This window comes from Rissa tridactyla, chromosome 6 (assembly GCF_028500815.1).
Source record: "Rissa tridactyla isolate bRisTri1 chromosome 6, bRisTri1.patW.cur.20221130, whole genome shotgun sequence".
NCBI lineage: Eukaryota > Metazoa > Chordata > Aves > Charadriiformes > Laridae > Rissa > Rissa tridactyla.
The window spans coordinates 28,539,639-28,611,184 of NC_071471.1; the positions used below are offsets into that span (position 1 = coordinate 28,539,639).

The following is a 71,546-nucleotide window of genomic DNA, read 5'->3' on the forward strand; positions in this document are numbered from 1 at the left end:
CAAGAGTATCTTCTGCTTTCTTACCTGCGTAAGCTCATTTCTCATGTTCTCACCATAACAGATGAGGCTGGAAGTTTTTGGTACAGACCTTTAAAGATCAGCACCTGTGAGGCCACTGCAGACCATAAATGTAATCAGAAGAGTTACAGGAAGGTTGAGATAGTGCTGAACAAAAGGCTGGATCTCTCTTGCACTGAATTTTGTATCTTTTTTGTTCTTCAAACATAGACATCGATTAAAAAAATAATGGTTTTATAAAATCCCCATAGCTTTATTGGTGTTTGAGCCAAAAGCCATCTAGGCTAGATATGCACTCTAACGGCGAAGTACGTTGTGAGCCAGATCTGATTTCTGTGCCCGGTGTCAGCGGAGGGATAAGCCTCCTTCCCCTTCTGTAGGCTATTGCTGCTTGCTGCAACGTGGAGAGAGAGAATATAATCATAATCTTGAACTACACTCCAGCTGGGGAGACATTCTTTGCCTATCCCCACTTTTTTCAGGGAAAGGTCCCATTCCTCAGAGTGGTGCAGCATTTTCTGATCCTCTCTACCAGAGCTCCCTTCGAATTGGGAGGCATTAGAATGCAGCTTGGCAGAGCCTGCTTGACAAGATTTGACATCTAAATTGAATGTCCAGGCCTCAAATTCCTAGGATATGATTGAAAAGCCAGTAGGATTGCCTCTTGGTAACTTGTAGGCTGTAAAACTGGCTGTGTGCTCCTCCAGATAAGGGCTTCTTTGTGCGGCGTTGTGTAACGGCTGCCACAGGGTTGATGTGGGCCAGGCCATAAATAACTTCAGCATAAATATTTTTAGCAAATACTTTCTGCTCTCTTGAGATACGCTGGACAGCTTGAAGTGTGTGTATCTGGGTGTGAAGTAGGTGGGAGAAGCTAGAAGAGCTCCCATCCTGAGCGCAGAGCAAATATCACAGCACTCCTGATACGCACGTTAACGCAATAGGAACTGACGCCTCCATGCAAGAGTGTCCAGAACAAGCAAGATGTCTCAAAAGAGCTGCCTCATCGGAGTGGCAAGGTGTGTAGTCCTGTGGTAGAAATGCAAATGAACCCAGTGCCCACAAGAGGTGGATGCCAGCACAAGTGCTCTGAGCAGGGCGATCCACAGCCAAGCCCCCTGCTGCCATCCTCTCCGAGGGGCCCCTGCCAGCCATCTACTGGCCTTTCTGGTGTGCGCTTAACGCAGAGGGAAGCACAAACTGCTGGTTGCATTTCCTATGAGGATAACCTGCCTTTTCGGCTGCACCTGAAGGCCACTGTCTGGCTCCATCTATAGAAAACACCACTAATCTCTGCAGATTATTGTCCACGGAAACACAGCAGAGGTTAACAGGGAAGCACAGCTGCTAGAATGCTCCAGCTACAAGGAAAAAAGTGAACCCTTCACACTTGTATACAAAGCCATGTATTAGAAGTCCAAACACCTCTAAAAATGCAGATTGGGACAAAATAACCTACTCGCATTTCACCCACGCACACTCCACAGGCCCTTCAGAAAGGTGCGATACAGTCCTGGTGTGTTAGTCAGCCTGTACTAGCTACAGCTGATGGCACAGTGGGAAAGGTACAAACTAGTTATGGATTTCACACGTATTTATCATTGCTGATTATCTGACTACTGGGCAGGGCAAGTCATGGACAGAATGTCAGGTTTTCCCAAGATTCTGTGTGTGTCTCTTCAAATGAATGCACCAGCAGAGAAGGAGCAATAACTAGTCGGGGGGGTGGGGGTGGGGTAGAGGAATCATGAGGAAAAAAAAAAACATGCTTCAGGTTAATCCAGACTGGGATTGCTTAGAATAGGCTGTGCATTGCAACAACTAGTCTAGGGGAACTTGATTAAAGGGGCTAACTTGACAAAAACATGAAGAGGGGTAGAGAGCACTAAAGACCATTAAGTTCACTATTTAAAACATCCATTTGGCATGTAACAGAACGTAAGGATACATAGAAGAGAGCAGTCTTGTCTAGTCAGCTCTAGAAGTAGTGGGAATCTGGACGCACAAAACTCAAAGGAGTTCATTTTGAAAGTAGCAGGGAAGCACCAGCACGTTTGCCTTCAGTATTTCTATGGAGACAATGCAGAAGCTGTATTTCAACTGAACGAGCTAAGCTTAATAGACGCAAAGTTAATCTCTCGACTCTACAATGAAGCCTCTACGTAACCACAGGGACTTATCTAGAGTAAGGTACCCGGAAGTCCTCAGATATCCACCTCTCAGTGTTTTGTCTTAAGGGAGATAAGAAGTTATACTTTACCATTGTGAGCTGTAGGAAAAGTGTTCTCTAGGGACTCCCTGGGCTAGCTTGCCTAGCTATATTCCTCAGATACAGCTGATGTAATTAATAAGCGTTGACTGATTAGTTAATGGGGTGACCCTTAAGGGAGTTGCTTGAGGCAGTAAAGGAGTTGCAGCAGCTGGAACTTGTTGCAAGGATTCTCCCTGCCACTTGCTAGAAAAGTTACTTAATTATTTGGTGCTCTCTATCTTTCAAAAATGAAGGAAAATATTAATGTAACTACTGTCTAGTATTAATCCCGTCTGCTCAGCTTTTGCAGCCAGGCATGAGAGGTAGCAAGAACTTCTAACTATCCCTAGTAATAAGGGGAGGGAGGTTACAGCATATGGTATTTAAAAAGACAGGCCAAATGCCAACCCGAGAGGAAAGCAGTGAAAATCAAATAATGCAGTAGTTATTCCAATTGAGCCATAAAGGTGACAGCAGCTAATGGGGAATGCTGCTAAGGTGCCAGCCAGGCAGCTGTGACTTCTCAACAATAGCCCCAGAGCTTGCTTTTGGACAAGTTGCTCTTCTTATTCTAGTATTTCAGTAAAAGCATTGGCTAAACAGAGAATAATAAAGGTTACCTTTATTCCGTGAAGTGAGGGGACACAGATTCACTTTGTAGTATTACAATGGAGAGCTGCTATTTGCCTGCCAAATGTTGTATTTCAAAAAAAAAAACCAACCCACAAACCCACTAACTCTACCATAAATAAAAGTACAACCGAAAATGCCAGGACGAGTAAATTTTTTTAATTGGAATGATGTGACCTATTTTCTCTGCCACATCTTTCCTTGTTCCATCTCCTTTCATAACATCACCTCCTAGAGACTAAATGTAAGCTACCCACCAAACTAAAACAGCCGGTGACAGGAGGTGACACCCTGCAGGCTGTTCGGATCTGGATGCTCCGGCATTACGCTAGTAACTGGCAGACAGACGTCTGCACGCAGATTTGGAACACGCTTGCTGATGAAGTCACTGCTCAAAAGCATCTGTTGTGTTGACCTCTTTGCTGTGTGCAGGGCCAAACCGGGGAGACTTAGTGCACCTTCAGGAAGTTTACCGCCAGGCTATGTATGGCAGCTGGGATTGCACAAAATAAGAGCAGAGCCTCTTTAGAGCAGGAGGTGTCCCCTGACATCTGTGTAGCATCTGGTACACACTTCCTTACCCGTGGAGGATGGAGAGAAAGAGCATGCTAGAGACTGAATTGTCCAGATACTGTTATAGCAGGGGTGTAAGGGCAGGAGGCAAGCTGCTGTATTTCAGTGAGGAATAAGTGAGAGGAAGAAAGCAGGCAGGTAGGCTGGAGTACAGCCAGACAGTGAGTCCCAGCCACCTGCTAAATCTGTCTCCCTCCACTAGTCAGGCTGGTGTGCAGAGCAGCTGGAAATATTTGGATGCTGCTTGTGTGCATGACAGTGGTTATCAGGAAGCTTCAGATACAGACAGGCAAGAAAGATAGGTAACTAAATTAGAAATGAGGATGGGAAGGCAAATCATCTTGATCTAGTTTACGAGGTGGCGACCTTGGGTCACCCCTTGGCCTAAAATTCATGTAAGAGGAGTTGCGTGCACTTGAGCTGGACTGAGCAAAGTGTTAGGTTTGGAGTGAGCTCTGAGCATCTTTTCCATGGTGTCTGTGCGTAGGAGCTTGGCAGGGTGAGAGGGGGCGTGTGGGAGAGGTCTGGCTCACTGATAAGAACAAAGCAAAACAGACGTGCAAGGTGTCCCCAGGGAAAAGGATAACTCAGCTTGGTTAATTTTCCAGTGTCTATTTCCATATTTCCCAAAAGAAGCAATAACAAATGCTTAAAATTAGAGCGATATGAATGGATTCTGGCTGAAACCATTGGCATTTATTAAACTGTATCCTTGAAGACCTCACGGGAAACGGGAGCCAGGCAAGAAGAAAACTAGCACCCAGCATTACTAGAGCAGCCCCGTATGGGGTCTGGTGGTTATTTGAGAAGCTGGGTGGTAGGTGTCGACATAGCCCAGGTGCTCTCACTTTTCTCCATTCAGGTCCAGCTTTGTGCCAAATGCTGAGCAAAAGTAGACCAAACTGAGCATTTACTGCTGTTTGGGTGAACCAGGACTCTGGCGGGATTGTGCTGGTAGAGCGCATGAAACCAGCTAAAATAGATGCGGATATTAGGGGACAATAGCCAGATGTTTGATTTTTATTTTTTTCATGTGTGCAAATCTGAAGGGTGTAGTGAGTGAGTTTGAAATGCTGTCCAACTCCGTCAGGACGTTAAATGCGGGTAAACGAACACGTGTCAGCGAGGCTGATACTGAATGGGAGCAAACAGGCTGCTCTCTTGTGCACCACTGCAAGGGGAGGAGATGCTTTTGAGGCAGAGGTGTGAAAAAAAAAATGATAGATGTTACTCTTGCCTGCCTCCAGAAAGGAGCATGCAATTTATACGTAAGCATGAATGGATCAGAATTTTCTTTCACTGGCAACAGCGTGCACTGAAAGAGTGCGAGCAAAGCAGAAGGCATGGATTGCTGTCTTCAGAGACATCTCCATTTGTGTTGGCAGTATATAGGAGGAAAGAGGTAGTGAGGCATCATCCACAGCCAAGTTCTTGGACCTGATACACAAACATGAGTGAGATCTGAGGAGCTGATACGATCTGGTATGCAAACATGTTGATTTTTTCCAGCTAGCTGTAAGAATACAGTTGGAGGCTTTTCAATTGCTAGAGGGTTGGTTGAGGAGCTCATGGCATCACTGACCTAATTCTTTAATAAATCTTAGAAGACTGGGAAACTGAAAATACCAAAAACTGAGAATGCTGGGCTAATATGCAGAAAAGGGCACGTTTGATAACCAATGCAGATCTGATGGTGTGTTTATAATGGAAGCCAATTTTCAAAGGAAAACACTGTTTTCATTTAAGTTGAAATGTTTTAAAAGGGACTAGTCTTAACAAAACATGCTGCAAGCAAAACAATTGAAATACCAACATGTTTTTGACACTCTCGGCATAGCACATTTTGGGATTTGTTTAAAAAACTTTTCAAAACATGCTTATGTTAAAGAAAATAGAGATTAAAATGGGAATAAAATATTTTCCATTTGCTATAGATATAGATTGCCAAGAAAATTTTGTGGAAAAAATTTATGTCATCTTGTGCTATTTGTGCTCTTTTTGATGACAGGAGAGGAGACAAAAAAAAACCCTAAACAATGGGATTTCCTGTGAACGGCAAACTCAAATTCTTTGCAAATCTGTATGGGCCACTGCAGGCTCATTCTCAGACTAGTCAATATGGAATTGCCCACATATGGAATTTCAAGGTGTCAGTGTAATTAATTAGTAGCGAGTGGTCATGGCTCTATGGGAGCAGATATTCCCAAATGACCTTTTTTCATCACTGGTATTTCCAGCTTAGCTGGTAACTGTGGGTACATAGGTGTGGTAGGGTTTTGTAAGCGCCACTCTGCGCACATTAACAGCGGGTTTCTGGTCCTTCATCCATTAACCTACAGATCTCAAAAGATGAGAACTTGTCATTGAGCGTGTTTCTAATGGGAGTCAGTGGCTTCATGGATGATCTGGAGATAAATAAAACATCATTTGCTAATAACCGTGGCAGATGGCACAAAGATTGTCTGTCATCGTTATTTCCCGCTTCACCAAGCACGCAACGTGATCTGGCTTGCCTGATGAACTGGCCCCAAGCAGATACAGTGCAGCATAACAAAAAAATTCATCTAAGATCATGCCGGTGGAGTGCCGGAGGGGGGCACCTCAGCCATAACACCTCCTTGGAAAAGGTGTTGGAGTGGATGAGCGATGAAGTCTGGTTTCCCACTGAGATGTGGTGGAAAAGGAAGGATGTGAAGGAAAGAGTCAGTGGGAAGCGGTGAATAACCGCGGGTCAGGAACTTCACCTCCTTGCGCAGCCCAAGCAACAGGAGAGATGTCTCTGTAACCCATGGTCTGAAAATGATTAAACAACAAAGAAAAGGTAGAAAACCTTTTGGAAAACTTGAGAACAAAACTCTCACGGGCAACGGATTGCAACATAATTTGGCAACAGTGTGCAAATACCCCCATGGACAGAAAAATCCCTGAGAATCTGCTGCAGCAGATTAAGGTAGAACAAGGACCCTGCCTGGAAGCAAAACCCAGGCAAAACAACAATCAGGCATGATATTAAGTGTGAGGCTGATTATTCACTTGAACAAATACTGATGAGTTGGAAAACTCTTTGATGTTTTCCAGCCAAATGACTTTGTGGCCCATACGTTTTAGTAAAGTAAAAATCATTAGCCTGATTACAGGCATAACAGTGTAAATGTTGTGTACCCTGTGTCTGGCCATTACCGTGTGTGGTATTATGAAGAATTAAAGTCATATTCTTCTACAAACCATTCTGCAACATTTATGTGTCTCATTAACATCTTTACAAAAGGGGCCTGAGAGGTGCATTTATTATTTCTTTTTAAGCAGCAACGTCTCCACAGCATGACCAGTGCTTGCACTGATGCTTGGGGGTACTTCCAAGCAACAGACCTCGGTATTTCCAATGCAACAAGCAACAGATACAACTGAAATTGGTTCTAGGGTTTAGTCTCTGTGTCCTTGCTGAGACACCCCATCCACCACATCATGCCTTCAGGCTCTGGGAGCCTGGCCTCAGGGGGCAAAGGCTCTGCACGCACTGAAATCCACCATGGCTCGGTATTGGTTACAAGCGCAACCAAAACCCTGGGTTTGGTGGGTAGTAACCAAAAATTGCACCAGCTCTGTGGAAGCAACAGGACAAGCAACGGTCCTTACCGATTTGCAGTTGTTTTTTCGTGAAGAGGTGACAGTTTGCCCAAAAAGGGCTGGAGCTGGCCATTTTGTACATCTGCTAAAAGCCACAGCTGTGGTTTCCTGCATCTTTGGATTGCTGTATTTGACTGAGAGAACACCACGGTCAAATAAGGGCAAAGTCTCTAAATAAAAGCTGTTTAAATTCCAACAAATAACAAATATGCTGACTCTGGAGGTTGACTGATTGCAAATTATTTGTATTTTGTAGCTTGTGTTTTCAGCTCTACCAAACTCATAGACAGTACCATCCCACACCTAGTTGTAAGCAACTGGAACCATTTAACCATTTAATGGTATTTTGATTGCTTCTCACAAAGCATTTTGCAATTTATCAATCAGCTTGCTTTCCAAATATCTCATTCCTGCTCCTCCTCTTTGATCACTGAGAATGGCCGTGTATGGATAAAACTTTTCTGAGACATTTACAATGTATCTGCTTGAAATTACAGAGAAATTAATGCTTGGAGAGTTCTCTGCAGTCTGAATTTCTAATTCCCGTGAGCTGGTAGGGGGTATTTTTGCCCTTATTTTATTTAGATTGACTCAGCACCAGGTTTTTTCGTTTCTATTTTCTCGGTCTGTTGCAGCAGGGTTGTTAGGATTCAGCTCACAGAGACTTGTAACAGGAGAGCCATCAGCTGTGCTCGATCTCAGAAGGAGAGGATCAAAAAAGTCAGGGCAATACTGGGGAAGAGGAGCCGCTGAGGCAAGAAAAGCGATGTCTGAATTATAACTGGGCTTCCGCATTCTTAAAATGGGGGAGATGTGGCCCCTTCCTCCCTCACAGGGCTGCACCTGGAGGACATCAGATAAGGGTCTGTCCCAGGCCACAGACCCTCTACCTCAAGGGCTCAGTTATATTTCCAAGGCAGAAGAAAAATAATTACTTGCCAAACAGAGAGGTAACAACTAGACTGACCAGAGTGGTGAACCACCAGTGGGGTTTTTTTTGTCTCAGGCAAAGAAAACAAATGCCGTGTATCACCCAGTCGCTAAGAGCGAGCGGCCGACTCCCAAGCTTAGCACCCAGCACATTTCCTCAGTGGGGAAAGGAGTCGTTACACAAGACAGAATGAGGCAAATGAAGTTTTCGTTGTGGATGAAGAGCGAGAAAAGCTACTGACAGCCAGCTCAACGGGCTGATGAAACAGCAGCCCCAGGGAGACTCTTCAAAGGTTCTTTCGGTTATCTAATGAAGTGTGGTTGAGTTTTGACCCCTCAGCTTCAGTGCCTGAGGTTTTCTGTGAGTGTTTCAGGTCTCGCTCCTATCCCTGAGCTCATTGACTACTCAGAGAATTTTTTAAATCATATTTCCCTGGATTTGTAATGGTTTTCTTTCTCGCTGTGTGAAAGGCCACGCAACTGACAGAACAAATTCATCATATGGTGAAGCTGGGAGACGAACCAAGCCCAGGAGCCCACTGGAAGCACTGGGAACAGGAGGGGACCTCAGCCAGCTTGAGCAAACCACATCCCCAGGCACCGCTTGGTGAACAAGGCTCTGGCATTTACCAGTTCCCACGGCACTTGTAACAACAGCAGGTTAAAGAAATCAGTTTTATTTAGAGAGAAGGGACTTCTCTTAAAACTTTTGACCGAGTTCTTTTAAACCACAGTGGATAACGCACCATACTGCATGGCATGTTGCTGCACTGGCCAGGGCTCCCGTTGCCCTCATTAGCAAAGTTTTACCCTTTGCAAAATGCAGGTTTGCTCCCCCTTCTCCAGAGGTTACTGCCAGGAGCACAGCTTCTCCCCCCTCCCTCCCTCCCGACCCCCATCTGGGGACCTGCCCTCCCGCACCCGACCCCAGCAGCAGCCCTGAGACCACAGCTGGGGAAAAGCAATGACAGAGAAATGCATTTTTGGCTCCACTTCGCAATTTAAATTAACGAGAAGGACCCGGGCAGGCAGCCCCCAGCCGCTGCTCTGCGTGTGGCTGCAGGTCCCTGGCTCAGATCACCGACATCGGTGGTATTGCTGCAGTCCTCCGTGCTGGCACGGGACTGACGGCGAACGACACAGCGTCAGCCTGCGATATCATAAAAATACCTTAGCTGAGGCTGCAGTGAGTTTATTTGGCCGGCCCAGCACCCACGGTGCCGTCAGCCTCTTGGCTAGAGCACGTAGAAGTCGTTGTTGTTGGACAGGTCACTGTAATGGCAGAGGGCGAGAGCGGGAGCCTGTGCCGGCGGGGGCTCAGGTCGACTTCTGCCCTGAACCCCCTGCGCCGCAGGCCTGCCCGAGCCCGGCTTGCAGAGATGAGTGTCCCACCTGGGCTCGGCCACAGCCTGGTGCTTGCGCTTGAGTCTACTGCTGCCATTGCAATAGGTCCCACAACACCGGCACGTCAAGAAGTGCTTGGCTCGGTGTTTGGCCTTTGACTCAGGGGTCGAGGCTGTCCCCCCGGGAGTGAGAGTCCCCGCCCTGGTGCCCCATGGGTCGGGCTGCCCTTTCAACCGGCTCCTTCTCCTCTGGACAGGGTCCAGGCTGATGTCCGACTGGGAGGAGCAGCTCTCGTTCCAGCCGGAGCCGGCGCTGAGGCTGCGCAGCGGCAGGGCGAGCCGCAACGCCTTCCAGAACTGGGAGCCGGAGCGCTTGGACTTCTCCCCCTTCCAGGTGACGAAGGAGACGGACTCCTTCAGCTGGAGGATGCTGGGGTGAGTGCACTGCAGCGGCCTGTACTCCACCACAATGAGCTTGGTGGCGATGGCGTTCTGGCACATGATGCCCAGCTTGAACTCCAGGAGGCTGATGCTCTTCTCCGTCAAGTAATCAGGACTCAGGACAACGATCATCCTGCGACTCCTCTGGATGAAGTCGAACACGGCTTCAGTGGTATCTAAGAGTGTAAGAGCAGAGGAATTGGGGTGCACAAGGGGGAGGGAGCGGGGAGAGAAAAGCTGAAGGAAGCTGTTTGGTGGCATACCTGCACAGATCCCCCCTCCCACAGAGGGAAACCTGGCACAAGCCCAGTGACTTTCAACTTGCCCACGCTCCTGCTGGCAGGGACTACAGGAGCAATAGCAGCATTTTTGCTTTGCAGTGGGTTTTTGAGAAGGCTGAAGTGGTAAACGAGAAGCCAGGATGGCAGGATAAGCCAAGACCGTACTCTGACTTCTGCACTGCACGGCATCACTCCTGCCCAGGGAAGCGCGGGCATTTGGGAAAGGGCAGGTCATGTTCAGGAACCACCTGCCCACAGCTCTGGCAGCCTTTTGCTTGGGGTGAACAAAGTGAAGTCATCACATCATCATGCCACAGCTCACACTGCCGAGGCTAAGATCCACCTCCCTCCCTCTCATCTAGCAATGGAAGCCTCCAAACCTAGAAAGCAAAAATGTCAGCCGTAAACCTCTCCATCAATTCCCCTAGCCATGACGGGGGGCGGCGGGGGGGAATACTGTCCTTCAAAGCATTTCTTGGGATTAATTTCAGTTTGTAAAGCTCAGCAAGATGCTTAGCTGGAAGGGTGCCAGGCAAGGGCAGCATCTCTTTTATTATGAATGTTGAAAAGCAGCGAACCTGAAGGATGTCCTTGGACTTCTATCCATGGCTTGGGATACAGTAAGCATATTGAAGGCATCATGGCTAATGGGTGAGCAGTGGAAAGGATAGGAATTAATAGGGCTGTGGCACTTAGCAAATTAACCCAAGCTGATTAATAGAACTGTAAAAACTTTAAAAAAAAACACTCACTCACTGAGTACTGATGCCTGAGATGGGGGGGACCTGAGGACAATGTGGTGTTCAAGCAGAGCAGGGATCACTGGAGCAAGAACTCTTGCATACTCAGAGAGAAAAACCTCCCTGTTCTGAGGAGAGGAGCTACCTGCTGCTTCCATTGCCTTTCACGCAGCTAAAGCCTTGATTCCTCAGTTTGGAGACTCCCCTCCCTCCCTGTCAGTGTGACAATGGTCTTTTATATAAAATATATAAAAATATTTAATATAAAAATACTGTACCTTCCCTGCAATGGCAATGCCTCTTATTCTCCCAGCACCTGGCTGTCTCTTTCCTTATCTCACAGCAGAAGGTGCACCGTGTTGCACCTGGATGCATCGTATTTTAATATTGTACAGAGCAACACTTTTTTTTTTCAAAGATACGTGACTAGCTCTAAAACTCATTGTCACTAGATTAGATGGAGACCAAGAACTTGTGATCAGAAAAAGGATTGAACAATAATCTCCTAAGAGAGAACATAAGGCACTGTTTGGTTCTTTAATGTAATACTGGAATTTAAAACAAACTATTTGCAGTACTTTTTTCTTGTATACAAGGTTTGGGGGGATTTCCTCCCTCCCCCCCGCCCCGAAACACACAGGAAAACATGGACTCACTGAAAGCAAAAGCAGATGATAAAGTCAGTCCTGTCAGAATTGCCACTTAACGCCATGAAACGTTCTTACCACCCTATTTCAAAGGCACAAAGAATTGGCAGCAATCTCCCAATTTGCTGAGTCCAGACCTCATTCAAACCTTTCTATAACCAATTGAGATCTATTTTGAAATCAGCCAAGCTTCAACTTTTTGTGTAAGAAAAAGCTCCTTTGCTGGTTTGAAAGGTCTTTCTTTTTGAAACTGGAATCACGGCATCACAGCGAAACGTAGGCAGGAGCAGCCCCTGGGAGGTCACCTTTTCTACCTGCCTGCTCGAAAAGCACAGGTTCAATTAATGTGAATGATTCCAACACTGCTGAAATGAAATGTTTTGATTGAGCTGACAGTGATGGTTTTCTTTTATCAATTTTAAACACTTTCTGAGACGCGACATTTTTTTGGCAGGGAAAATGCTCAAATTCCCAAAGATAGATTTTGTTTCTGAGAACGGGAGGCATTTAGACTTGGCTGGCCAGGATACCTTGGGATGTTCAGTTTACAACGTAATCCCAGCTCACGAAAAATCCCGAGCGGCCACTTCACAGTGTGCAGGCAGGATGGTCCTTTCCAGTGACACCAACAGCACAGGATGGGACAGGCAGCAATAACACTGCAGGGTTTGGGTACCAACAGAGCTGGGAATTTGATACTCTCGGATAACTGCTTTATACTGAAAAAAACTTCCATCTTTACTACACAATTATGAAGGAGCCCGCATATTTTTGTTGGTTTACTTGTGTCTCCCCCAGTGCACCCTAGAGATGTAACAGTGTTATGAGAGCCATACGTTTGTCCCAGCACAATAAAAGCTGGGGAGGGGCATAGATCCCATACCCCACAGACCCTAAATCCACACATCGTCACAAGTATTCATTTTGCTAGTGGTCTGGAAGTGCTAGGCACCCTCTCGACTTACCTGCTAGCATGCAAACAAGGGAAAAAGCCAATAAAATGGCTTGGATGAGAAAATAGGAAGCTGAATGAACCTTTTCTACCCAACTACCTGGAAGGTGATGGGCAAAGCAGCCTAAAAGTCAGTTTTGTTTCTGTGGTTTGGGCAGATTTCCAAGATTTCTGTTCGACATTCTGGCTCGGTCTCTCAAGGAAAGGGATGGTGTTTCCTTCCCATCCTTCTATCATGTGATTGACGAGTGAGTACTCTTCAGGTCAGAGACTTTGCGTGTGTGCATGTCCGCTGCTGGGTGACATCTGAATGCTGCATGTCACTGTGTTTCTGCTTTCATGGCCCTGGTAGCAGTGATGGTACCCTGGGATCTCTGCAGGCACACCATAAAACTGCCAGGAAAATGCCCCCCTCTAAGGATGTGTCCCCCAAAGATCCTGAGGCTTGGACTGCAAACAGTCATCTTTCTTTAACAGCCTTTCGCAGACGTAATGGGGAGGAAAATGACACATGAGAAATGCACAAGGACTGAAATGCAAAAGTGAAAATGTTTTATTGAAAAGCAAAATAAAATAATACTGACGCTTCACAGACCAAATAACACAAAGGCAAAAACATACAGAAAAGAGAAGGGAAAACTCTGGAACAGCTGTACACCATCAAATGGCACAGGGGGGGAAGACATTTTTTTCCAATTTGTGCCACGCTGTTTCCCCATGAAATAACAATGAGGAACTCCGTAGGAGCTGCATATTGGTAAATGTTAGGTTAGAACACAGAAACCCAAATGAATCAACTGAACTAGACAGACGCTGTGACAGAATCCCGTAATGGAAACCACGTGTGGCATAGGATGAAATGGCAGGCGTATCTGAGGTGCTTTGCAGATCTGCATTACAGCTGGGACTGGGCTTTACCCCTGGCCTGACAGCTCCCAGCAGCGCCAGTGGTGAAGCTCCAGGAAGGAACGGAGCCTGCTCCAGTGCTATTCCTTCCCATGCTGGACCCCTTCAGACCATCGCACCTCCTGCCCTGTGGGTGCTCTGCTGATGTCTCTCAGTAATCCTGTTCTGGGGTCGCAATGGCGCCAAGGGCCACTGCGATGTAACGCCAGAGAAAGTGCTGGTCTGTTGTTTATTTGGAAAACTCTTTGAATAACACCAGCACAATAAATGAGGTGGATTTAACTTCTGAAAATAATCAGACTAAAACATCAGCAGAAGTTCTCTTGGTACTTCAGCCAAAAGTGAGATGGGATGTGGTGAGGTCTGGGATGTTAATTGAATTTATGCGTATTTTTGAGACAATTTTTTAGAAAATAAATTGGAATCTAACACAGTTCTGCTTTGGCCTCAGGGCCTTCCCTCTGCCTGCAGATCTGGCAGCCGATTACAGGGATGCTGAAAACACAAACAAAAAGGTGAAGCTGGGCAAAATGATGGGGTTGCAATAGCTTTGAGTGAAGCTGAGCATGGTTTTGGGTGCTATCTCATACAAACGAAGCTTTCTGGAGTGTGGGAAGGACCTCTGCCCCTCCACAGACAGCCACAGTAGAAAAGCTTGTAGCAGCAAAGCTTTCAAGCCCCTCTGAGCCACTGAGGAGCTCCACTGCCTTCAGTGAAGCGGACTGCAATTTTACCTGCTTAAAGCAGAGCTTACCTGGGGGGAGGGAGAACGAAGAGGAAGGTGAGAAAGTAGTTCTATTTGTTCTACTTTTGTACAGTACCTGCCCAATGGCATGGGTGTCTGCGGCTCCCCACTGCCCTGGAATAACATTTATTAATCGTAAGATGCTAAGAGCCAGGGGCTTTGCCGGCGCCGGGAGTCATCCCCACACCTTTAAGGCTGGGCTGGTTACTGGGACGCCCTCGAACCTCCCTGCTCAGCTGGGCGAATAGTGCATAGACTCCAAATTGTAGTGCTTTTTTAACGCCATTATGAATGGCTCTGCTTCGCCCGCTGGACACCAACCGAGCGAAAGCATGAGTCAGAGCTGACTCAGGAGCAACCATTATCGAGGAAAAAGAAGCACGTACTTAGTGTGCGTAATACTGAATTCCACAATTAAGTGGCAGGCCCTTGCACTGGGAGCTACAGGAGCATGGGCACACCCCCAGAGCTTCTAGTTCCATGTGAAAACATTGTGAACAACAGTACCAATCAATGCCAGGGTCCCGCTGTGCTTTGGTCTGTCCTACAAGGGAAGGGACACTCCCCTTCTCAGTCTGAAAAGCCTGTCTACTTGGGGGTTAACTCACCAGGGTCCTCCCCTGCGCCTGCTGCCTCCCATTGAAGCAAGGACTGGTACTCAGTGGTTTTTTATACTTCCAATATGCGCGATGGTTGCAGAAGCTGAGATACATCCTCTGTTCTGCAACTCTGGGCTGGAAACATGATGGGTGGAGACTTGCTTTGGAAAGCCAAGGCTAGTTTAAACCTGAGCCCTGAATTACAAATGTGATGTTGTTCATAGCCAGGCAGAGAACACTGCACCTTCATAAAATCATAGAACAATTTGGGTTGGAAGGGATCTTTAAAGATCATCCAGTCCAACCCCCCTGCAATGAGCAGGGACACCTTCAACTAGGTCAGGTTGCTCAGAGCCCCGTCCAACCTGACCTTGAATGTTTCCAGGGATGGGGCATCTACCACCTCTCCAGGCAACCTGGGCCAGTGTTTCACCACCCTCATCGTAAAAAATTTCTTCCTTTAATCTAGTCTGAATCTACCCTCTTTTAGTTTAAAAACATTCCCCGTTGTCCTATTGCAACAGGCCCTACTAAAAGCTGAACAACCCCATCTCTCCGAGCCTTTCCCCCTAGTCTTACCCAGCTGGACAGAGCCAGTAGTTTTTAGTAAGTTCAAATAAGTTTGTAGGGTCTCCTGGGGATCTGGACATAAATCCAGTGTCATCCCAGAGGCCTTGGCAGCACCTTGCATGATGCTTTTCCCCAGCCAGCAGCACAGACACAGTAGGTGGGTTCAGTAGTAAATTGGGGTTCCTTGCAGTGCTTGTGAAGTCCCTGAGTTTAGTCTACAAAGAAGCATCTCTCAGACATGCTCCATGGCCTGTACGAATGAGAGATTTCCCCTGGATTATGAGCATTACAGCCCTGAAGGATCTGGGGTACTCGGAAGACTGCAGAGTCCCAGACACTGATCACTTATTAGTAGAAATGCTACAATACAGTATCACCTAGCAGAATTTAAAAAATAAAAATAAAAAATGCTTTTGTACCAGCCATTTCACATTGCCAAGCTATCTGAATGTACCTGTTCCTACAGAAATGTGGGGAGCAAAGATGAGGAACCTCAAGAGACTATGTTCCCCCCAGTGAAGCAGAAATCTGTGATCCCACAGGATGCGGACACGTATGAAAGGCTCTATACTGGAGCCACCTTTCAAACTGTTCCCCAGTCTCTGCAACAGGGACCAATGGCCAGGACAGAGGAAGGCGCTTAGGAGAGGAAAGGAGCTCTGTCCTGGATGCTAACACAGGTCCCATAGCACCTAGGTCTAGGAGTACCGGCCTATACAAATAACACACCATCACAAGGTGATGGCTGCATTCCCACCTGGATAGCCCAAATTTATAGACCTCAAGCCCAGAGCTTGTGTGGTCGACGATAAGGATGTGCACTTGCAGAGAGGAGGTGTATGCATCTTTGGTCTCTCTACTGCCAGGGCAGTAGAAAAGCTGCAGGGAGGCACGACTGAAATGCTTAGGACACAGTCCTTCATGGCAAAAACCCTGAGTTCCTTCCTACTCCTTGGCCTAACTTGTGGCTTTGGGGGGATTTGTTTTCTGCTGGTGTCAAACATTTTTCAGGGATACGTATGAGCCCATCGAGGCTCAAACTCCTGCTGATTTTTTTCACTGGCATTTCCACCTGCAGCTGCTTCCAGAACCTGCCCTTTGGGAACTTGGATTTCTCGCCTTTCCATTTAATGACAGTCAAGGCCGCCTTGGCCTGCTTCAGCTCCTTCACTTTGCTCTTCTTGATGGCTTTGTACTGCACTAGAATGACTTTGATGTTGCCCTTGGAGGCCATATTCTCTAGACCAGCCTTGAGCTCCAGCAGGGCCTGTGTCCCCTGCAAGACGTAGTTGGGGCTCAGTACAACAAGTAGACGTCGGCTTTTCTGGATGAAGCTCAGGGTTTCGTCTGTGACAACTGGGAGAAAGAAACATTGAGGTGGTTAGTGATGGCCAAGAACATGCTGCTGATCTGCTAGTGAGACACCAGGTGTCTCTTGAAGGGGACAACAAAATCCCTTGAAGGCCTTCTCTAGAGATTACACTGGTGCTTCCCAACCAGGTAGGGCCTCCTACACCCTGGATGGTACCCACTGCCCCATACACTGACATCTACTCCCAGCCCCAGGCTGCCTACAGATGTGTTTCCTCCTCCCCACGCTACACAGAGATGCCTGAGGTCTGTACATCTAAAAGGCACCGTACCATGTGGCAGTGAGACCACCCAATGCTATGAGGATGCCATGTGGTCAAGAGGGCTGCTCTGGTAGGCTTGGATTTAGCTTTCTTCTAGTGAGAGCGGAAAAAGAGACTCTCTGGAGCAAAGCAGGAAAACTGCCAGCTGGACAACACAAGACCTCAAGGAAAAGACTCAGAGGTGCAGGGAAGCCTGAATGCATACACTTACATCCTCCTCTGGCAGATGTCCGGAATGACTCTAGGTAATCCCTTCACTCCTCTTGCCCCAGGTTCCCCCCACCAAATACACACAATAGGTACCTACACCCTCCCTGAGCGTCCTCATGGGCTAATCTGCTTTGGAAATACTACCATCCTAATTCCTGTTACTCATCCAGCTGTTCCTGGTGTTGTCATCGATAAAAGTGGATTTGAGTGTTTCTAGAAGTGACAAGTAAACTGCTCTGAGGGCTTTTAATGAAGTGTCCCAAAAGTGGCACCCTTTGAGCTGGAGACATGTCATGGTAACTGTGGATCCTCTTTGATTTTCTAACATCTGCAGGTAGACTGTCCTTAGGCAACTTTCTGTAATTAATGTGAAAATTCCTTGTAAGTGTGAATCCCGGTGCTTGCACTCTCTGCTGCAGGATCTCCCATACTTCATTGACAAGGGAACGCTCTTGACTGGTCAGAAAATACAACGGAGAATAAAATAACGCTGACAGGCAACTTCATTTAGCTGTCATGCACGTTTGATTAGTTCCTGTCAGCAGACTCACAGGATAATCCATCTCCCACTGTTTCTTCATCAAGGACAACATAACTCTCTACCCGTGACACAGATGCACATTCTGGAGGCATGACACCAGCTGCCAAAAAGCTATTTCCTGACCTGCCGTGCCTCCCCAAGAAGAAGATTAGTCAAATCCCAGCTAAGAAGCAACAGGGAAGCCCCAGCAGTGTTGCCAACGGCAGTGCAATGAGGAGCCACCCCAGCAGCGGTGAGGGCTGGCGCTGGATTGAGGCCTGTAGTGACTGCCAGGGTGAGCAGGGACGGGAGCGCTTTGGGTGAAGGGCAGGGAGCCCAGGAGAGCCACACTGCGAACAAAATGAGACCCTCCAAAGGGAAAGGATGGCAAGAAGCAGCAGAGGGAACAGGAGGGAGATGCATGTCTTGAGGAATAACTGATGAGAACAGCTCAGAGCAAACCTGCTCTGAGCCTGGCACTGCCTTCAAGCAAATAAAGCCTGGGGGGTGCCCTGCCATGTCATGCAGGCTCTCTCTCTAGAAGAAACAGAACCAGGATTGCAGCTGTCTCTCTGTTCCCTCAGACACATATATTCATTTGCCCTCAAACTTAGAGGTGCTGTGTCCTGACAACAATTTAGGAGATAAATATCCCAGACTGATTCTGCTCCCTCTGTCACACAGCTGGGCTGGGACTCCAGCAGTCCCTCCTGTCCTACCTGAAAGGGACCCCAATGGTCTTTATCAGCACAGGTCCTGCCGTCAGTGGGCTCCCAACCCAAAGCCCATGAATCCAAAGTGGGGTGGTTTGGACTAGCAGAAGTTCAGGCTTTGAACTTTTAGTAGGCATCAGGGATCATCGAGCCAACTCAGCCCCCAGGACACTGGAAACAGAGTGTTGGCTAGATTTGTGTCCTTGCTGTGGCACCTGTGTGACTCTATACCTATCTGCAGAGTTTCATAAACTCTGTTCTTGGTGATTCCCTGCATCCCTCCAGTGGACACGGTGTCCAGAATCGTGCATGATTTAACTTGAAACTGAAAAAAAAAAAAAATCTACATCTTAGCGAAGAGATGAGTCTCACTACCTGCAACAAAGTACTCTTGATCATAACAACTTAATCGTATGCCGTGTTAGACACGGGCTTTCTAATTAATGAGGGTGAGTGGGAGGCCTTCTGGGAGGGCACGTTATCTTCTCACTGATGTTGGTATGGTGGTCTCCTCACCTCCCTGAAGCAGACACTCACCATTACCCTCTGTGAGCTACCAATCTGGTCCAGTACCACACTCCCCGCGTCTCTTTTCTTTCTAGCCTTGACTTTATCCCCATTTTTAAGACAGCTCAGAGGGTTTGCATGAAGGTCAGTGATCCGACTCCCTCATGTTGATAGATTAATCGCTCCTGGGGAGAGTAACTGAAATGACCAACAACCACCACTTGCCCACAGCAGCTATTTGGTGGCCCGGACCATCTGCAACATTGTCACGTGAAGCAAAAACATTAGAAGATACCAACAAGAGATCATTAATGGAGACAGGGAAAAAAATAAAGGATAAAGTTAATCTGGATAGGCCAGCGCCTATCCATTATCAGCACCTCAAAGAACAATAAAGAGAGGATGCGCATGGAGCACAGCCCCCTGTGAAATACTCACTCCCCCCGGGGAGGCTGTCTCGGTCGAAGATACACAGCTTGTACCCAAACTCATTCTCCAAGACTCCCCGCAGCGTCAGCAGCACAAACTCCTCCTCCTCCGCGTTGCGCGCGTAAGACACGTACACATCGTACTCCTTCCCGTCTGAGCGTTGGGAGCATAGAGAAACACAAACGGCAGAAGAGACACTTGTGATACTGCACATGCTGAGCCTTTGACTTGCTTCATGGGAAAAGCAGGAACGAAGGCTTGCTTTCAGCCCGGACACCGCAGGTTAAGGCACATTGATTTCCATAGTTACAAGACAGCAGCGCTGCCTCTCTGATTACCCAGCCTGAGCGTGCAGGTATTCAGACACTGCTGGGTTGCTGAGGCCATGAGACCACAGCAGGCCATGAGACCAACCCTTTCTGTCTAGGGTCCTTTTGACATCTCTGATGTTGCTGCCTCTCATTGCTGTCTATCTGCATGAGCAGTCCCACCAGACAGAGACTTGCACCCTGCCTACACCCTCCGAGAGCCGTCGCACCCCCTCGGCAGGTTCACACCACAAGCTGCGAGGGCTCGAACACCCTCCTTATCTTGCAGAGGAAGAAATCTCAGCTCCAAGTCCCAAGAGGCAAACTCCCAGTAACACAGGGAAGCTGTGGAAGAACTGAGGACAGAAGGGTGATTTCCAGACCCATCCTTTTGGATGCCTTCCCACATTTTAAAGCAAATCACCCTGGATTCCTGAATCCTTAACATAGAGTCACCAGAGAAACCAGGGACATACTGAAACTTGCTGACTTATCCTGACCACCTAGATCAGATGAAACAGCCAGCCATCAGCAGGGCAGTGCCGCAGGGAGCCTGACACATCCATGCTTCACCTCTGCAGAGAATAAAGAAGACTTCTCTCTCCTTTCCCCTCACCCAAGCCTGACTCCTCTTGCTCTAAAATGACCCACATGACTGAATGCGTGTATAGAAATGGAAGGTCAAAATGTCATTATGCTGTGAAGAGGGTTAAAAATAGGTTATATGAAAATTCACATTAAAAAAATGAAGGGTCTGTCCCACAGCAGGATAAAATAAATGTAAGCCCTTTGACTACTTACCTAGAATGGTTTCATCTGTTCCAAAATGAGCCCGATAGAAGAGGACCATTTCAAGCCAATAAACATGATAGACGACTATCAGCACCACAACGAGCAGGATGGTTGCTCCCAGTCCACAGGCCAGCTCCACAGTGTACTTCGGTGCTACAACTGGGTTCAAAAAGAAAGAGGAGGTCTGGTTTACAGAAGAGGTTGAGCCTTCAGCTAAGCAGAAACAAACTTGTGTCAAACACCACGTAGGAACAGCCAAGAGCCAAGCTGGCTTTCTTTTCAGAGGAAGGTGGCCAAGCCAAGGCTTTTCTGGCAGGACGCATGATGGCTGGTGACTCTGGAGTCCCCATTCTGGGTTACTAGGTCTGGTTGAGCTGGCAGAGGAAGTCAAAGCACAGGCTGGACTTCTGTCTCTGAGCGAGACCCTGGGAGTAACCAGATGGTAGAATGACTTGTTGATGGGAACCACCCGCACAATCCAAAGCCAGCTCATGAATGTGACCTTCTCAGCAGTATACACAAACTCTTGGGGCAACACAACAGCACTTACTTCTACTAGAGCCAGCCAAAGCTCACCTGCAGCAAAATAGAGGCATTGGCCACCATTTTCCCTCCCCATTAAACACATACAGTTCTTGCGGCTTGTCCCAGACTGACAGCATGGATGTAACTAGCCATTGTTTTGTGATTGTTTTCTACCAGGAAAGAAGAATCACAGTTCATTACAGAAAAGCTGAAGTGCTTGCAAACAAACAGGACAACCTGTAGAGATCAAGCCAGAACATCACAGGCCCCCCTCCAGCTCATACAGTGTCTGTCACACCACTGCTGCTTCTTTGTACTAAGGACAGAAAATAACTGTTTTAACTGTATCCCTGGGCAGCTCCATTTTTATGGCGATTCCGGTGGCAGCTGACATGCACACTGGCAAACTGCACGATAAAAGAACACCAGTGAGTGGAAACATCAACAATTTCCAAAATTTAACAAGTTTTATTAGAAACTTAATTACAAAAAAGAAAATGGAAGAAACTTAACAACTTTCACTAGGTGTTGGGCAGCGGAAGTACACGAGGAGGACAGGGAAATCATCCAGAAAAAGCAGGAAACATACATAACCTAATGTAACGAAAGAGTTGGAGCCAAAATATATAGCTACTTGCTAAAAACTGGAAGACCAGTGCTGAGGGGTTTGGTTCTGGCATGCTTGATGTTCCTATGTGCAGTGGGATGGCCTGCAGTGAGCTTCGCTTAAGTTTTGCTCTGCCAGCAGTGGCTGGGGGTGGTTCTTGGGTTTCGCTGTGGAACAGAGCAGAAAGCAGGGGTGGTGAGCAACCAGGTCTGCAGAGCAAACCCACTCAACTGCCCAGGAGCAGATGGGGGAGGAAGAAAGAGTATAGGACAGATCAGTCCACTAGAGAACAGCATTTGCCCACCACTGTATAGAGAAAGGATCTGGACATTTTAGATTCGCTTCTGCTATGTGTACAAACATTATAATTCCAGAAGCATTATGTATGTAGGATGAACACACTGGCAGATGGTTTCAAGCCTTTCTCAGTTGTGTGTTTGGTCTATCGTTCCTTCCTAATGATGCAGAAAAGCTTCATCTCAAAGGAACGGGACTAAAAGGAAGGAGAACAAGTACCAAGAAGGAAGAGAAAGAACTCTTCCAGTAAAGACCTCTGTGAGCCATGCTAATAGGGCAGAGTGAGGGGAAGAAGGTGTCTGGCATGAGCTACACAAGGCAGGGCAACATCCCTTATGGGAAAGGGCAGGTCCAACCTACAGCAAGCAGGCGTTGAAGCTCTGGATGAGGTTGATAAGGAGGCAGAAATATACACCTTAACCAGGAAATCTCACATACCTATAGCGAATGCTCAATTCTTGTTACTGAGAAGTAAGTCTGGGAAACAAGAACAAAATCTTGGAAGAAAGAAAGATGTAAGAAAAAAAACCCCACTAAACAGAGCTGGATCAGCCCATACTATCCTTGCCGAGATGGCTGTATCTAGACTGGAGCATCACCACAGCAAGGAGTAAAACCACAGAGTGTTGTGGTTAGACTGTCTCACTCCCTGAGCAAGGTCAAGGAGCGCAGTCTGCCTTCTGGAGGACGCCAACTGGTAGCTATTGCATCACACAAAACCCTCATACAACCAAGTAACCTGAAATCATTTCAAGCAGCCCATCCCCTCAGGTCTGCTTCAGTTGTGGTACATGGATGGGATGAGAACAACAGGTCTATCCACCCCTCTTCTCTCCACAGTCACTTGACTGTGGCAAGGTATATGTGACATTTTTGCTCCCTGTCTCCAAGAAGCATTGCAGTATGACAGCAATAATACAGTGGTGCATACAGAACAGCATGTGTTGGGGAAAAGCTCAATGGAATTATTTGTTCCCCTACTGTTTTGCAGGGCAAGGCTCAAGGCAGGACCGTCAGCCCTCTCCGAGCATGCCTCATTTCTCACCCGTGCTCTGCAAGTATTTGAGGGCGTGGAAGGCTTTGGACAATAACACAACGACCAATATGATCAGGTTAAAGCCCTTTATTAAGCACAGATCATCATCTTTTATACCCTGTGTTGTAGCCGTACATGCCACTTGCTTATTTCTGATTAGCTAGTTACACTGTCCACGCGCTGTCCATGCAGTTCATTCACACATCAGATTGGTTACAAGAATTTGCATAGTAAATTGCTTAGTCATTAGCACAACATGTTTTCTACCTTCTCAGTTCCCGTTTTTCCCATGTACTAATTCCATCTTCTACCACCTGTTTTGCTCTTAATCTAATCTCTCATAGTAGGGAGGCTGGCTCACGTGATCATTTTCTCTCAGATGCATTCCTACAAGTATTTTACCTTTCATGCGCACTATGGCCTGGCTACGGTCCTCGCCTTTGGCATTTCTGGCATAGCACGTGTAATTCCGTTTCAAGTCCTCTGGTGTGGCTTTTGCAACTGTTAGAGTCCTTATGACAGTTTTGTCTTCAAAATCTCTAGTAATTTCACTGTAAGAGAAAAAAAATAGAGCATTACACATGTGAAACTGGAGCCAGTTCTTAGTGACAAATACTCCTTTCCTGACATAACCAAACCCTTTCTTTTAAAAAAAAAAAAAAAAAAAAACAACACCTAAACTGATATTTATAAATTGATACACACTTCAGTTTTTCATACAGCTGCAGCTGCTCCTTTATCTGATTTTCCTTAATATTTATTTTGCCACTCATAATTCTCTCATTGCAGCCGTATCACATTGTATTTTAGAGGCAAAGGAAGTTCTTGCCTACAAAGCAACGAGATCTTATGAACTCAGGATTCAGAGCCCACGTCACATTCTCTGTGCAATCCTGGGTGAGTCACTTAGTCTCTCTGTGCCCGAGTTGATCATCTACAAAATGGAACAGTATTTCCTTTTGCCTCTCCTTTTTCCATGTAGGTTTGCAAACCGATTGGGGCAGCGACTGCCTTCCACGTGTAACTCAGCACTGAGCAAACTCAACCTCATTTGGGTTCTTAATGTAACTGAATCTCTGTTCCTCCTAATCAATACTATGTATAATACTACTTTTTCGTTTTCAGCCTCTTTTTTAACCGTTTTTATCACTCATGCTATTTAGGAACATTCCTCTAAACAAAATTGTGTCTGCCCCTGTTTTAGAAGTCCCACAATAGCACCAGCTGTTGGCACCACTACCAGGACCTGAAGAAGCGATGATGTGAACTAGTAAACAAAGCTCACTCAAATCCTTCTGACAAGACACTGTCCAGGTCTGGAGGCCTCCTCCCTGGAGCTCATCGCAGCATGGTGCAGACACCGGGGTTTCTGATTAACAGGAAAGTGGGGGACTCCACACTCCCTTCCCAGGGAAAGCAGGATGGTTGCATGTCTGTAACCCACACCTCTCTGCAAGACCCAAGAGAGAATTAGATGCAAATTAAGGTTCACATTACAATGTTACCTTTGTGTGACTTTTATCTTGGGGTCCATGATGTCATCTGTGTTTTTCCCATCGATGGTCCACCACACCTCGGTCCGTGAGTCCTTCAAGAAGGTGAAGAAGACCTCACAGGACAGAACAAGGTCATCTCCTGGGAAGAAAGGACCACGGTGAGGTATTGCAAAGCGGAAACAGCATCACCCTGACTTTTGTGCTTTCCAGTGATCATACCAGCCTAAGCTCTGCCTCCCTTCAGGAGGGAATGAGGCCAGCATCTGCCTTCAGACATCTGATAAGAGTTTAACACCCCGGACAGGTTGATTTATGACAGACAAATAAATAGGAAAAAATATCCTGGCTTCTCAAATGTATTACAAATTCCTTGACTGCACCAAATGACCCATCCAAAGGGAGATGCTCCATGCCGACCACTTCCTTGGAAAGCTGGGAAGTGTTAATCATCCCCACTGCACAGGATATACATGCCATAAAGCAAAGGATCCAGCTCCACAAAAGCATTTTGGTGTGGGAACACTTGTTCAGGCATCTAACTTCCCCTCAAGATCAGGCTTGGGAGTGTGAATATCTTTGTGATCAGCCCGTAAGTGATTTTATCTTATAGAGTAACTATGGAAGAAGCCTGACCTTCTAAGCCAAAAAAAATGCTGTGCTTTAAAGTGAAGACTCTGCTGTTAATCCTCATCATTGGCATCACATTAATCACAGCAATGTAATGGGACACGATCCATTCAATATAGGGAATTGCTCCAAAGAGCTATCAGTCTAAACAGATGGGGTGGGGGAAGGGGCGTGGTACCCCACTACACAGTGCTGTAAGGCCAGCAAAAGAAGAGCTGTCATTAATTAGGAAGTAATCAGCCAAAAAGGAAGAGGAGATGAGCAAGAAGTGGCCAGAAGGCTGAAGCTACCAAGGGGCTGAATGAGGGAGGGTTGGAGCAAACCACAGCCAGGGACAGGGCTGAGGCAAGGTCCTACAGCAATTTCTCTAAGCAGCTGAGGGTCTCCGTTTCCTCCTGTTCTGCAGCTGCAGTCCTGCATCCCCGGGGCTGAACATCTATCTTTACTTGTGCTTGCAAAAACAAACTTTTAAAGCTGCGCTCTCTTATTCTGGCATGGAGAACTGGCACCCCACGCAGTCTGCCAGGCAACTTGTGGCAGCTTGTGTGCTCTGTGAGGGAAAGCACCGGAGACGCAGTGGGAGAACTTCTGAGCCTGGTTGGGTCCTCCTGTCCCGGCCGGCAGGCTGCCAGGGCAGCAACAGCAGGCAGCGAGCGTTGCAATTTACCTGCTTCCACTTCATAGACAACTTTCTCATTTGGAGAGGTGAACTGTGGTGGCAAGGCCTTGTTAGGAGATCCTGCAGGAGAAAACAGAGAGCCCCCCGTGGGGACGTGGGCTTCAGGAGAACCTGGGGTCCTTGCAGCCTCGCTCATGATGCCCTCACCCCCCACTGCACATGCCCCAATCTAACTTGTGATACAGTCCTGCTGCAGGGTCCCATGCAAAGAGAAAATCTAATCCTAGTCCCCAAACTCAGGGCCAGACCCAGATTTTGATGCTTCTCCAAAGTTTAGGTAAATATAGGTACAAGTTTTTGGGCCTCTCACATCAGAACAACTCCTTATCCCTCTCATCTCCTACTCAACATCTCCCACAGGGCACAACCTGTACCAGGTTTTTTTTATTGCTGCTTCTAAAAAACAAAATAAAACATCATTTCCCCTTGCAAGTATTTAATTCTATTCTTAAAGCAGCAGTTGCCATGGGACTCAGCATGTGCTCTACTGTTCACTAGTTTTTTAAGGTCTGTCTACAATTCCCTGGCAGGTAGACTGAGCCCTTGTGACTGTGACGGACCTGTCCAAGCACTAGGCTGTGTAACTGGAGCCCTGCCTGGCTGATTAACAGTCTCAGCCTCAGCATGCAGGGCTTTGAGATTGCAAGAAGACCAAGGTAAATTGGCTATAACGGGACAATCCTACAAATAATGACCAGCAAAGGGCACTGGAGACAAAAATAAGAGTGACAGGGTTATGCATTCACATGCCAGCAGAGGGTACCCCTGGCCATCTCATGGGCTGTACCTGACCAGCCTAAGCCTGGTCACCCTTGTGGTGTTTGGGGCATTTAACATGGCAGTGGGTAGGACCTCCAGTGGAACATGTCCCGGGCAGTCATGCGAGGCTGACCCCAGCAAGCAAAAATATACCAGGTCAGTTGGGTAACGTAGATTGAGCACAACCACAGATGGATCCTGTGACAGACTCTTCTGGCTGTTTTCACCATTTCTGCAACTATCCACCTGCGTTTTACACATTTTAAAGTCATTCTTACCTACCACCTTCATCTTTATGGTTCTGGTGAGATTATAGGTTCTTCCATGGTCCTTGAATGTCACAATACAGGTGTAATTCCCTTTATACGCACTGCGGACAATGCCGATGACAAGCCTGGGCCCTTGAGGGTACCGCTCATAGAAGCCATTGATCAAGTTGCAGTCCTGGAGTCAGGCAGAAAAACAAGTGAGTTTTGTGATTCAGAAGTAAAGATACTGGTTTAAATGCTACTTCAAAGATGTGTTTTTCAACTATGAATATGATACTTGGGATTGTGATGTAGGTCAGACCTAAACATCATGAACTTTGAGCATGTTGGAATAGAAACTGGTATGTTCACCTTGAAAATGAGGTGATGAAGCAGATGACCCTAAGTTTTATCCCACCTTAAATACAGACAATTTTATAAAAGAGAGATCTCTGATCCAGAAGTACATTTGCAATCAAGGTGAGCACCTCAGCAGAGCGAAGAATGAAAGTAAAAAGAGACAGGAAGGAAGAAAATGATGATGTATTCACAAATGGATACTAAGACTAAAGGACATGTCCCCTGTTGATGTCAGCACGTCTAACTCTTGCGGGACTAATCAAAGTACCCTGACTGACTTCATCTGAGGATGAGGCCCCAAAATTGGCAACTGGCAAATGAGAATCTGTAGTACAGAAACCTTAATAACTCTTCTCTTTCTGTCAGGCGAGGCAGGAAACCTCTGCCAAGTACCAAGCTAGAGATCCCTTTTCAGAAAGGGGTTATGCAGATGACATCTTGATTGTCATAAAACCTAGAGATGTGCACATTTTCTAAGAGATTATTTCTGAATGGTACATTTCCAAATCAGATACATCCTAATGGGGCAGTTTAAGACAGGGGTCATATACCATTTTTAATGATTTTTATTAGGCATGGGATGACTTGCTGCCTGAAAAATTACTTCCATGGGGCTTTTTGTTTCATTCTCCTAATTGATTGTTGAGATGTGAATTTCAATGAATGGTACAAGTAAAGCATTTCAACTCTTGGAGTGAAACTGCTCCTCTTGGATACGAAAGTAAATTTTCCTGAAGGGTTTTAGAGTCAGGGTTTTTTTGGGGGGATTTTTTTTTAATTTTTTTTTTTTTTTTTTTTTTAAAATCAGCAGATACATTTGTTACCAACTTACTTTATTATTAAATTCACTCATACAGAACCTTCTATCTAGAAATCCAAAAGCACTTTATAAGCAGTTAGAGAACTCAGTCCCATAACCCTCCCGGCTGCACATCCCCTGAGAATTCTTATTCTCTCTTGACTAAAGGCATCCACCTAGAGAAAACACTGAGGTCAAAATTTAATAAAATTGAGAATCATTCTTTAGGCAAAAGCCTGAGGATGACTGGAGCCAGCCTAATTATCAGAGCAGTATGGAGGGTGGGGTAGGGATGTCTGAATCTTCAGAAAAGAGGTTTGCTGAATTGCGTCAAACAGGGCACCCATGGTTCTTGCAGGGGCCTGATGTACAACTTCATTTCCTGACCTCAAAGGATTTTGGAAAGGATGCTATTTTCATTAGCAGTGGTTTGGGATTTGTTTTGGGGTTTGGGTTTGGTTTTTTTTTGTTTGGTTGGGTTTTTTTCCCCCACAGAAGAGGGAATATGAATCACAGGTTCCTTTACAGACGCAGTGACTGGCTCACCCAGCAGGTCAGGTATACTGCCCGCAGCTGAACTGAGGCTCCTAAATCCCTGCTAGAGTATTCTCCACTTGATTTGACCTCCATTTGACAATGCCGGTCAAAAAAGTTTCAGTGTTAGCTTTCAATTCCCTTCCAAGAGCAGTTTTACCCTCGAACTCAATGGAAACAAAACTCTTAAAATTAGTAAAGCTTCATTAACACCTTCATCACGGGGGAGACTCTGAAACATAGCTCCACGATTCTCATGCCAACCATTGCTTTTTCAGATACAACACTGTATTCCCCCACTGCCCAAGTAAGTCCTTCTTACCAAGTACCACTTGATGGTTGGTGTTACACTAGCAGGGTAAAATCCATCGATATCTGGACATACGATCTTCTCATTGGCATGCTCCAAATAGAACATCTCCTCAACAGGTTTCATTGAATGGCTCACACAAGAGTGTTGGTCTTTTGGAACAACCTCCAAGGGAAACGCAACTTTGCTGCAGTAGGTTGTATTTCTAAGGACACAGGAGGATAGAGCTGATTAGTTGAAACTTGTTTACTCCTATAGCAGCGGAATGAAATAAAAATCACATCTGCAATAACGAGCATCATAGCGCTGATGAGGTACATACAGCCTTAGTTGACTCATTTATAAATGGGAAAGAAAACACCATCAGAGATGGCCACACTAGCTCAGAAAAGCCTATAAAGATGACTAACAAGCAACATCCACTCCCCTGCTGGTAAAGCAGATAATAGGGTCAAAGACATGGTGAACAAGAGACAATGCGAGGAAGGTCAAAAAGAGCTCATATGCTCAGTGCATAGCAGATGCTATGTTCATTTTATACCACACTCAGAGGCACTTTTAATTTCCTAGAAGTCTGAATCTCATGAATCTTTGCCAAATTAGCATGCAGCCAAAACATTACCCCTGCATCCGCAGCTATTTTTACTCTAGACATACAGATCACTTCTTAATGGTGAGTGCCTGTGGATTTTGCCATGGGCTCAGCAATAATATTTTCATGGACACTTGCAGCTAGAAAGGAGAGGCATGTTCATTAATGTTTCCAAGGCTCCGAGCATTATTACAATGTAAATTGGCTCAGCACTGAGCAGTCTTATAATTGTAACATCCTTTTCCCATTAATGCTTATGTAAATGGTCTCCTCCCTTCAGAAAGATCTGGTGCTAACAGCATAATTTTCCCGCTTCCATGAAAGTCCTTCGATTACGCTGAAGACATAGAGAAGCTGCACCACACAACCTACCTGAGCATGCAGGTATAATTCCCAGTGTCATTGAGAAGAGCAGGCCAGAACCAAAGGGTGTCTTTCTCCTTACTGATGTGATTGTCAGGGAGACGAAAATTAATGGGCTCCTCCAGATCCCGGTCCTGCCCGATCCTGTACCAGATGAGGGTTAAGCCAGCAGAATGGGCTGTGCTGTAGTTGTACTTCAAGAAGGTCTCGAAAAGCGGGCATTTGATCTTGGCAGGCTCCCCATCGTAAATCTGGATCTGCTTCATGGTGTCCACACCCCAGTCATCGCAGCGTTCTGCAGCCAGGAAGAACAAGGTACCTTAGCTTGCAAGTCCGCAGCAGAAACACAGTTCTGCCCACATTCCCCACAGCCCTCGGTCTTGTCCCCATTAAAATAAGAGGGAAAAATATAGCGTTTTCAGTAGAAGCAAACTAGGCTTTCATAAAGCAGAGCACAAACACCGTGTTCATTTCTAGAGAACCTTAAAAACTCTGCTTTCATTTGTACATCTCCTTTCAAGCTATTTATCCCTCATCAGGACAGTACAATAGGATAAGATATTCCTGCCTAACACCAGGCTTCCTAGAGAGCTCCAAGAAAATTCAACCCTAAAAATAACCAGTGTGGAAAGATAAAATTTGGATGAAAACAATGCCAGAGGTGTGTGTGCATCTACGCACAGTGATAGGGAGGATGGAAATAGAGGTGCTGGAAGAAGGGGGGAAAAAAACAAACAAAACAACAACAAACCAAGACTGCAAACATCAACCTTCCCCTAGAGCTATGCACCATTGTCCCTGCCAGAAGCAGCTGGACTGTGGGTCCTAGTAACAAGGACTGTCTTTCCTGTGATGGATTCACACAACGCCTGTGCATGCTATGATAACACAGAGTACAAACGACATGTGGCGACTGTTTATAGCGAACTTTGGGAAGGGAGGCTGAGGAGCAAAAGAAAGAGCACGGAGGAGGTGGCAGCATGTTATCTTGGGGACCCCCAGGCAGCCCTCAGGTGCATTCCTCAAGCGCAATCCAAAGGCTCAGCATGGCTCACTGTAGACTCGGGCTGACATAGAAACGGGGCAGCATGAAAAAAAGCTGTTCAGTACCTCCTTTTTTTTTTTTATTTTATACTTGTCATTAGTGAAGAGTTTCTGAACAAACAGCACAGTCAAAACCTGTTTCTCTTCCGAGAGCTCCTTTCCACTCCATTCCTCCCACCCATCGGGATGCCCAGTCATGAAGGGACTCGGTGCAAGCAAAGCACGGCACCAAGGTGTCAGCAAACCTGAGAGCAACCTGCACCAGCCAAGACACAGGGAGAAGCTGCTGTCACTGCATCTCCTGCCTCCCCGTGCCGACGGGGCAGAGCGTGGCGGGGCACGCTTCCCAGCGCATCCCTTCTAGCTGCTGGGAGGCATCTGCTAGGGCAGCCTGACATCTGAGAGCCCAAAATGAGTGGGAGAGGGGTGTGCTGCCCGCAGCGGTCCCCAGGAGCGATGTCTCAGCGTATCACAGGCACACCAGAGACGACACTGCAAAGCCTCTCTGGTTTGCAGATATTAGAAGAGCTCGAACCGAGAGGAAAAAACAGAATACAATATGCTCTTTGAGCCCAGTTCTTCTGAACTGACTTCACAGGCCCAGAGCAGGAGTTCTCGCATTTTATCTTCCTTAAATAGACAGTGGGATGTAGCTTGGCCCCAAATTCATACTTAATTAAAAAAAGCAAAAAGATAAACCTTTGAGAAGACAGGCCCAGAGCGCTTAAAGGCAGCAGTGCTAACTCCTGTGGCTCAGCAATGGTTAGTCACAGTGAGGAGGAATCTGGGCCAGTAAGAATAGAAATGTTTTCTGGTGGGTTTACACATAAATGTAAGTGCAAACTGCACTGCTCCTCCTGTGGGATACCAAACACCTGTATGAGAGGATGCTACTTATGGAGGAAGAGAGTGAACTGGGCTAGGAAGAGGCAGTGTAGCTACCCAGAGTACAAGTATTTACTAGTAGGAACCCCAAACCCAAATGGCTGGACAGTGCCATCACTCGTCATCTAAGAAACATATAGGTATTTCTTTCAAAACTGCACAGCATCATCCGGTATGGCTACTACCGTAGCCAGCGCCAAGGCTCATTTTGAAAGACCAAACCACTATTGGAAGCCATATACCACGGGAAGGTGCACGGTCACCACTGTGGTCAAGGCCAAGTGGAACCAGTATGCTCCTTTATGCTGGTGGGGTCGAGCTACTGGATTAGGCACGATCAAGTTTCCACAGAGGAGTAAATGAGACAAATGAGCCTGCCAGAGACTGCCTGCTAATTGCATGATAAAGCACTGATTACTATTCCTGGAGGGGAGGCATTTGTTTTTATAAAGAAAGGCTTTCCCTCTGAAAGGGGCAGACCTGGGTCTGTACATCAAGACACACAGGTTCTTTTCCCAGCACCTGACTTTGCTGTCTCCTTTTGGGCTGCATAAAGGCAAATTGTCCTTATTACTTCAAATGGCAGGAGTGGAGAGGAAGAAAACTATATAAAACATTCCAGTACTGAAATTGTTGGAGTCAGGATCAATGAAATTTGCAATCATGAACAGCTCTTGCATTTTGCAACAGCTCATAAATCAGCATTGTAAAACTACTTACCCGTTCTACCTGAATGAGTTATTGAAAAGAAATGCAACTATTTTATTTTTTTCTTCCTAGATTACTCAAAAGCCTTCTCTTCTTGTCTGGGGAAGATGCAACTGTTATTGTTCTTTAGTATAGGAGCTGTAGCTGGAGATTTTGTCTCAGAGCTGGCTAATTCGCCTGACTTCAGGAACACTGTCACACCGAACGGCTTGTCCTAAGGCTCCCCACACGCGTCCTGCCTTGGGGTGCTGCGTGCTCCGAGCCGGACCCCGAACACAGGACGTCACCGTGCTGGTAACCAGCAGCTATGCCAGAGGCCACAGGAGCGGCCGTGCAGCTAGAGACGGCAGGCTGTACTCGCCACCCTGCTGGCAAGGACTCCTGGCTGCCAGGGCAAAGCCAGCCCAGCACGGCCCCCAGGGCTCAGGGGGCAGAGCCACAGCCCATCTCCCACAGCAGGGATGGCAGAAACACCACGGGCTGGAGCGAGACCTCCTTCACGCATAAAACACTGAGGACAGTTGTGGCACTTCACGCAACTTCCCTCCTCCCCGTGCCACGCCGACCACAGTACTGCTATTTTGATTTTTTGGGGTGTTTTTATGCCTGAGATAAGCTGGGGTTTGCCTGACATGGCATGTGAGGGGACCGCAGGGCATCCCTCATACACACCTTTGTGAGCCTCTTCCTCCTCGGCTGTGAGGTGGCCAAGCCACAACACCCTTTGCCACGGTGGCACTTTGGCAGCAGACCCCAGTGGGTGGGTCGAGCCCAGACAGCCGGCTGCATTCCTCACACACGCATAAAGCGGAGGGGGATGCCCCTAGAGGTATTTAAGAAACGTGTAGATTTGGCACTTCAGGGCACGCTCTAGTGACAGAGATTGTAGGGGGTTTCTTTGTGTGCGTATAGTTGGACTCGATGACCTCAAAGGTCCTTTCCAACCACGAAGATTATATGATTCTATTATTAGTGTTATGATTTCATTTGCATCCAACAGCTCCCTGCAACATTTTGTACCCCTTCTGCTATTTTAACCGTTGTGGGATATTTAGAGCCTATTTGCTGCTAACACCAGTATGCAGCTACTTGGGTGTCAGCACAAACTGGAGACAGGCTGTAAAAATGGCATGCCTTCGCACTTGATCCTCATTGGCATAAAGCAGCTCCCAGTATGAAAAAAAAAAAATATATATATATATACACAGACACACACACATATGTTGATATATCCTTACTCTTGTAACAATATTTGAGGGGGCATTGCAGAAAGGAGATGCAAGAACCCAGTTCTAATTGTGAGAAACAGCACTAACTTGTAAAGTGCTGTGCCCATTTGCAGCAACTCGCACCTGTTTCCACTGGCTAAGCCTAGGAAGTGAGTTTCTTCTCTCTTGAAACATTTCCTGCACAAAACAGCCGTTGGAATTAAGCGCAGCTTCTGATTAAATTGAGTGGGATCAGCATTCATGCTCTGACTTCCGTGGCTCGGTAACAAACGGACACCAGTCAAGAGATGGGGGAGCGATACACTACTCCATGGTCCCTTCCACGCCGCAGCAAACAGAGCACTACACACGTAACTGAGGGATACAATAAAATTCTCTAAAAACCCACCATCCCACAAACGCATCTTCCCAGAAACGCCTCTGCGGAACACTTTTGAAAGAAGCCATTTTTTCCTCATTACCGATGAGGGGTACTGCAGGTGCCTCAAGCTGACCCGTCTTACTGCCGGGTGCTCTGTAATCACACAGCAGGGCAGTCGGTGACCCATAATACCTACCTGTGACCGACAATGCAGGAAGAAAAAAGGCAAAAAAACGGTCCTGTTTCCACAGCCCTGCTTGGGAAAAAGGGAGGAGGATTATGCAGGCTGGAGGGAGGCTGCATGGTAGAAGGAAACAGCCACCTCCAGCATTGGAAGAGAAAGCACAAGACAGAAAGGTCAGGGCGAGGATGCTCATCTTGATTTCATGTGCCTTGAGATAAAGATAAGAGCAGGCTGCTGCACTGCTGCTCCTCCCCGGTGCACGGTCAGAACTGGGTGAACTGGCAAAGTTAACTCCAAATGCTTGGACTGTATGTTGCAATCCGTGTTCATAGGGATCTCTACTACTGATACAAGGGACAGAAACCTCTCCTGTTATAGAAATAGTCAGATCTGTCCCATTTACGATTCTGAATCTACAACACCCTTATAACACCAGGTATCCCAAAAACAGACTCCTCAGGAGCCAAACAAAGCTGAAGAAAGCGGTTTCTCCAGATGCAAAGTAGAAAATGAAGGGAGAGAAAAAAAAATAATAATGGCATTGTTCAGCTACATAAAGGTGAAAACAGACATTTCTGGAAACCTTTCCCAGCCTTTCACTTATTGCACTGATTTACCCCCATGGGAACAGAGCTCTGAGTACACACACCTGAAATGCTCCCTGAGATGCATCTGCAGCACCCATTACAAGCACCCACACAGCCAAAACAGGAATGAAATTGGTGCAATTATTTTGGATTTTTCAAGAAGAGACAAACTGCTTAACCCGTGGATCAAAAACGAAAAACACAGTAAGGCCACATCAAGAGATGCTGTCCCATTTTGTCCACAGTTTGGCATTTCTATGCAGTCATGGTACCTCCATTTAAAAAATGGTACCTCCATTTTAAAAAAAAAAAAAAAAATCTCAACCACCAAAACCCTACCAGCTCCATACCACTTCCACCTCTTGCCTCCCCTGGGGCTACAACCAAAGGCTTCCCCTAGCTAAAAGTTCTGTGAAGAAATAACGAAGAGCCATCCTCACGAGAGGCCGTCTATCATGCCAGCACAAATTACCCTGCCATTTGCCAAATCGATGCGTCCGTCTTAATCATCTCTCATTTTGGGAGGGGGCCTGTCTCGCATGCAGACTAGGACTGTGCAGCGGCGGCAGGACCCGAAGCCACCGCATGGATGACATGGCATGTGTCCCCACGCCGTTTCAGCGGCAGCAGCAGCAGCAGACGGGGCTGCACTATCTCAACAGCTTCCTACTTTCTTCGGCCACCCCGGCTGCGTTATCTTAAAGCAGATATGTATATGTATAAAGCTGATATGAGTCAGCCTCCACCCAGGGAGCACGGCCAGGCCAGCGGTCAGTTTGAGGCAAGAATCAGCATCAATAAGGCAGAAAAAAGCTGGTCACGCAAAATGATTAAGCGAGAATTAATCATTACTACCTTAAAAAAAAAAAAATTTCCCCACCCTCTTTTAAACTCGGAGCAGTCAGTGAGAAGGACGCAGAGGAAGGTGGGCGGAATGGCGGAGTTGTGAGCATAGGAGGTACCAGCTGTGGCCAGCAGCCACGCGTGGGTGAGCTTCCCATTTACGCTGGTGCCAGGAGCACCCACTCTCCCACCACGCCTGCGTTTTCCCTTTCACGCGCGCACCCAGCACAAGACCACCCCATGCTCCCTTGCTCTGTACTTTGCTCAGCAACGGAGCAATTAGGCTGCGTGGTAGGGCAGTGCTTCCCAAGCCATCTGTATCCCATGTGACCGTACAACGTGGAAAAAAACCGAACGAGAACACCTTCCCTGGACTGAGAGAAAAGGCGCAGACGCAAACACGCTGAAATTGGTGGGAATGACAGAGAACTTGGATTAGCCCTAGCCGAGATCAGCTGGCTCTCACCAGGACAAGAGGTAATAGGCACAAAGTTGAGCATAGGAAGTTCCACCTAAACATGAGGAGGAACTTCTTTACCCTGAGGGTGGCAGAGCCCTGGCACAGGCTGCCCAGAGAGGTGGTGGAGTCTCCGTCTCTGGAGATGTTCAAAACCCACCTGGACGCGTTCCTGTGTGACCTGCTCTGGGTGACCCTGCTCTGGCAGGGGATTGGACTAGATGATCTCCAGAGGTCCCTTCCAACCCCTACCATTCTGTGATTTGCTCCCACTACCTCCGCAGTAGTGATAGTGGTCAGAGGATGCTGAAAAACTGGTCGCAGCTCAACGCTGCCTTGGAGGCTCAGCCTGGAAGCTGCATGAACTCTGACTTCCAGTCATCAAAAGGGCCTGTCACAACCTCATTGCCTTCCTCCCACAGCCCCTCCACCAGAGCAAATAAGTGGAAGTGGTCCTGGCACAGACCTCCCCGTGACCGGCTCCGATGCACAGCACACAGCCCAGCCCCATCCACAGGGTTCTGCTGCCATGGCACCGGCAACGTGGTTTTATGCTTCTCCCAAGTCTCACCATATTCTTCCTGTGTTGCCACCGAGCTGCAATGGAAGCAGCTCCACTAGATGCTGCACATGAGGATGGAGTGTCTCTCTCCCTCCCCAACCACTTTTATCATTTGAATAGATAGGAAAGCTGAGAAAGGAAGAAGGAAAAGGACTTTCTGTTGCAGAGCAGTTCATCATTTCCAAAAGCACTCACGCATTGTGGTTGTTTAACTTAGATCCTGAAAGTCTAGTTTAAACAGGTGTGACGGTCTGCCTCTGACAAATTCACAAAAGCCAAGCTGACTGCTTAAACTTCTGTTGGCTTCAGATGAAGCAGCCAAGGTACAACATCCAAAAAACAATGATTCTGTAAGGGAGCCCATAGCTCCTGACTCAGGGTTTCCTTACCTAAGCAAGCACAGCCTGTAACATGGAGAGGGGTAGTTGTTGTTTGTGTCTTTTAAAACTCCTCCACGGTGAGGTCCATGCCTTCACTCTCTACCTGTGCGCAAAGCCTGTGTTTACTGCATGTGGCAAAGAGTATTTTGGTTACCTCCAGCAACTGGGCCAAAAAAAAAAAAAAACCCAACCCAAAAATATCCGGTTTTCTCTAGCAAGCTTGACGTGTTTTCCTGGAGGCTTTTTTAAAAATTGAGATCAAAACGATAAAGGTAGGGGTATGAACTGCTTCAAAGCCTGAAGGAGAAAAAGAGCAAATGGCTACTTTCCGTCCCACTTCATTGAGGAAATCGCTGCGTGGAGCGAAGCAGAGCAGCACGGGAGGAGGAGAGACACAGAGAGGAAACAGAGCAGCCCATTGCAAAATCAGCTGTAGGAGAGACAGCATGAAAGGGAGATTTACCCGAATAGCACCAGCCTAGAGCTGTGCTTAAGCTGGAAGGGGCTCTTCTGTGCACTCGGGACATCGCAGTGCCACGGGCTGGCTTAGTTAAAGCCATGCAGCCTCCTTATGCACGTAGCCAGGGTCTCTGTTGCCTGCTTTAAAATACAGTCCACGGTTCTGCATTGCCCACCAGACCTCCGCGGGGATGTCTGCATTAAATAAATAAATAAAATGCTACAGCAGTTGTCCTCGGATGAGCATGGGAACTGAAAAAATGCAGCAGGCAGTAAAATGCACCGAAAGGGTCTATGAGCCTGGCAGAAATCACTTGTGTGCAATAAAGCGTATGAGACTGAGCGCACAACTGTGTGGCTGCAGCAGGCAGACGCGGTGGATAAGGAGGGTAGGAGACAGGTCCTCAGTGTCCCCCAACGCCCTATTTGATACACACAGGGGAGCCAAAGCGACAGTCCGATATCCCATCAGCAGCACGCCCAAAACGGGCTGCTTTCCTCCACGCGTTTCTGCGCTTCAACGCAGACGGGTCACATCGCATTGACGCCCTGCACAAGGCTCGCCCCTCACAACCTATTTCCTCAGCTGACAAGAAGCAGACGCGAGGGCCGATCTCGCCGGCGGGCACGACTCCAGCTGGTGCAGAGGGCGGCCGCGTCTCTGCGTCTGCAGCCAGGCCAGCTCCGCTCTGCGGGTTTTATCTCCATCCACTTCAGGGCTGTGTGCCTCTCAACACCCTCGGTGTCGAATAACTTCACATGCCCCCAAGCGCCATAAACTTCTACAACCACAATAACTCACAGATGGGTATGGATGGTTATAAAATCACTTCCTAAATTAGGACGGCAAGAAGCTGAGATTGGAAGAGTAGGAGGAAGTCAGGAAATCCCAAGAGAAGATGATGGGGGAGGGATTTAGTCTCTTTAGAAAACAATAATGCAGTTTAATCTATTTTTCTTTTGACTTTACACACTAAAATAAGCTTCTCAGCTTCTGGGCCTGTCTCAAATCATAAGGCAAATAAGGCCACTGGAACCCTATCAGTAGAATAAGAGCTATATAGTAATAATCCTGAGGAGCTGCACAGGGCTTTCCATCTTCAAAGTGTTTTACAGACAGTAATTTATTAATCTGCAAATTTCCCCTAGCCATAAGTAACTACTCTGCCTGTCCGCTAAGTGAGAGAGACACATGCAGCGCAGATCAGCACTCAGAAGAGACGGTGCAGGCGGCAGCTCTGACGGCCAGACCCCACCGCCGTGTCTGCCTCGCCACGGTCAGAACTTCACTGCCTCAGCCACCACCTGAATCCAGAAGCACTGGTGACGTCTGACTTCAGAGGGGACAAAAGCAGTGCCTGAGAACCGCCGGTATGGGAGAGCGTAAAATGCACGCTCACAATCCAGCAAATAACAGCAAAGCCAGAAATAAAACTCCTAGGACAGAGGCTCCTGGCTGCCTCACAACCACTGCCGGCCATGCTGGGGTGTCACTCCAGGCAGAAGCTGGCCCCAGTCCTGGGCTCATCCCACCACGCAGCCTGTCTGATAGCCCCCAGGGGAGCTGTCAGAGCAGTTTCTTAGGCAAACACGATATTTCCTCCCACCAAATGGCTATTTATGCTCAGCAACTACCTGTTCACACTAGGCGGGTCTTCTAGATAACCGGCGTGAGGCTGCTCCTCCTCCCCTGGAGCAATATCCTCCTGCTTTTCTAATGCTCCAAGACAATACTCCTAACCCCGATCCTCCCTGCAGCCCTCGCCCCATGAAATCTGGGAGCTCTTGGAGAATGAGAGAGCAGCCTGGTTAGCAGAGAGACAAAAACGGAACAAGGAGCACAGCTACAACTGCATCTTTAAATAAGTTGGTATCTAACATGGGCCAGGTTTGTTTGGAAACAAGAAGATAACATTATTCAGTATTCACACTGGCTGTTATGTTCTTTGTCTGACTGTTTTTTCATCTCTTTTAATCCAGTGTATATTTATATGACCTCAGTAGTGCCAAAGAAATCATTGTAAGACCAAAACTGGGTTCATTGGTTTTTGCTATCCTTCTCTGGATATCAGAGCATCCGGGTTCATTAAGCATCCTACAACACAAGCGCAGAGATCTAAGGATGCCTCGCTGAGGCAAGGAAAGCAGAAGACCCCAAATACCATTGCAAACAATGTCCCAAAGGTCACGAGCAAGGAATTCAAACCCAGGCACTACACATCATGTATATTCTCAAGACCAGAAGAGATTTGCCCACGCACACGGCATGAGCGAGTAGCAGACTCAGGCACAAATTCAGTCTCAGACTCCAAGTCTTTTACTCTACGCTACTCAGATCACATTTCTTTCCTCTTCCAGCTCGCAGCTCCCCTTCAGCAAATGATTTTGTTCCAGCACCAGCCTTCATACACAGCAGAAACAGCAGAGCCCAAAGAACAGATGTTTAGAGCCACATTGCTCTGCTCTTGGCAAAATTTGGGAAAAGAGTAAGACAGACATAGGGAGAAGCACAATGCTGAAGCTTTCTGACACACCGCCAGGCACAGTGTCAGCCATAATGGCTGAACTGGATGGAAAGGCCGAAGCAGTGCTGGTGTTTTATACCTGAAATTTAATAAGTGTTGTCTCCTCATCCCCTCTATAAGCCCAGAGAGCTTGGGACTCAGCAGAGCCGGTAGCCCTGGCTGGGGCAGTCCCGGTCGGGGTTGCTGACCATGCTGCTCCCCCGGGAAGGGCTGCAGGAGCAGGCAGGAAAAGCAGCAGCAAACCACAACAGGACTCCTGCCTCCAGCCTTCCCAGCCCCCTGTCAGCCTGGGCTGGAGAGAGAGCTGGTCCCGACAATACAGCATTACATGACTATTATAGCAAAACACAGAAAAAGATCCAGCTGAAGCGACAAATCCCAAGTTACCCATCTTAAATATCCCAGAAGCCAGGTTGCCCTCCCCATCCATGGCCTCGCTTGGTGTCAGGAGACCAGTGGGGCAGCTGCAGACTGTGCGCAGCCCTTCTGCATTTGCTCCGGATAACCTCTGCTCTGTTCCCCCCACCTACGCTCCCCACTCTGAGGAGAAGAAGAAGAAGGGAAAAAAAAAAAAAGAAAAAAAAAAAAGCAAGCCCAAATGCTGTAACATTAGGAGAGCATGTTCGGTCTCCCACACTGCTCTGTATTTACGACTTTGCAAGGGTGAAACGAGCTCCAGTTGCCTCTTGGTGCCAGTCCCAGGAAACCCCGCAGTGTAACAGAGGGCTGCACAGACGGCTGCCCCTCCATCCAAGTACAAACAGCCATCCAAGCCCGTCATAAATAACAAAAGACGTTTTGACAGCCCAAAGTGGTTTATGATGTCCATGGAACAAAAACGGAGCTCTGAACTGAAGGGCGAGTCTGGCACCCATGGACCTGCAGAAAATTAAACGCATACGCTACAGTGGATTTGCAGAAGAAATATTTTTTAACTGATCATGTGTCCCATGCATCACCCTTTGACAATTATGTTCTTGCAGCACTCTACAAGGGCTCTAACCACCCCGTAGAGAAAACCTCTGCTAAAGGAGGAATATTTAAAAAGCACTAAATACCTCGCAGAAATGCCTGGAGGGTTCTGCCAGATCAATTGGCAGGAGGCTGTGTGACCCAAACGCCAGGGTGCTCATTTCACAGCTCCCAGCTGGCAGCCTCAGCGTTCAGAGTTGCTCTAACATTTCCCGGGCAATCCTGATTCAACTGCACCTCCCTCCCATTTCTGAAAAAGCCCGAGATGACTGCACGTGGGGTGTCGTAAGGCTGCCTCAGCAGGAGGAGGATGTTGCGTTGGTGGAGAGCAGAACAGCACGTCCAGAAGCGCACGCAAAGCAGGGATTTTCCCAGCGAGCAGCAGCAACTCATGCCGCTGGGTCCCTCCTTCCCCAAGCACTCCTAATACCTACCACTTAGCCAAGAAGACCTGAGACATATATTCTTCCATGGAATCACAGAATGTGTTGGGTTGGAAGGGACCTCTAAAGGCCATCTAGTCCAACCCCCCTGCAGTAAGCAGGGACATCTTCAACTAAATCAGGTTGCTGAGAGCCTCATCAAGCCTGGCCTTGAATGTCTCCAGGGATGGGGCCTCCACCACCTCTCTGGGCAACCTGTGCCAGTGTCTCACCACCTTCATTGTAAAGAACTTCTTCCTAATGTCTAATCTAAACCTGCCCTGCTCTAGTTTAAAACCATTGCGCCTTGTCCTATCGCTACATGCTTTTGCAAACAGCCCCTCCCCAGGGACCCCCTACCTTTTCAGGTACTAGAAGGCTGCTATAAGGTCTCCCCAGAGCTGTCTCTTCTCCAGGCTGAACCACCACAGCTGTCATAGGAGAGGTGCTCCAGCCCTCTGATCATCATTTTTCTCCTTTACTGTTTCCCCATTGCTCACCGGTTCCACCAGGCCTCCGTTAGCCAGGATGGGACATCCCCTACTGAAGGCTACACCCTACTGTGAATGTCTGCAGCCCTTGGGCAACCCAAGGAGAAAAGCCTCCCAAACTTTTGGCCTCTGCGATGAGTCCTGCACTGAGATGAACCTTGCCGAGGTGTGAGTTGTGAACCTGGCCCCGATAATCCAGCATGGTCCAAGAGACAACAAAACAAGAACTGTTCATCTGCCCAGGGTATTATAACCACTTGTTCGCCAGCGCTGCAGAGGGGCGAGGGCTCATGGGCAGGGGAGGGATTTGCTCGATCCCCTGCACAGCCTTTATTTCTGAATATTTCCCCCTATAAAGCCAGCGCCTGTTCTTTCCTCCCTCCCCCTCTCCACTCGCCTCCTGCAAATCATGCTGTCTCCCTTCCACCCCCAAATAGGAAGTCCAGAGCCGAGACGCACACAATCTGCCTCTTCACCAGAGCCGGGCTGAACGCGTGCCAGAGGAGCTGCGAGCATGACAACATATTTCCTGTCAGGAAAGTGACTCAGTGAGATGGGTATGAGAGCTCCTCTTACTCAAGAAGTTCCCCTCTCCCCTTGCGTTGCTGAGGCATGAGTCAGAATCCGAGAGGCACAATTTCAACCCCCTCCGGATCCAACCGGGAATAGCAGAGTTCAGGTTCAAGCCCGGGTCCTGCTTGCAACGCGGTAACAAGCCAGCGCCACGTGCCGAGCCCTGATGTCACCCCTCGCAGAAGGGGAATAACAAAATTGACCAAGTGGGCAGCTTGAATTTACAAAGCACTTTTAGGTTGAGATGGTGCTTATTGTTATTGGCTTAAGCACCCATTTGCACAATGCTGGTAGCCTCTATAGGTGAACGTTACACAATACCCACCCAGAGCTAACACCGTGCTCGTGCGTTTTGCTCAAGTATTATAAACACGGCCATTTCATCCAGGAATACTGTAAAAGCTTAAAATCACTGCAGCCAGTTTTCTTCCTCCGGCTTCAGATCAGCTCTTCCCGCGATAACCGGGCAGACCCATCGCATGCTATGTCCTTACCAGAGCCGCTGCCGAGGGCGACCGTGCACAGCCAGAGCATAATCAACAGGGCACCCACCATCTTCATCCTGCAGAGACAAAGCACACACAGACCTTATGGTTATTTTACAAGATTTCATCACTGCAGACAACTGTTTAACTCTGAGTATATGGGTTTATTCCTCTGCCCACCCAACGATCCTTTTATTCTGGTATGTTTTTTTTTTATTTCATTAAGATGCTGTGAGAAAAGCATCTGTATGGCAGCATCGTCCTGCCCACAGGCAGCTGCGTGAGCTCTCCAAGCCTGGGAGGTGATGGCTCAGAAGACAACAGCCAAGCCTATTGACTTAAGTCACTGAAATAGTCTATGTCCACGAGCACAAGGAGTAAGGTAGATGCTTGCAAGCTAGAAATCCCAAGCTTTGACTCCCAAAACACAAAAGGTCCTTTGCCAAGACCTCATTCTGCCAGCACACATGCTCGTTTCTAAGAACGAGAGCAGAAAGCACTGGCAATGGTGAGCGGTGGCTGAGGCACATTTGCACTGAACACGCGTCTGACAGTTTGGCATGACAACGACACCGGTGCAGTCCAGATTTGCAAGGTCTGCCAGCTGGTGACCTGCGAAGAGGCCGGCTGCCAGTCCCGACTGCTTCACCCCATTCCTGCAGGAAGGTTAAGGCAGGACAAAGCTCCAAGCTTTTTCCAGTCAAACCCTCCTTGGAACGGCCACCTCACAAGAGTAAACAAGTGCCAGGTTTGGACACTTTTCGAAAGTGATCTGAACAAAGGTTTATACTTTCAAAGCAGCACTTTGATAGGCAGAAAACAATCCCAGACTTCTCTGTTCCTGCTGTGGAGCACAATTTCCTGTAATTTGAGATAAATGTACACTGCCAGAGTTTCACTTGCTGCCCGCTCCAGTATCTGGCATTCGGCTTTCAGAGCTGCTCACACAATAGAATTAAATTTTCCTGTGTTCCTAAGGTTTTCCAGGATGCAACTTATAAGCTGGTAGTCACGAAAGCTGACATTTACTAGATGCTCTCATTAATGGGACGAAGGTTGCATTTAATATTCCTGGGTGCTGTCAGATCACAAAGGGAGAAGAGATGGTTAAAAGGCTGAACTTCATCAAAGCATCTCAGCTCTGCCGGGCAGACGCGGTAATGAGCATGGTGATACTGTCAGGAGCGCGCTCGTGAGATGACAGGGAAACCTGCTCCATCAGGGTGGGCTAAAAGGGTGGGGAGAGAAGACACAGAGCTCCCTTAAACATGTCCCTCATAAACCCATCCATGATACACACATTATGCAGACGGGCCTTAAGCATAAACAGAGAGCACCTGAGATTGCACAGATTGCAGAGATTAACAAGAATGGGATGCATGAATTGTACTACTCAAAATCCAGCAGCGGATATTGAATCCTTCCTTTTCAATGCTTGCGTCTGAAAAGCCTTTGTACGATGCGTTCCCTCTGCTGGGCTGATCTCGAAGAGACAAAGGAAATCCAGAGCAAGCCTGCTCTTCCCCGCACGGTCCGTGCAAAGAGCTGCAGACTGCCTCAGAAGCCTGCAGAAACGGGCAAGCAGCCAGGAAGAAGGTGAGTTTTCTTCCCTGGGGTCCAGCTGAGAGGGCTGGTTGTCCCCTGCCACCCTCATCCAAACAGAAATGCCAGCTGCTAATCAAATCCTTCTCTACTGCCATCTACAACCATCTTCCAGTGTCACTTAAGAAGACTCCATAGGGAGGAAAACACAATTAAGTACTCCTACCCTCTGGAAGCGCTGAATAAAGATAAAACGTCTTTATGCCATCAGATTGCACAGACAGAACCAACATGCTGCACTTTGGGGGGGAATTTAGGAACTTCTGGGAATTCAGATGCTGGAAGAGAGGGAGCGTAAACAAGTGAGGGGGATCATTCCCATAACAAAGGCCTCTCGCGGTTCCCTCTCCATTTGTCATTAGATAAATGCACAGTGTGTCCTAACTCACCCTTATTTTCCAGTGATTCTTTCCTGCATTTTGCACAAATCAGACTGAATTCAGCCCTGGAGGAAGCAGGAACAACTACTGACTTTGGATGAGTTTCCCTCCTTTAGAGCAAGGCCATTTACGTGGCCCGAGGCCAAAATAAACTACTACGTTTCACTCAGTGATACATGAGCCCTGCAGCGAGCTAATATTTACATCCATTAACTATGCTCATAGGAACATGCTCCTTTCAACTGTCTCAAAGAGCCACCAGGTCTCTGTTCCCCCACAAGCAAGGTATCTAAAATTTCCATGCTCTGCCTGCTAGTAGGAAAATTCTGATTTTATAGCTGGGGAGAGCAAGAAACAAGAAGCCCTGCCCAGCATGATTTACTTCTGGTTCATTCCAGGCTCTCCAGAGATCTTATCGGCGGAGACAGACGGACCCAGAGCCCGTCAGATTAAACTACACCAATTTCTCCATTACGGGAACAGGACTCAGTTGACCACAGTCCTGGCTGCTCTCGCACTACACAAAATACAAGGGGCCGTGGAAGACACGTGAATTGAGTCACTGGTCAAGGGGAGTCATCACGGCCTCCTGGATGCCCTGACCACGGCCAGCTTTTGCCGGCTGAGATGAAAGGAGAGGATTCTCCCCCTTTAGTAAAGAAATGGGGAGCTCGCACACACAATGAAGAAGATAAAGTGGACCATAGGGCAGGATGGCTTCTGTGGGCCAGCTCCGTTCCTGTGGCACATGATTATTAAAACTAAAAAAAAACAAACAACAACAAAAAAAAAAGTAATTAATGCTACAGGATCTGATGGTTTGTACTACTAACACAGCGCAGGGACCAGTTCTTGTGTACCAGTGCTGCTAGCACTGCGATGCTTTGCTCTAAATGGCCCCAAATCTGTGATATACCCCAAAGAGAAAGGTCTTCCCCTAGCAGCTGTGTGGTCACGCGATGCCATCATTTCCCCCTCATTTCGGGGAGGATAATGTGATTCCACCAGCGATGCCAGGAAAAGAACATTGCACCCAGTCAGCCGCTGGGAGAGAGGGTGGGTTTTGCAATGCTGTAATAACCTGACGCCAGAGGACTACAACCCACCCGGGTCTTGCCAGGCACAGAAGAGGTTTCTCAGCCTTTTCCAGCAACTTGTTTCGTGGCATCAGAATGCGTGTTGCCATTTTGCCTGTGTATGATGCAATTCCAGCGGTGCCTAATGAACTTCTTGCACAATTTGGTGCCACTGCCCTGAAACGCCGGCATCTCCGGTGGCAACCAAAGGAGCAGAACCGAAGGTCAGGGAGTGCAAACCCCAGGCTGCAGCGGAGGGATTCACCCAAAAAGGTCACCAACCTCACCTTTCGTACACAAGCAAATAAAATAAAAAGCAAACGCTACAGGGAGCCAGGAGTAAAACCTGCGAGCAGAAGGGCATAGCAGCTCGGAAGTCACACCGCAGCTAGGAAGCGGGCAATCAGAGCAGCCAGAAGAAGGCTGGAGAGCTCTGATACATCCTCCACGCTCCAGGAACGTCTCACAAGGCCAGCATACTCTGAGGTGTTCTTAACGTCTCCATAAACTAACATTTTGATAATAATAATTCATAGAGCAGTTGGAGAAAAATAATCCATCACTGCTGTTGCTAGAATTATATATTTTTTTTTTTTTTTTAAAAGGAACTTACTTGAAATGTTCATTTTGTTTCAAACCAGAAAGCATTTTCTTTTCGTTCCTGAGCATTTTCTTCTTCAAACTTTCACCTTCTTTGTAGCGGGGAGCACAGAGGAGCGGGGGAGGGGGGGGGGGGGGACACAGCCATGGAGGTGTCTCCTGCTCTTAAAAGCAGAGGTGGCGGAAAGGTTCAGTTTTTCATTTGATGCTGGCCTTTATGTCAGAAAAAAACATGAATATTTTCAGAGAAAACACCCTTCCCAAACAGACCTAGTTCACTCCTGCCTTTAGCAGCATGGACCCTGCAAAGCCTACGCGTTTTCCAAATGATTATAAAACCCAAGACAGATGTCAAATAATTAACGAAGAGAGCTGCACTCAAAGCAACTACTGCACACCTATTCTCAAAGACATTGTACCAATTCTACAGAACAATGCTGCATTTTCCAAGAAAATGCCTTTGTCCCTCCTAACCACAGACACCCAGGGAGAGCTGACAGGTTTTTTGCTTTTGACTGAGAAACCACACTACAGCACACAGAACAAAAGCACCCTTCAAAACTTTGCCACTAAGTGCTCTGGCTGAAAGGGCATTGCAAATAAAGCCGTTTCAGAAAGAAGCAAAAAATAACACCGGCCAGAGCAGGTTTTACATATTATTTTCTTTCTGTAATTCTGTCCTAAATCCCTCCGAGTCAAAAAGCATGTGAAAGCACAGGACTGGCCCCGGGAAAAGGGATGCAGACATAGGAAGGCTAGCAAAAAACAGGGTGGGCTAGCTTGGGAAATGCTTTGCTTCAACACCTCGTGGACTTGGGGCCGAAGGCTGATGGGCTGCCGAGCAGGGCTGGCGCTTGGGAGTGGGGCACAGCCCCTCTGCTCCCACATTGCCATGTATCCACAAGCCCTGGGTCCCAGCATCATCCCACAGCAGCACCGGAGAAGGCTGCTCGATGAGTTTGCTGGGTTTTCTTATGGGGAAAATAGATGTACAGTCCAAGTAAATTCAAAGAATCCAAAAGGCAGACAAAGGGCAGCCTGCAAAAGCAGCTGCAGAAAAGCAATAGCAAAAAACACTAATGGAAAGTGGGAAAAGGCTCTTCAGCCCTCCAGGAAACACTTTTGCTTTTCAGTATGTGCAGGAGTAAGTCAGACAAAGGGGGGGAATTACTGTAGCATAAACCATCTGGGTGCCACTTAGCCGGGATTCGCACGGCGTCTCTCCGACCCTGCCTCTCCTCCGGAGGCCATCTGGGCACCGTACAGCACCGCCCTTTGCCGCGGCATCAGCGTTTCCACTCCTGTCCCTGCCTGAAGCAGAGCCACCCCTGCCGCGAGCCGGCCCGTCCTGCGGGCAGCCCTCCCCAGCAACACAGCCTTACACCAAAATCTCCGGGGACCCAGGCAGAAAGACAGGCGACGGGTTTGGGAAGCCCAGCCTTTTCTCCCCAGGAGGAACCGGCACGTTCATTAAAATTTTCCTTCCCAGACAGCTTCCAGGAACAGAACGGGGAGGAAACAAGCAGCAATTTGATGATGAACCGCCATAAGCGGCTCAGAGCACTCTCCTTGCTCTTGTGCCCGCTACGCCACACTCATCACTCCAAATGCAGGCACACTGACTGACCAAAGGACCCCAACGCTGCCCCCCGGGAAAACATTCGCTTCTCTCCTAAGGGCAGGGAGCACAATTTGTCTTGGCGGCAGCATCTCCTTAACAGCCAGGCACATTTCAGCAGGAATCAGCCAGGGCCGAAGCCTGGCCCGCAGTCAGGGATACCGTGGAGCGGTCAGTGTGACCCACTCGGCACATCTAATGGTGACATCCATTGCAGGGACCTGCGAGATCGATGCTGAAGTCTCACTTTTCCCGGGGTAGCTTCACCCACCAGGCTACCACTTGCCTGACAACAGAGTGGGCTGAACGGATTTTGTTCTGGAATGTTTCTATTATAAAAACAATTTATATCATCAGAACCAAAGGAAACATTTAGATTTGAGCAGAGTGAAACTTTTTCACCAGTTTGAATCACAGCAAATATTAAACCCCTGCTTTTGCAGAGGTTTGGGGGGGGGGGGAAGTAACTATTGGTTGTTAGGTGGAAACCTGCCCTGGTGAGAGGTCTCCTTCGTCTCTGGCACAAAGTATCTTCTGTCTTCCTTGGCCAGAGCTGGCCACTGTCACACAGGACCTGGAAGCATTGGCTCTCGGCATTGCGGAGCTACAGTGCTCACACGCAGCTTTACACCCAGGTTCTACCAAGTACCCAGAAGAATTAAAAATAAAATAAAATTAAAAAAAAGAAAGAAAAATATGGAAAGAGTCTTCTCAGCCAGTGGCTCAGGCAGCCCTTTGCCAGCTGAGGACATGACACCAAACATCCAAGGTGGCTTCATTGCCCATCACCTGCCACTGCCTCTCCCTGGCTTCCGGCACTGCACATCCAGGCCAAGGGCTGCAGTCTGTTGGCTTTTTAATAATGACATTTTACTAAATCCCCAACACGGGGATGAACACTGTGGGGTCACGCCAGGCGGTGGTCCCAAGCTATTTCTCCTTGAACGCCGCAGCGCACACGGCAGGAGCAAGGCTGACCTTCACAGAGCACCAAGAGCTCCCGTGGGCAGAGCAGGCAGCAGCCCGAGCTCAGAGGCTTGGGGAAAAGCGGGGAGACGTTCATTAACAGCGAGTCATTTCTGGGAGCTTCCTTGGTAGTGCAAAATTCGCCTCTGCCAGTGCCAATGTTTGGGACACGGAGGCGAATGCCAGGCGGGGAATTTGTGATCCGCTATTGGCATTTAGATACCATCTCCTGGTGTCCTTTTGGCTCAACAGATTTAACACTAATAATCAGAATTCAGAGGAAGAAGCTATTTCTCCCCTTCTCAGGAGAAAAGGAAAAAAGTGCAACACAGAACACACGGAAAGAAGTGTGGCAGGCTTGAAAATACATCTGAAGAAAGTCAGCATCCCCTCCTTTCTTTTTTCAGTTCTCCTGGGGTCCTCTCAGGACTTGGCAAAGCACAAATGCTACAGATCTCGCACACTGCTCTGCTGGAGCCCAGGGTGCCACAGATTCTACTCTGGCAGCTGTTTAGCAGGCAGAGCATGCTGCATTTCATACATTTAAAATAAACCAGCTCAACAAGCCGTCACCTCTCCAAAATATATGCACACCTGGACAAGACAAATAAACAGCTGGGACTATCATCCAGAGATCTGCGGAGTGGGCTGAAGAGGGGCAGGTTGAGCCGCAGTTCTGAAGTCAAACAGCATGGATTGCAAATGCATACACGCTGGCCAGCAAGCGGTTCAAACACCAATCTACAAGAGCACTTCTGCGCTCAAGCAAAAGATATCCAGCCAAGATAGTCTATTTTTTAAGTCTGAATAGCCAGGGAATGAAAAGCTTCCAACAGAGCTTCAAAGAGCGCTCAGACCTTCCATGAAGCCAGACACAATGCTTCTATTTTGGACGGTGATGTTATAGTGAAAGGAGAGCTCTGAGAAATACCCACATATCGCGCTACCAGAAAGTAAACTGACAAACTAATCTTTGCACCGGGAAAAAGAAACAACAACAAAAAAAAAAAAGAAATCTGCAACCAGCATGGCACAAAGACCTGAGGAGACTTAAGGAATACAGAGTTGAGATTCCTCCCTCACTGGAAAAGTCCTGATTAGGTCTCGTGGAACACCTGGAGACATCTGAGAATGAACATTTAATTTATATATTCTGCCTCCTGACCTTTTTAATAGCTTTTAGATGTAAGCAACTCCACTGCCTTCCCTAAGAGGTAATCCCACTGTCCCGGTGGACGTAACAGCACGTCCACACCGTGCAACTGATTGCACAGCAGCAACGCCAAGGCAGCTCAACCTCAATCTCTAAACCCAGAGAACACGATACCGACTCGAGCAGGTTTATCAGCTCGGATTACTGCCTTTCACAGGACTCCTGAAGCCCAGAGCAGCTTTCCCAGGCGAGGTGTCTCCTGGCAAGCCCAGCCCGGCACAGCCAGTGCTCTGCAGCCCCACTGCACATCTCCATCCTCACAACCAGGGCTGCAACTGGCTCTGCCGGGCACTGGCTGCAACAGGTTCTCGGTCTCAAAAATTGCTCCAGGAGTTTCTTTTCTTAAGTTCAAGCCCTTGCTGCCAGCTACATACCTGCTCTTTCACCTCATCTCCTCTCCTTATAGCCCTCAGTGCTTGCAGACCAGACTCCCAGGATGGCTGCTCCGTATTCAACCAACATCTTCCCCTTCTTCTTCCCCCAAAGAGGGACACAGCAAGCCTCCAAGCACCACCGTGCTCTGGAGCACAACATCACCGTGTTTCACTCCCCTTTCCAAGTATCTCTTTCCCCGTGCCATTGCCACAATATCCCCCAGGCAGACCGCGATGTCTCCAGCACTGCCGGCAGTTTTACCCATGCTGCTGCCAGCAGTGAAGACCCCGTCTCCAACTCTCCCTGCAGTGTAAAAAGAGGACTTCCTCATGCGACTCTAGGTATCCTGGGATGAGCAACATATTCAAGGGTAAAAGCAAATCAGCTGAGTTTTTTCTTTTTCACTTTTGGGCCACACAGTGTTTCCACACCTGGCACTTACATTAATCACATTAGTGTAATTGCACTTAGCCTTGTAAGAAAAAACAGCAAACTAGAATAAGGTGTGAAGATGCTTCATCCCTTCTCCTCCAGCTCAGACAGGCTGCTCTGTAAGTGTGTTTTACACACCAATCCGGGGCAGAATTTAAAGCACTAGAAAAAGGAACAGCAAAGGCACTGAAAGCCCAGGAGCTACCTGCCTCTCCCAGGACAACACCCCACTCACAAGCAGTTCTCCAGAGGTCCTTCCAGCCCTCACACAGGCTTCCGTGTCCCCATCCCACCCACTTGGTCCTCCTGGTGACTATCACAGCAACTTCTGCCCACCTGCCCCTTTCTGATCAGCACACCACAGCGGCACTCTGCAAACGGGACTAGAAAAATCTGGGCACAGACAGAAACAAAGGAGGAAAAGAGAAGCAGAACGAGACAATCCTCCCTATGTCATGTGTATCACATTTGCTCCCCATGTCTCTAACATGTCCTTCTGCAAATATGAGGTTGCACCACCACAGGGAACTTGCTCGGGCTCTGACTGCATCGGCCCCATCAGCCCAGCTCTAAATTCAACCTTCAAACAATGGCACCCTGAATTTTCAAGTCCAGGAGCCTCCTGCGAGAAGGTCCGATCTGTGACCCGCAGCACCTACACAGAGGGAAGGCTGAGAGGGAGCTGCAGGCAGCAGTATGCTGTGATTGTCATCAATATTAATTATTTGGGGAGAACATGATTGATCTCACGAGGGCAATGAATTCCTTTCTCCTGCTGAATGACAAACAAAAGGCAATATATGCACCGCTGACATTTCCAAAGGCTACAAGGAACAGTGACAGGAGGAAATACCACTATGTGTTAAAACCCTGCTGCCAAGGGCCAAAAATCTGAAAAGTCTCCAAAATGTTCATTTCTGAGCACTTTCAATGCCAGGAAGCAGATGCCTTGGTATTCTCCAATCTGCACTGACCCTAGCCCTGGGATGGCTCACCTCTTGGCATGGAGAGGAAGCAATCACTGATCATCTTTGGAAAGTTGGGTTGTTTCCTTCTTGCTCTTTGACACTTCTTGTCAACAACTACAGTGTCATTGCACTGGCAGACAAGGCGGGGGGGAAGCTTAGAAAGGGTAAAACATTGCCTTCCTGCGTAGCCACAACCCAGGCCTGAAAAGCCAAGATGCAGCTCTCCTGTGCAATGGGAGAAGAGAAGGACACAATAAATCTGGAGAAAAGCATTTCTGCCTCTCTGTGGCCTTGGGTCAGGGGTGTATGTGTGTGTGCAACCTCCCAGGGAGCCAGAATTAAACAAAGTCTCCCTAAAGCCCACATGGAAACATGAGAGAGAACGAGGAAGGTGGAGAAAGGTAAATGCGCTGAGTCTGCGCTTATTTCTGTGGGAAAATGGTCGAGAGGGAAAGACAACCCAGTCCATGGAGATGTTACTCCAGTGGAATCTGAGCTTTGCCACGTCCTTCAGTCACCCCAACCCATCAGCCCTGTCCCGTTCGACTGCATCCAGAACAATTTGCTGGAGCAACACGTTTTGGGATGCAGCAGCACATCTGTGCTCACTCAAAGAGGTTGGGTGCCCAACAAGCCCTTCATAGCCTGCCAACGTTACCACGCTGGGCAGCAACACATACATCCTCCTCCCATTAGCCGGATCCCTCCTTACAAACAAGGGCTGGGAGTTGTCTGTGCTTGAAGGAAGAGGGGGGAGGCAGCTATTTCTCAACAGAACAAATCCAATTATTTATATTAGGGTGAATTTGTACAGCTCTTACTGTCAGAATAACTATTCTCTACAAATCCCAGAGCCTTGAATCAACAGATTGCTGATAAATTCATGTAGGTGGGGCCCTGGTTGTTACTATGGTGGGATGGAGGTGAGGTTGTTTTACTTTTGGTTCCTTGCAAGATTTGCTTTTTGCAACAGGGCTAAGCTCAGAAAAAAAAATAACTAGAAATATGGGCTCCTGCCACTGCCATTTACTATGCTCCCGTAAGTGTCTAAGGTTGAAGATTTCAAAACAGTCAACTAGTTTAGGGTAGCAATATGAGTTTCTGGTTAATCTACACGAAGCCTACAGAGACATCAATCACCAACTGTAGCGCATGAAAAATCGCAGTGCCTCCCTGATAATCAGGCATCAGAGAGCTTATGAATGGCTGTCCCCTGAACCGCGAGCATTAGCAGAAGCTTCTGAAATCTGTGCCTCTGTTTCCCCAGCCACTTTTATAACAGCCCTCTCCCCACCTCACACCACAGCTGTGCATCTTAATGTCTCTAAAGTGCTTAGAGATGCTGAGATGAAAGATAACGCGTGAGTGCAAAGTATAGATTAATTCCCTGAGCTCAGCAGTCACTGGAGCTGATGGGGCTAAATGTATCACATAACCACCACGGAAAACTTGGGTTTTGAGCCTGTCTTAAATAGTAACTACTTAAGCAGCAGTTCCCTTGGAACGAGTCATTTTGGGGCTGATTGGTTGGGCGCATGAAGCCCCAGCAGGCAGGAAACACAGAAACGCAATATAACACTATGAAAAATAGATGCTTATCCAGAGTAAGGTCTCAGACCTGTTCCTATAGAATTTGGTAGTGGGATTTCAACTCATTTTGTTAGGAATATGACAAAGCTCTTCAGGTTTTAGCAACCAGCACATTAAGAACATGGCCAAACATAATTTGAAAAGCTATTTCCATTTCTGTTTGTTTTTTAAATGATTAAAAATCCAGTTTAAATATTGCAAGGAAAACTTTAAATTGAGCAAGATAAGTTTTGGCTTCCTTCCGAGGAGGAAGCAAACCCCAAAACGCTACTGAAAATCTAACAGATGGGAGTTATTTTTCACTCTTTAAAAATTTCATTCCCTTGCACTGAGATTAACCGTAATTAGCTCTTTATTTACATCTAGGACAAAAGGTAAAACGATAAAGAAAGGCAACTATAACCACAAATCACAGGCAGAAAAAGGCAAAAAGAGCAAAAATTCCCTCTGAGAAGAAAACGTCACGTCTTTCTCGCCAAGCAGCATAATTGTTATAAATACATAGTTAAACAGCTCCACAGCATTCTGTCAGCACTAAGGATAAACATTTAGGTCACAGTTTTGCAAGCTTTTACACACAAGTCGATCGACTATGTAAGAATCATCCTCTGAGCAGCTGAAAATATCACATCCCTGTGAGTGGCCAGGATCGGGTCTAAGAGAGTCACGAGAGTTTGCTACACTTTTGTCTCAGTCATGCAAGGGATTAAGCAAAACCAGGAGGAAAAAAAAAAAATCCACAAAAAATACACATAGCTCTTCTAGTTAAAGACACAGAGAGGTACTAAAACTTATTTTTTTTCTTTTTTTAAAGTCCTCTTCTAATTCTAATAACACCTCGGCTTAGTAGAGCTAAAGAGGCTTCTAAAGTATTTGTGCAAGTGTGTGATTCGTGGTGTATCTTTGCCTTTCAGTTGCACAACAAAGCTGCCCAGGGAGCTTCACGCCAAGCTACCAACCAGCCTTTTACCGTGGTACTTCCAGGCTGTAACACGGAGCTCCCGGCTTGTGCCCACGCAACCCGCTGACCCACAGCTCGGGGTGACCCCGCTCTGGGTGGCATTGCCAAGGTAATGGTGTTCCCAGGAGAAGGAGCCACCCGCCACTCCCCTCGCCCAGCCCCGGCGCTCACGGCAATCTCTAATTCTCTGCCTTGAACAGACCTTTTAAGTTAACGATCCTTTTTGTTAACACATGCAAATCTAAAAAGACTCCATAAGAATCAATGTTTTTTCATATAAATATTTAGGGAGATGGACTCGATGATCCCTATGGGTCCCTTCCAACTCAAGATACTCTGTGATTCTAGGAAATATAGAATCAGCACATAAGAAAAAAGAGAGAGAAGTAGAAGGAAAGCAAGCAGGAAGGAAAGCAAGCAGGTCCAGCCCCGACACCAGGAACTGTGACTGCACTCACCACAAAAGTTAAGGACTGGCATAATTCTCTGCGTTTTACTCACACAAGAAAGCGAAGCTCTCGCTCTCTCACGCTTTTTCCTTCTCTTTTCCTAACACTCTCAGAGACTTCTATCTTTAGTTATCCTGCTGTAATTTTCTTTAAATTGTAGTTGGATAATCATCCGGACTCAGGGGAAACCTGTGTCAAAGGAATTCCTGGGGATACAGTCCCCATTTGATGAAACTGAGAGTTGCTAAATTAACAAAGGACTGACTAAAGATATGATTCTTCCCTTGTAGAAGAAATCCTGTTTTACCAGCAACTATTTTTAAGGAACCCTATAATAAAATACGTATGCTTGCACATTCCTGTTCCTCTATTTTATTTTCTGTCACATAAGACTCTGAATTTATTAATATCCTGTGTCTCATTGGGACCTCTGAGGTTGAAAGTAGCAAATGCACTGGCTAAGGTCAAAATTCCCAAAAGTGTAGGCTTTTGGGAATTGAATTAATTGAACTGATTTCCCTGAATCCGTTTCCTTTTTGCACTCTCTCCGAGAGTACATGTGGCTCAGCCGCATGCAAAAGCCCTACACGTAACAAAACTGTGGCTGAGAAACGTGAGATTAGCCTTCTGCTTTGCAAAAACACTGAGAGAGGGGGGAGAAATCCTAAAATACCTCCCCAAAATAAGTTGTTTTGTTCCAGTTTAGCAGCGACCAAATCTCTGCTGTACATTTTGCTGACGGCGGAGCAGAACAAAATGGTTACAAACCGTGGAGGGCAAGAAGCCCACCTGCACTTGGGCCCCCGAGCTCCACTTGGGCTGCAGAGCTGGCACCAGCGAAGGGGTCAGCTTAAGCGTGGCAAACGGGACAGCCAGCTTTGCCGTCCTTCCGCTCTGCATCCGGACCACCTCCCGCAGCCGGAGGACCAGCTCTCACCTCCCGGGTACAGAGATGCTACCGGCCAGGCTGCGTCCACCCAGCAGCAGAGAGGAGACGGCTCTTGGCTCTGCTTATGGGGGCAGTGAAATCCAGGAGCTGCGTCAAGAGAAAGGCAGGGGAGGAAAGAGGAGAGCAGGCAATGTCTGAACTGCGAGCTCCGCTGTAGAAAGTGTTTCAGTTCCCAGATAACGTGGCGCTGTTCACAGATTTCAGCTTATATAGGCTTTTCCATACATCTATTTTTATTCCCGAAGCATTCCCTGTTGCTGTACGATGAAAAGAAAGACCGGACAGCACGGATGCTCACACACATGTGAACGCATTCACATGCTGGTTATAATCTTCCTAACCGTCCACCTTGTTAGTGCAACCTGTGCTTTGAGAGCCAAGCCAGGACACCTCCTCTCCCACACCGCCAGCTGCAAAGGGTTATCTTCATGGCAAGTTTTTGCAAGCCAGAGTCTTGCTGAAATGGGAGGACATTTGACAACAGTGGGGGACCCAGGACAGAGGGGGAAAGGAAGATGAATCATATAGCTGCCAAAATAACCAATACAACAATCCAAACATAACAATAAGTGAGAAGAAGGAATAAAAGAACACGTTCTGGCCTCTTATTCTGAAGGAATGAAATGCTTCTTCCCCAGTCCTGGCATCTGGCACATGCAGGTCTTGAAGGAATAGAGCTGGGACAAACTCTCTCTGCCTCCCTCCTATATGCATATTTCAGAGATTAAAATTACAGCATTGGGACCAAGAAGGAGGCACTTCCCATATCCCCAGGTATCCTGGCACCATCCAACACGCTGCCACACGGCTCTCACAACCCTCTGAAGCCTCTCTTACCCACGTGTTCCCGCCAGGCACTTTGGGGTAGCGCTACCTGACTCAGGGAATGAGCCTGCTTAAGCCCGGACCAGCGCAGTACTCGTCCCGGCTGCACACTTGTTAATGCTCAGATGCAGGATACCTGCGCAGAGCCCTGGAGGTCTGGAAGAAAAGAGCCCAGAGGTGTGTAATGCACAAGCTTTCCTTCGCGGACTCTGGAGGGACCAGGCATGGGCAGACTCGAGCAAGCACAGCTCTTCCTATGTAATACATAGGCACTTCAAACTCAAGCTACATATCTGGAGACATGGAAAGAAAGTCACAGGGCTGCGTGCATGTAGACCTGCCCTCTGCCTCGCACAGAGCATTGCGTTACAAACCTAACCTCTCACCCCACAGCTCCCTGCTCCACCTCCATGCAGCGGCTCCCACCTTAATGTTTCCTGATCGTTTCAGTGCCCTGCGGGCTTCCACCACCCCAAGTCCTCACAGCCCTACTCTCCACATCCCTTGTTATCCCGCATCCTTATCTGCTCCTACAGAGAAGGTGCTCCCAATGACAGCAACAACCCTGTACCTACTTCCAGGGAAGGAAAGTATCCGGGTGTTAGAGCTTAATCCTCTCCACTTGCCCTCCCCTGCTCACCACAGGCAGGCAATGGAGGCAGAAAACAGGACCCTTCCCAGCAGCCAGCCCTCCCACCAGAAAGCCATTGGGCTGGAGTGATGCTCTCCATGCAAACAGGAGAGGCTTTTCCTGCGAGGAACGCAAGACAGCAAGTAAATCTTCTGGAGCTGCCAAAAGCAACCTGTTATAAATCGCCCTCTAAGTTATGAGATATGGACTCTCCACAGCACAGTTAATAAATAATACCCCACAATCCTTCTATGTATGGAAGTGCGAGTTCAGTGACAGTTCTGCTTACCCAAGAGGGGCCACAGTTAAAAATGGAGTGGCAGGAAAATAGTACTTTTTAATTATATAGCAAATAATTTTTTTAAAATGATAAGGAGCTTGCTGCGATCTCCCAATAAACAGCCTTTCCTAGGACAACAAAACTAAATACATAGAACAAAAGCCATCATTTTACAGGAAAATAAGATCTGTAAAGAAAACCAGAATTTTATCCAGGCATTATAACCAGTTATTCACAAAGCAAAGGCTAGCACGGAAAGAGAGAGTGTGCATGTGAAAGAGTATTTATAAACCAGTTTACAGTGACATCCTGAGGCCCCGAGATCAGGATCCCGTTGTGCCAAGCACCGTACGGACACACTCCGAGAAACCAGCCCAGGCTGAGGGACAAGCACTGCCACTGTAACGAAGGGAAGTGACACCAGCACAGAAAAGGGCCACCTGAAGCACTGGAGCCCTGACGATCTCTTCCCACACCACCCTTTCCTTTTCAGGAAGGCGTTGCCATCATCCAGCTTCCATCCAGATACCTCCCCAAAATGCTTCGCATAAGGGGGCAGCTGTCCCCAGCAAAAGGCATCTTGCTGCCAGCATCTAATCGCTTTCAGGCTGTTTTCTTGGACGCATCTCTTCCACTTTATTTTCCTGCTGCGGCTTAAGTCTGACCCCTTCCTCCCCCCCTTCCATTTCAAAGATCTGTTTGACAGCAGAAGAGAACAGGTACCAGAGGCTCACGCATTTGCAACGCCGATGAAAATTAAAGTTGCATTCGCCAGTGCACGTAGAGCTCCAGGCCAGGAATATCCTAATTTCCCTGGCCCAAAAGGAGGGAATTTCGGCAAACCACTCCGCATTTCGGCTACCGGCGGCGCGGCCGCAGCACCGGCGGGGACACGCACCCGCGGTCCCGCAGCTCGGCTCGCACTTGCCTTCGCACCAGCCACGTCCTTTCCCGGGGGACAGCGGAGGGACTCCCCCGGCTCCGGCAGCCGCCGCAGCCCCCGCTCGCCGCCCCCCCGTCCCGTCCCTCGGCTCCCGGTACCCCCCGGCCCGGCGGGGCTGGACGCGGCCGCGCACCTTCGCTCTCACGGTCTCCGTTCAGGGGACGCCGGGGGCTGCTGCTGCCGCCGCGGCGGCTCCTCGGGCTCTCCCGAGCGGTTCTGCTTCTTCCTCTCCTTTCTCTCCCCGACGAGCGGGGGCTGCTGCCGGCTGCGCGCCGCCACCGCCCGCCTCCCGTTTCCCCCCCGGCCCGGCCCCAGCACCGCCCGAAACCCGCCTCCTCCACCAGAAACTTTCCCTCCGAGTGCGGGGAAGTTCAGGGCCGGGGCGGGCCGGACCTCCCCCCTGCCCCTTCCCCCGCCCCGCGGGGATGCACCTCCCTCCCGCCGCCCACGCTGGCAGAAACACGCGTATACCCCGCACTACCCCTTACCCAGCCAGGCTCACCGGAGGACGCGCTCAGCCACGTCCTGCGCGCCGCGCTCTCCTCCTCCTCTTCCTCCACGTCCCCGATCCTCGCCCCCCTCTCCCCGGCTCCGCCCCGCCGACCGGGGGCGGGGGGGTCACTCCCGGGAGCCGGGCGGGGGGAAGGAATCCGAGGGGGAGGCGGGTTTGCGAGGTGGGAGGCTGCCGCGGGGTCCCTCCGGCAGGTTGCGGGGTCCTGCTGGGAGGAGGCGGGCCACGGCTCCCTCTCCTGGCCTGAGCGGTCCTGCCGGCTGGAAGCTGCTGGCGGGGGGGGGGGTGGGCAGGCAGCTGCCCCAAGTCAGCGAGCCGTCCCCCGGCCAGCCGAGGGACACGTAAAGCCTTTGGAGTCAGCCCGCTTTGCCGAACCAGACAGCGGGCCGGCTGCTGCAGCTCCCTCCGCTCTCTGCAGGTCGCTTGCCCCACTCCGCGGAAAGCAGAGTTTCCCCTTCTCCCCTCCGAGGTGTGCTGGGAGGGAAGGGCTCCGTGGCGAGAGCACTGCGCAGCGTCCCCTGCACTGGCGATGCCACCTCGGCCTGGAGAAGTGGCACCTTTTTGTTGCGTCGCTGCCACGGATGAGCCCAGAGGAGGCCAAATTTGTTGACGGACAAGGAGTGGATGCCTGAAACGGACTCCAAGGGAAATGAGGATGAGGCAGAGGAGCGGAAGAAGATTCTGCAAAAATTTAGGCTGTCACTTTCTCCTGGAGAATGTGGCCAGCGATAATGAGCGCAGTCCCTAGTGCAGGAACGTCCTTGCCCGGGTTGGAGAGGAAAGATCTCTCCCCTCTCAGGTTGACCATGAGGTTCTTCCATAGTGGAGGTGAGTGACCTGGCCTTATTCATGCTTTTGTCACCTCTTGGTGACAGCAGCTTGACAGCAAAGCAGTATGTCTGGACACAAGGCCTTAAGCAGTAAGGAAACTCCTATCGGTTCAAAGTGCTGCAGCACTTCTTACGCTATTGGTTACAACACTTGGACTGAGTTCAATATTTCAGTCATTATCCCCAGGAGGTGGCTCCAGGATATCTAGGAGACCAAAGTTCACTCCACCCCATGAAGCTCCTCTGCAACAAAGCTGTCCTAGAGAGCAGGGCACCTGGCGCAACCTCTCACAGCCACCGCTAGCCCACATCTCCCCATCCTCTCTGCAGGGCCATGTGAGGCACCACTGCACACCCATTGCTACTGCTGGGAAAGGGGGTCCTTGCCCTTGTCAGCCCACCCCAGCTTATCAAGGTGGGCACACCTGAAGTTCCCCCCCCCCCGAAGAAGAGCAGCTGTGGCCTGGCTGTGCCACAGGGTGTGAAGAAGCTGCGATGGGAGGCCAGCACTGTTCCTGCTGCTCTGTCAGGAATAACTCTTCCTCCTGCACCTCTCTTCCCTTCCCTTCCCAGGGCTCTGGCACAGCAAAATTAGGCAGAAAGTTATTATCTCAGCAGCTTTTATGTCCTGGTGGTGAATGCCCTTGAAAATCTGCCTACTTGGCTCGTGGTTAGAGTCAGCTCTACTCAAGCCATTTCTAACACAAATCCATCCAAGTATTAAAGTAACTTGTTAAGGCAGAGCTCTGTGTAGACTAATTTACCCCACTCTTAGGGCAAATGAGTCCGTGTTTTGCTCCACGCTACCTGCACAGGTCCAGGATCCAAACTATCTTGTCTGGAGCTACTTTAGGTATCCGTATACTCGTCTGCATCGCTGAATATAGGCAAAACTGGATAGCAAGGCACATCTTGTGAGCTGTAGTTTCCAACATACTTAAAGAGAAGTATGTGCTTAAAATCTGCTGTTGAAACACGACAGTCCACTTTTCTCATAGAAGACAAAATAACAAAAGGATTGCATATTTTAGTCGTGATATTTAATGCAGCTGTGGGAGTAGCTCAGCTGCTCTGGTGATTGTTACAAGAATTAAATAATAATAATAATGATACCTTGTTCTACGTAATATCTGCCATCCATAGATACAGATCTGGGATAGGACATGTCATTATCCTTGTTTGGGAGGATCCAGGCACTGTTGCAATACTGGTAATGCAGGTTAACAGTCATCGACACACACACCCTGGGAAATTCACACCGTTCCAAAATCCTAGCCTGCCAGTACAAATTAGGGTCTTTAGGCCAGTGTCATTAATTTTCTCTGATTTTGCCAGAAAGCCAGAATTCAACTTGAGACTTCATTGAAAGGCTCATGAATTAAGGTTCAAGACTAAGTTTCCAGAGATTGTTCTAAGGCTACAGCTGATAGCAAGGCCCCAAACCACACCTGCTTATTGTGTTTTCATGGGAAAGGTTTCAAACCCTTTTTGCTTGCAGATGAAAAGAATCAGCAATTCCCTACTGTAAAATAAGGGTAATATTGCTCACTTGGGCTCAGTGCTGTCATAAGGATTATTTTTGTATTGCTATTTTTTCTCCCATCCTCTCTCCACACTTGCACATGCTATTTCTGTGCAGGTTAAAATGCAACACAGTTACGCCCTAGAGTGAATTATACTACAGTTTGAAGAGCAGTTCAGTAAATAGAAAACATTTTTTAAGCACAAAAAAGCAGCATTGTGCCACAATTTTTGGGCAGGGAGCAAAGAGTAGCATTACTAAGTGAAACCACGGGGGGGACTTAAATAGCAGAGGAATGTGTTGGTGTTCAGCCAGGACACCGGAGCTGCTGGCACCGCGACTGCTGCGAAAATATTCCACAGAGCTCCAGTAACAAGTGGCCAAAGGCCTTCGTTTGCTGCTGTTCTGTTCCCGTTAGGCAATTTAGAGCTAGAAGCGCAGGAGGAGCCTGGATCGTACAGCCCAGTTCTCTGCCATGTCAGGCACAGTGTTGCTTATGGTCCTTTTCATGAAAGGACCACGCTCCAACTTAAAACAAGTTTGTATTTTCTGCCTGTTGCTCCTTCTGGGAGATTCTCCTTGACTGTCCATGTCCCTGGTGGTCAGGAGCCTTGGTGTCATTTCCATCACCAGTTTATTCATTGCCACGTGTTCTGGTGCCAGCATTGTCTCTCATTTCGGTAGCTGTTTCGCTCACCACTCATTCCTCAGGTATTTCTGTGGAGATGGTTTTTGCCTCCTCTCCCCCCTGAGCTACACAGGGCTGGCTTTTCAATCTTCTCTCCTAAATGACTCTCAATTCACCTCAGACCTCTTCCCTCCAGCTGCTCCGGTTTCAATTAATCTTGAAGTGCATATGGATAGCCAAAAGTAGTTATAGTATTAAATGGGACGAGGTCGCACTGATACTTCATACAATGACGTTAAAGTCCCCGTTTCTCACTGAAATATCTCACCTGGTAATCCCAAAATTGCATTTATCTTTCTGCAGCTAAGCTGTAGTGGTGACCTCATATTTCTCCTCCATTTTTGCTTGCAATGGTAAGTTCCCAGGCTGGATGAGAAACTTGCTACTATTCCCTCATCAGTTCCCAATACTCTTGTATTTGTCCCAACTCTCAGCCTGCACGAGCTTTTCTGATTTGTTTGTTCTTAGCCAGCATTTCCGATACTGGGAGATCAAGATGGTTTCGTAACCTCTAAAAGACATGTTCCTGCTTGTTACTTTACTCACACCCACCTAACCCATTTTTCTTCCTTCCTAGTTCAGGAAATAAGCCCTAGACTACATATAATTATAGTCTGTGTAGTTATAAATGAACGTGCCTTCTGTGTTTTACACCTACGTTTTAACTGGCATTGAGAAGAGCACGCCTGATAACCTAAGATACAGGACACGGAATAAATGGGAGAATGACAGACATTTCTAACATAGCAGCACATGGACGTCCCATCTGCTTCTGTCAAGGAAGCTGAGGTTACCCACTCACGGGTGTAAGGGCTGAATATTCCCTGCTGAGACCATTTTCCAGTGAGGATCCTGTGCCTGGATGTGCTTTCAGACAGGTACGCACTGCTCATTCACCAAAATGCACGAGGAGTTGCAATTGCACCTGTGTAAGGTGAGCTTGACCAGCACAGATCGTGTCTTCTTTGCCACGTTGACTATGTCCAAAAGTAGATCTCAAATCATCTCACTCCCCGGTGCGGCATGTTGTGTGAACCTCTATAAAAACCCTGCAGAACGAGGAGGGATTGGGAGCACAGCTTCGTTGTGAGTGCATCTACGTTTATTCCTGAGGATGCAGCAAATAGCTGTTGTCCATGTTCATGTGCTAAATATCGTTAATGTCTCTTCCTCCGTGTTACCGTGGTGGTAGGGCTGCTAATGCAAACAGTTCTCAAATGGAAACTTGACCTTACATGACTTGCACCTAAGTCTATTCAAATCTCTGTCACAAAGGTTTTGATACAGCCTAAGGCTGGAGATATTTTCGTCCTATGAGTCTGTGTTTCATAAAAGCTGAAACTATTTCAAATCGGCGATGGAGAGGAATGGCTTCCCATCCTGCTAAAGGCTTCGACTTTTGGCAGGTATCTGACCCACAAGTACACACAGGTTGGACACGGGTTGCGTTTAGGATGCCTGAACATCCTTCTGCACAGCACATTCCAACAAACCGAATTGTATAAACTGCCTGACCGGGGGGCTTGCTGGGACACTCAAATTGGGTTGGCGTTCAGGTTGGGCAAGACCAGCATCTGTCTCAAACAGTCTTTGAAGAAAGCATCTAGCCTGGGCATTAATTAGCTGCAGCGTACCTTGCTTGCTCACTGATGCCAGTGAGAAGCAGCAGGCTGTCAGCGGATTAATAAAGCCGGATAGTCTGAGTACAGCCTTGGTCACCCAGGCAATTCCCTGCTGCTGGGTATTTCTACACGGAGTGGTCTCTGGAGTTGTTTTCAGACACTTTGCCTCTCCGGCTGATGGTTCACTGACACCATTGCAAAAGGGAAAAGGCACCGAAGTAACACACTGTCTTTCCTGGGTAAATGAAGGCAATTAGAAGATCTTAAGGAAGTAGGAAAAGCCTTAACACATCATGGTTTTATTCTAGCTAATTATAAGAGCTCTCCCTGTCTTGACATAAGTTTATACAGGTGTTGTGATGCTTTAATAGTCTTTTCAATAGTCTTTTTTTCTGAAAAAATCCAGCTTTTCTGAGTATCTCTCCAATGATGAACTGCAATAGTTGTGGAGAAAAGAGAACATCAGGTCTGTTGAACAAAAAAAATTCCATTAGCACATTCCGAAAGCTTATTGCTCTAATCGATAACAGTTTACTTTTTCCCCAAAAGTGCAGGATCATTCTGCAGAATGGTCTTTTAAATCTTTGATTTCACTTCATCAGTGATGAAGCAACACTAACCTTTAGACTCTCGGTTTATCTGTGCATAAGTTAAGGATTTCTTAAGGAAAACAATCCTTTTGTGTAACTCTTAGAAAGGTTGCACAAGCAACAGAAGATTTTAGGAGCAAACTCAAGAAACTGCAGAAAGCCTTACACAATCCTTGGAGAGGGCAGCTGCAGGTTAGCAAGGCCTTGATGTAGGGAGATGCTGTTTCTTGCCAAAATCGGGAATTCCTCCGGAACAGGCTGGTGTGTTTTAATGAAAGGGCTGGACCTTCTGCTTCTGTTAATCAGCGCTGCTGATGGAGCTGTCGCAGTTTGCGCTGATGGAGCTGAAGCAGTTCGCGCTGGTGGAGGTTTTTGGCAATATGTCGAGCGCTGTGGTTAGGCAGAACACCCATCTGCACAAGGAGGGATTCCTGGCATCCTTGCAGCTCATTTCCCAGGTTAGTGTATTTCCAGGCATTTGAAAGTTCCTTTCTCTCAATAGCTGCTATCCATCATTATAAAAATGAGCATAACAGAGAAAGCAGAATGGCCGGCTTTGCTCTAACTCCATTGACCTCACTGGATTTACATCAGAGAAGACTTTGGAGTAATAAATTTGCATCTGCCCAATTACTAGGAACCTGCTCTAATTCCTCCCACCCCGACTGCTATTGATTTCCCGGGTGCCGGAGCAGCGCAAGGCAGCCCCGTGCAGCTGCGGTGGTCCAGCTCCTGTGGCAGGAGCACGGGGATGTGCTGGCCTTGCTGGCACTCTGTGGCAGCAGAGGTGCTCCTTGGATGCGGGTGACTTCTGCTAAAGGTCCACCCCACCCCATTATCGTTATCTCCTGAAGAACCAGGGAGGAAAGTTCCTGGAGCAGCCTCCTGACAGATGCAGGAAGGGTGAAATAGCCTAACAGATCGATCAGTTTTTACATGGAAATCAGTATGATTATAAATGTCATTGTTTATACGAGTTCTGTGAAAGCAGAGGGCAGGACTCAGGGATGTTCCTGGTAGCATCTAGTCCAGGGTTTCCACATCTATCGTAAAGGGAAAATCAGAAGCCCTTAAGACTATTTTCTTTCCTGTAGCAGGAAGAGGGATCGAGCCAAAATTTGCAAAAGTGCAATAAATTTTATTGGCCTCCTAGGGCACAACAAGCTTGGACAAAGGTTTTTGAAGGAATGAGTGAGCCACAGGAATATTTCATTAATTGCGGTTGGTATTCGGAGAACAGCTGTAAAGCTCGGCAGAGGAAGTATTCAATTTGTATGAAGAATGATGACAGGATGCTGCCTGCGTGTGTGGGTACAACAACCCACAGCTCTCACAGGAATGTGGGCACCTTGAGGAAAACACTTTGGTTAGGGCAGTTAATTACTGCCATGTAGTTTGACAAAAAAAGACTGAATTAAGTCAGCGGAAATTGGGTAGATGTATAGGCAGCCTTAAGACACAAGCCAAGCTTATGGAAACTCTTTTTTTTTTGGAAGCAGATCACCCACCTGCCTCTTCCTTATGAAATGAGAGATCTTAAAGATCACTGAAGAGGAGGGAATCAAGAGCAACACATTTGTTAGCAAGTCATAAATTTGCAAGGAGAAAGCGAGGGGAGCAGAAAAAGAATGAACTTGAATTTCACAAGGGCGAGAGGCACCCTCGAACCCCGGCAGTTGCTCGGCTCGTGGCAGAGAGCCATCAACTGGGAGATGCAAAGTCGCAAAGCAGCATCTGACAATGAAGTTCACAAGCCGTTAACCAGCAATGTAAAGATGTGCTCGACAGGCTGCAAGTTAAACGACCTCCCAGGTTTAACACTTAGTCTTCGTAATATGCCAGGGAAACTTCTGAAGAGAGTAATTGGCCAAAAGGAAATGAACAATAAACCCTATGATGGAAGTCAATGCTCCTGGGAACTTTTATTGTTTTTTTCAGTTAAATTTCTCTGTATTATTATTTCTCTGTGTATAGCATGGATGAAAGATCCTGGGTGAACTGAAGTCTTCTGCCCATCCTCAGAAGGCTGAAGTTAGAGGACGATTCAAAGCAAGGTTGCTCATCCTGGGAAACATAAAATCTTCATCTGATCTGGAACAAAAGGTGTCCTTTCATCTTTAAGCCACTCAACTTTTTAAAAAAACATTTAAAATACTTTAAATTGCTTTTTTTTTTCCTTTAAGATTTGACTTCTATTTCAAGCACATTAAAATTCTCCCCTCCACTCCTTTTTAGTCAAAACTCTTCACTGAATTCTTCTTCAGTTTATAAATAGTTTTGGTCCCTCTAAAGCATCATTTTTATGACTTTCATATATCTGGAAAAAAAGCAGTGCTATTATTAGTCACCTACAGTCTTCAAGTTAGCACCCAAAGTATTGTCAAACAACTTCTGTTCCACTGTTACTGGGAGGGCACCCTATTAAATGGATGTTTTTTCTTTGACCACTCACTTCAGACAGGTTTCTCAACCTACAGTTGTGCAATTACTTAGCAAATTATTTTGAGGTTGAAAGTACCCTTAGAGGAAATTTCCAGTGTGTTCTCACGTGGTTTTGTGCTCCCAGTCGCATTTATCTCGGCTGAGCCCAAATCACCATGTCTGGGTTCCCCAAGAATGACGCCGGTCCATAGGACGGGGGATATGTGTGAGATCCCACCCTAACAGAGAAGTGCATTGAGTTGGGCCATACTAAGTCAGGAAAAAGTCGTGCACCTGGTGCCATAGTATAACACGGGGAATTTCATGTTTCTGATGCAAACGTGGGTTTATGGGGAGGGAGCTGTTTGGACAAGAGCTGTGATTCCCTGTCACTTTCCAGATGTATCTCTGCATAATATCTGTCTGGTGCCTCCCGTTAGCTCCACTTTCCTGCTCTTGCCACACCTGAGATATAATTCCAACCTATTTCATCTGTACTTACGTCAGGTTTAGAGTATAATTTTTAGCACGGCCAAGATCTAAATAGAAGTTCCCCCATGCAATACTAGAAAAGGTAGCAGAAAACAAATGTCTCCTAGCAAGCCAGTTAAATCACTTGCAATCTGGATGTCCTCGTGAGGATAAATATGGGGCTGCAACTCTTCCCTTCCCATGAACGTTCTGCTCTGCTGGTGGAAAGAGATTTCCTTAAGGTTTCTATCCGGCGAAATCACCTAACCTATCATTTTCGGGCATGGAATTTTTCTGCTCGCACATGCTGTCAGTTGTTCTGTGGGGTTATTTCTCATGCAAACCAAAATAGTTCCTGATTTAAAATGTTCCTCAACCTGACTGTTCACATGATAAATGACATAATGGAGTCGCATTCGTTAGCACCAGAAGCAAACTCCAAAATAGAACCAGACAATTACTAAACAAACATTCTGTAATTATCTTTTCTTTCCTGACCAGCTGAACGATGAAGAAAGCGGCAATGTGTGCAGCTCGTGATTAGAGCTGGTCATTTAGGCAAGAAAAAATATCGGATTCAAGTGTATTTCATCAATCAGAGTGTGGAGGGAGCTGGTTTCAGCCGATGCGACCAATATTGTGGCGGATGTTGATTGTTTTCACGGTCCTGACTCCCACTGACTTCCCTTTTTATGCTTTTAATCTGTCTCCTTCATGCAGCCTTCTCTGGCTTATTTTCTTCTATCTTGCATTAATAATTCTACTGCTTTTAGGCATGCCCTTGTACTTCATCCATTACCAACACCTTGATATACATCTTTGAACATGTGATGCTATATATCACATTATACATGTTTGAATACTACATGGAGGTGTTTGCAAGTAGGCATCTCCTCATAACAGCTGCTTTTACAGACCTTTGTTAGACCTTCTTTGGAGCTCAGTAGTCCATTATCTGACAACATAATAGTCTTATTCTGAGGCACACCATTATTTCAATTACAGAATGATCATAATTAGGCTCTCTGCTCATTAGGACTTCATTGCTTAGTCTACAGATAGGAACCTGTATAAATCTTAATTAAAAGAAAAAAAAAATTACTTGTTGTTTAAACATGAGCTTAACCTTAAATACTATCCTACAAATTAAGGACAAGCTTAAGTGCTCTTTTACATATAGTGAAGGTAACACCTATTTGATTACCCGCCCAAGCGAAAAAAATGTTCCAGATGTTCCAGGCAAAACAGCTCAGAGATGTTGCATCTGCTCGTGAAAGAATTCGTGGGGTTTGGACTCTAAGTGACTCCCAGCAGATACCTCTGCCCTGCGTATCTCAGGTCCAGTCCCCGAGGGCCATGGCTACCTCAGAGATGTTGACTCTAAAGGTATTTGCTGGCGATGCAGGTGAGGAGCACACGGCGAGGAGGGCTCAGGGGAGTTTCTGTATGATGCACTGATGGCTGAGCAGCCGCAGGGTCGCTTCCACAGGCCAGAAAAGCCGGGTCCTGCCTGGTGGTAGAGGGGCAGGGATTTTGGTGTCTTAATACGCCAATCTGGCAAACATTTCATTTGCTGAATGAAGAATCAGTTTCTTTCAATGTGAAGCACAAATTGTCACCAGGGAATATCCTGAAGGGAAGAGTCTGAAGTTTAAGAATTATTTGTTCAAAACATTCAGCATGTATTGACAAACAGCGAGGCACAGCTAACAACTCAACAACAGGAATGCAGGGTGAGGTTCTGTCATTCCTGAAAGTATTTATGGCAGATATTTTCCTTAGTTTAACTCCTGGTGAGCCCTAACAAGGGAGCTTTTTGGCACCGTGAAGTTTTGCGGCTCTGTGGAACGGGGTCTCTGGAACAGCCGTTGCCTGAGTCCTCGCTGGGGCTTGTCCTAGACCTTGAAAAGCCAAGCAAGGGGGGTTGGTAGAGACTTGCCCAGAGCAGCAGTGTGTGCACCCAGTGTAGCAGAGCTGGGGGATCCCACAGGCCTCCTCCTGTGCCTGCCTGCAGAGGAAAGGAGCTGTTGCAAATCCCCAGGGAGCAGCTCTCCATTTCTCTCTCCGGCTGTAGCCAGGTGTGCTTGTACTTCTGGAAGCAGCTAGGCGAGTCCTTTGCATTTCAGTTACATATCCAAAGGGCATGTGCTTTTGTTATTGCTGCCATCTCTTCCTGAAACAACTCTCCAGGCGTGAGGTAGATAAAATTTGGTGGCTCTATGGATAAAATCAAATCCTGCTAGTTTCTGCAACAAAATAAGGAACACCCAAGCCTTGTATTCAACACAAGAAAGAAGGTTTAATGTGCAAACCAATAATTCATGAGGAATCTGTTGTCCTCTTCCCATTAACCTTTAAGATTATGCTAGAGAAATGTGGAAGATCAGTTCTCTTCTCCTCCTATCGATACTTGGTAAAGTGCTACCAGGCAAAGATAGCTCTATCTTATGTTGCTTTGTAATAAACAGTGGATTAAGGATACAAGCACAGCTACTTCATCACCACGACCTACTGACATTCAGTAAATACGAGTGCTTTGAACTGCTTTGATTCCAAGAGCAGGTGGAGCAGTGATTGATTAAATCTTCAGCGTTTAAGATCACAAATAAAATCAAAGGGATGCTGCTAAAGGCCAGGAAAACTGCAGGAAATATTGATTGAAAGTCACTTCAAGTGTTAGGGAGCATCTCATCCTCCCAATGCCCAAGGAAAACATCTAATTTTTTAATAACTTTTTTTTTAATAACTTTTTTTTTAATCAGTCAGTATCATCAAACTCATTGCACTGGTGGACGTTCTTCTGGCCTTCTAGATTTTTATACGCTCAGCAGATTATGCAGTATCAGATCAAATATTATTGCTCAAGGATTCATGCCTTGTGGTTTGAAGATGCAACACACAAGTAGAAGTGCCGGGGCAAAAGTGGAAGCGCCTGTGTCCACCATGACCAGTGGTGAGAGCCCAGAATGGCAGGAGCAAGCAGAGCTGCTGGCTCATGGCCCACCTGCCCAGTGAGATACACGAGGGTGCCTGGGAAAACTGGGAATTTTTTGGCTTTGAAGATGAATCAAAATGTGGAAGCATTGGTCTAAGCCCCCTTAAAATTAAATTTGGGGAGTTTTGCCTTTTTTCTGGTGAGTAACCCCCATCCGTGTTTCATGCTGAACCATTCCCGGTGCAATGCACAATCAGTATTTTAGAAGCCTTATGCAAGGGTTGAATTGGTCAGGTCTTAAGAATAGTATTATGAAATTATAACTTATGAAATTGAAAATATAAAAATCAATTGGCTTTTTTTCCCGTTACTTTTTGAATATATTTCTTTCACTATTTTTTTAGAAAAAATTACTGAGTATGGCCCACATTGATTTGGGGGTGTTTTTTGGCCAAAAAAGTATTATCTTAGTAAAAACCAGAAAATTATGTGTATCTCTGCATACAAATGAATGCTTTCAGCTGTGATTTTCTAACTCCCAAGGGAATTTGTGAGTAAAGAAAAGCTCTTCATAACGCATGTGTATATTTGTCTATGTCTGTATATAGATATTATATTGCTTAAATATATATTATTTATGTCGCAGGAGCTTATTCAAAACGCCACTCTATCTTTTTCTTTGAAAATACCCTTCTAGAAAAATTACTGACCTGTCTCTCTGTCTTGTCCCTTTCAGTGACAGCTCAGGTCCCTTTTTGTGACCCCATGGTGGGCTTCAGGGCAATGCCCCAGCCTCTGCCATGGATGGGCTGGGAGCTGGAAGCACCGATTCATTCTCGTGGTTTCCAGTCGCTGGTACATCTGAGACCTGCTGTACGACACCGGATAAGTCATTTCATTCCTTGTGTCTGCTTAGCCCTCCCCTGCAGTGATGGCAGTGAGGAGAGGTGCTTGGACACACGTGGGAGGCGGTCCATGGCCCCCGCGGAGGCAGAGCTGCCTGCGTGCTGCACCAGCACCGCGCTGCCCCGAGGAAAGCTTCCATCACTCCCCGGGGAGACGGGACCTGAGATTTCAGCATCCTGCTGGCAATGCCAGTCTTCTGAGGTAGCAAGACACAGAGGAGTCTTTTGATTAACAATAGGTCAAGATTTAATTGAAATGAAGATACATTTTGGAATGCGCAGAAATTTGAACCAGCATCGAACCTTCCTTTTTTTCCCCCCATTTGCTGCTCATTATTTGAAAGATGTGCGAAATTTCTGGATTTATGGAGTTGATGGTGACCCAATAATGTAATACAGCTTTCCCCTCACTGCCCTCTCCCAAAAAA

General features: G+C 47.5%; 1 protein-coding gene across 2 annotated transcripts; it reads right to left on the minus strand.

Moving 5' to 3' along the window:
• Positions 1-9,264: 9,264 nt before the first annotated feature.
• Positions 9,265-59,176, minus strand: IL1RAP (interleukin 1 receptor accessory protein). 2 transcript variants are annotated; one of them, XM_054206737.1, is made up of 11 exons: positions 59,126-59,176; positions 42,775-42,842; positions 29,608-29,893; positions 28,656-28,848; positions 26,671-26,836; positions 25,622-25,693; positions 24,337-24,466; positions 23,234-23,382; positions 20,376-20,525; positions 19,276-19,419; positions 9,265-9,989 (listed from the first exon to the last, which is right to left on the minus strand). In XM_054206737.1, exons 2-11 carry the CDS (start codon positions 42,839-42,841, stop codon positions 9,265-9,267), a joined length of 2,082 nt encoding a protein of 693 aa, XP_054062712.1. In that variant the 5' UTR covers position 42,842; positions 59,126-59,176. The 2 variants fall into 2 exon arrangements, with proteins under 2 accessions (XP_054062712.1, XP_054062713.1); XM_054206738.1 differs by lacking the exons at positions 9,265-9,989; positions 59,126-59,176 and adding exons at positions 12,995-16,609; positions 58,757-58,902.
• Positions 59,177-71,546: the final 12,370 nt, after the last annotated feature.

What these genes read in the sequence shown, in the direction of transcription:
- IL1RAP (XM_054206737.1), bottom strand. Translation starts at nt 42,841, where the DNA reads ATGAAGATGGTGGGTGCCCTGTTGATTATGCTCTGGCTGTGCACGGTC. An exon ending in CATAAAGATGAAGGTGGTAG is followed by an intron (nt 25,694 to 26,670) that starts GTAAGAATGACT and finishes TTTCTCCTGCAG; the next exon opens with GATCTCCTAACAAGGCCTTG. An exon ending in AGACAGCCTCCCCGGGGGGA is followed by an intron (nt 9,990 to 19,275) that starts GTGAGTATTTCA and finishes TTACACTCTTAG; the next exon opens with ATACCACTGAAGCCGTGTTC.